The 72,089-nt window shown below is 40.9% G+C and overlaps 1 protein-coding gene across 5 annotated transcripts; it reads right to left on the reverse strand.

Moving 5' to 3' along the window:
- Positions 1-18,354: 18,354 nt before the first annotated feature.
- Positions 18,355-51,153, reverse strand: LOC138755453 (NSFL1 cofactor p47-like). Of its 5 annotated transcripts, none has more exons than XM_069921442.1 (10): positions 51,029-51,152; positions 40,189-40,286; positions 39,900-39,986; positions 39,447-39,521; positions 37,772-37,937; positions 35,472-35,564; positions 30,636-30,745; positions 29,489-29,626; positions 24,383-24,541; positions 18,355-19,178 (listed from the first exon to the last, which is right to left on the reverse strand). In XM_069921442.1, exons 1-10 carry the CDS (start codon positions 51,113-51,115, stop codon positions 19,016-19,018), a joined length of 1,176 nt encoding a protein of 391 aa, XP_069777543.1. In that variant the 5' UTR covers positions 51,116-51,152; the 3' UTR covers positions 18,355-19,015. The 5 variants fall into 5 exon arrangements, with proteins under 5 accessions (XP_069777543.1, XP_069777541.1, XP_069777546.1 ...); XM_069921440.1 differs by having other exon boundaries at positions 39,447-39,524; XM_069921445.1 differs by lacking the exon at positions 29,489-29,626 and having other exon boundaries at positions 39,447-39,524; positions 51,029-51,153.
- Between the last annotated feature and the right edge of the window lie 20,936 nt (positions 51,154-72,089).

Genomic DNA, 72,089 nt, shown 5'->3' on the forward strand with positions numbered 1-72,089 from the left:
GCTAAATATTCCTGGATTTCATCACTTTAGGTGTGATAGAATTGGAGGGCCAATAGGGGGTGGTGTAGCATTGCTTGTCATGGAAAATATTACAGCAGTGCTTAGGTAGGATAGATTAGAGGGCTCATCCAGGGAGGCTGTATGGGTGGAATTGAAGAATGGGAAAAGGGTAGTCACACTTATAGAGATATATTATAGACCACCTAATGGGGAGCGAGAACTAGAGGAGCAAATTTGTAGGGAGATAGCAGATATTTGTAATAAGCACAAGGTTGCGATAGTGGGAGATTTTAATTTTCCAAATATAGAATGGGAAACACATTCTGTGAAAGGGCTGGATGGGCTGGAATTTGTAAAATATGCGCAGGTTAGATTTGTAAGAGCAATATGTAGAGGTACCAACTAGAGAAGGGGCAGTGATGAATCTATTGTTGGGGAATGAGATAGGTCAGGTGACTGAGGTATGTGTTGGGGAGCACTTTGGATCCAATGATCATAGTACCATTATCTTCATTGTAATTATGGAAAGGGATAGGTCAGGACCTAAGATTGCGGTTTTTGAGTTGGGAAAAGCTAGATTTGAGGAGATGAGAAAGGATGTAAGAGGAGTGGATTGGGACAATTTGTTTTATGGAAAGGATGTAGTAGAGAAATGGAGGTCTTTTAAAGGTGAGATTTTGAGGGTATAAAATCTTTACATTCCGTTCAGGATAAAAGGCAGTGTCAAAAGTTTGAGAGAGCCATGGTTTTCAAGGGATATTGGAAACTTGGTTCATAATAAGAGGGAGACCTACAATAAATATAAGACACAAGGAATAAAAAAGATGTGTGGAGAATACATTGAATGTAAAAAGAACCATAAGAAAAAAATAAGAAAAGCTAAAAGAAGGTACGAGGTGGCTTTAACAAACAGGGTGAAAATAACTCCAAAAGGTTTCTATAAATATGTTAATAGCAAAAGGAGAGTGAGGGATAAAATTGGTCCCTTAGAGAATCAGAGCAGACAAATGTTTGTGGAGCCAAATGAGATGGGGGAGATTTTGCGCAAGTTCTTTTCTTCGGTATTCACTAAGGAGAAGGATATGGACTTGTGCGGGGTAAAGGAAGCAAAGAGGGTAATTATGGAAAATGTAGTGATTAAGAAAGAGGAAGTACTAGAGCTTTTGAAGCATATAAATAAAGGTGGATGTCTCCTGGTCCTGACAGGATTTTCCCCAGGATCTTGAAAGAAGTTAGTAAGGAAATAGCAGCGCCTCTGACAGCGATTTTTTTCAAATGTCATTAGAGATGGGTATAGTGACAGAGGATTAGCGTATTGGTAATGTGGTTCCTTTGTTTAAAAAGGGTTGGAGGAGCAAGCCTAGCAATTATAGGTCTGTAAGTTTGACGTCTGTGGTAGGTAAGTTAATGGAAAGCGTTCTTAGAAATAATATATATAAAGTATCTGGAGAGACAGGGTCTGATCAGGAATACTCAACATAGGTTTATGAGTGTTAGGTCATGTTTCATCAATCGCTGATTTTTTTGAAGAGGTGACTAGGAATGTTGATGAAGGGAAAGCAGTGGATGTTGTCTATATGGACTTCAGTAAGGCTTTCGATAAAATTCCGCATGGAAGGTTAGTTAGGAAGGCGCAAGCACTAGGTATTAACTTTGAGATAGTCAAATGGATTTAGCAGTGGCTGGAAGGGAGATGCCAGAGTCGTAGTGCATGACTGTCAAGCTGGAGGCCAGTAACAAGAGGTGTGCCTCAGGGTTCTGTATTGGATCCTTTGCTGTTTGTCATTTACATTAATGATTTGGACGATGGGGTGGTAAATTGGATTAGTAAATATACTAAAATAGGTGGAATTGTGGATAATGAAGGTTTTCAAATATTGGAAAAGGATTTGGACGGCTTAGAAGAGTGGGCTGGAAAATGGCGGATGGAGATTAATACTGAGAAGTGTAAAGTGCTTCATTTTTGAAGGAATAATCAAAACAGGACACACGTAGTAAATGGGAGGGCATTGAAGAATGCAGTGGAGCAGAAAGATCTAGGAATAACGGTGCATCATTCCCTGAAGGTAGAATCTCGTGGATAGGGTGGTGAAGAAGACTTTTAGTATGCTGGCGTTTATAAATAAAAGCATAGAATACGGGAGTTGGGAGGTGATGAGACTCTTCAAGGCATTTGTGAGGCCAAATTTGGAATACTGTGTGCAGTTCTGGTCATCAAACTATAGGAATGATATCAACAAGAAAGAGAGAGTGCAGAGAAGATTTATGAAAATGTTACCTGGGTTTCAGAATCTAGATTACAAAGAAAGATTGAGCAGATTAAGTCTTTATTCCTTGGAGCATAGAGGTTGAGGGGGGATTTGATAGAGGTATTTAAGATTATGAGGGGGATAGATAGAATTGATGTGGATAGCTTTTTACCTTTGAGGGTAGGAGATATTGAAACAAGAGGTCATGAGTTAAGAGTTAAGGGGCAAAAGTTTAGAAGTAACAAGGAGGAATTTCTTCACTCAGAGAGTGGTGGCTGTGTGCAATGAGCTTCCGGGAGAAGTAGTGGCAGCAGGGTCCATTTTGTGATTTTTAAATTTTTTAAAATTATTTTTCACACAATGAACCATACTGACCAAAATACACACAAACATTTCCCTCTTGAATATACAGTGTCAATTTCTCCCCTTTTTCCCCCCTCCCTTCCCTTCCTCCTTCACCCCCCTCCCCATCCCCACTCATTCAACGTTCAACATATATGATAAATTAAACCCATTAAACAATGTCATCACACAATGAAAATAAATAAGAAATTTGTGTCTTCTACTTTTACATACTGGGTCAGTTCATTTCGTCTTCTTCTCCTTCTGTCATTTTAGGTGGTAGAGGTCCACAGTAGGACTTCTCTATTGTGTTCCATGTTCAGTTCCCAAATTTGTTCGAATACTGTGATGTTATTTCTTAAATTATATGTTATTTTTTCCAATGGAATACATTTATTCATTTCTCTGTACCATTGTTGTATTCTCAGGCTATCTTCTAATTTCCAGGTTGACATAATACATTTTTTTGCTACAGCTAAGGCTATCATAATAAACCTATAAAAATTGGTGCACACTGGCAGTCATTTCCATTTCCAAGACATTCTGTTGTCATACATTAATAAATCTTCCCTACCCATAAACACCCACGCAGCTGGAACTGTGTGGGAAACACAGAGCGGTTCCACCTATGTGGGGGATTATGGGTAGGGAAGAAGGCATTTGCTATGCTGCATATTTATGATGGATGGCACTATGGCACCAGTCACCCCACCTCCATCAGATGCATAGGCTCTACAAGGTGCCTCTGGATATCAATAGGCCCTTTCAGGTGGACGGTGCAACGCTATAGCAGCCTTTGAGGCCTGCCACCTGAAAGGTGAGTCTGCAGGTTGGGATCGCCTCCTGCAACTGCCCTCAAGGTGGAGGATGCACCTGAAAGTGGCTACCGTCAATTGATATCACATTTTTTTAAATGGGGAGAAAATGGAAAATACCCAGATGCAAAGATAGCCTGAAGGTAAGATAGCCTGAAGGTAAACCTGCATGTTGAGTCGGTGGTGAAGAAGGCAAATGCAATGCTGGCATTCATTTCAAGAATAGAATAGAGATGTGATGTTGAGATTTTATAAAGCACTGGTGAAACCTCACTTGGAGAATTGAGAGCAGTTTTAGGCTCCTCATTTAGGAAAGGATGTGCTGAAGTTGGAGAGGATTCAGAGGACGTTCACAAGAATGATTTTAGGAATGAAAGGGTCATCATTGAGAGCTCTTGGCCTGTACTTGTTGGAATTTAGGAGAATGAGGGGGAGATTCTCAGTGGTACAACGACAGCTTCTTCCCCTCTGTCATCAGATTCCTGAATGAACAATGAACCACAGACATTTTTCTTTTTCTTGCCCTAATTTGTAAGGTGGTTTATATAAATTTTTGCACTGCAATGCTGTCGTCAAACAACATATTTCGTGACATGTTCATGACAATAAATTCTGATTCTGATGATCTTATTGAAACATTTCTAATATATAATGCGTGGACAGAGTAGATATAGAAGGTCCTTTCACAAGTTGGGAGAGTCGAGGACATATGGGCACAACTTCGGGGTCGAAGGTTGTCTGCTTAGAACAGAGATGTGGAGGAATTTCTTCAGTGAGAGTGTGGTAAGTCTGTGGAATTTGTTGCCACAGGCAGTTATGGAGGCCAGGTCATTGAGAGCATTTAAGAGAGAGATTGTTATTTTCTTGATTAGCCACAGGGGTGCAGTGCTACTGGAGTGCTGCTCCGGCACCTCAGGAGGCAGTTCCAAACCTCATGGGGCCACTCCAGGCATCTCCTTGTTGCCATTTTTGGTGAGCTTCAGCAACTAAAAAATTAACACTGCACTCTTGATTAGCCAGGACATCAAAATTTATCAGGAGAATGGTGGGCCAGGGGGCCAAATGGGAAAATGGATCAGCTCATGATCTATGAGTGGGGCAGACTCGATAGGCTGAATAGTCTACTTCTGCTCCTATGTCTTATGGTTTTAACCCTGAGATTCCTTTTCCTGCATGAGATGTCTTGGCAGCACCACTGGTCCAAGTATTGCTCCTGTTACATCAAAGTCTGAACTCATCAGGAAGATAAAGACAGTCTGTGGCTGCTGGGAACACTTCAAAAACTAACTCAAGTGCAATCTTGTCCTTGCTGTGAATGCCCTCAACTATATCCCAGAGCAGCCTTTCCAGTGAGCTTTGTTTCACTCCTCAAACAGGTTTTTATGAAGGACATATCCTAATTAAAAAAAACAAGGTCTCCAGAGATTATGGTATAAGTGTTGAAACCCCAAAACCTGTCAGTAAACAGCTTGTTACAAAACTATTGCCCCATTACTCATGCCTGGGAAGAACAGGATATCCAGGGGACTTTTGAAATATTGTGACTGTGACAAAATTCAAAAAAGGGAACAAGTAATTTTTAGTAATGTTTTAGTAATTACAAAGGGATCTCCCTCTTGCCTTCTGCAGGGCAACTCATTGCCAGTGTCCTTCTCAACCGCCTCATTCCTGTGACTGAGAAGTTGATCCCAAATAGACCTGTTGGGTAGTTAAACTAATTTGGTAGAGGGATGGGAAACTGAGTGATAGGGCAATGGATAGGAAAGAGAAAATAGGAAAAGTTCGGATAGGCAGTGAAATTATAAGGGCAGAAGGAGCAGAAAGGGATTGGAGAGTATGACCAAGTGCGTCAGGTAACAAGGTGAGGGGTGTGGGGAGTAACAGATTAAAGGTATTATACATGAACGCACAGAGTATAAGAAATAAAATGGATGAGCTTGAGGCTCAACTGCATGTTGGAAGGTATGATATTATAGGAATAATGGACATGTGGCTGCAGGAGGGCCAGGATTGGGAAATTAATATTCCAGGGTATACTTCCTATCGAAAGGACGGACGGGTGGGTAGAGGAGGTGGGGTGGTTCTGTTGGTGAGAAATGATTTTCAGTCCCTTGAAAGGAGTGACATAAAGGCAGGTGGAGTTGAGTCTGGATAGAGTTGAGGAATTGCAAGGGCAAGAGGACCATAATGGGAGTCATATATAGTCCCCAAACAGTAGCTCAGATATAGGAGGCAGAATAAACCAGGAGTTAAGATTGGCATGTCAGAATGGAAATGATACAGTTGTTATGGGGAATTTCAACATGCAGATAGACTGGGAAAATCTAGCTGGTGCGGGTCTGTAAGAAAGTGAGTTTATAGAATGACTCCAGGATACATTCTTAGAGCAGCTGTGATGGACCCCATGAAGAGGAAGACAATTCTAGATTTGGTGTTGGGTAACAATGTGGATTTGATATGGGACCTTGAACTAGGGGAGCCATTAGGCAATAGTGACCATAATATGGTAAGTTTTAATTTGCAATTTGAAAAGGAGAAGGAAAGAAAGTCAGAAGTATCAGTATTACAATTGAATAAAGGGGATTTTGCAGCCATGAGGGAGGAGCTCGCCAAAATACAATGCAAGGATACCCTGGCTGGGAGAACAGTGGAACAAAAATGGCAGGTATTTCTGGGCATTTTTCAGAAGGTACAGGACCAGTTCATTCAAAAGAGGAAGAAAGGTTCTAAGGTAAGCAAAGGTGGCTGACAAAGGAAGTCAAGAACAGTATCAAGAGGAAGTATAATATAGAGAGGAAGTATAACATAGCAAAGAGGAATGGGAAGCTGGAGGTTTGGGAAACCTTCAAAGAACAACAGAAGATAACTAAGAAAGCTATACGGGAGGAATAAAAATGAGGTACGAGAGTAGCCAATAGTATAAAAGGGATAGTAAAAGCTTCTTTAGGTATGTAAAGAGGAAAAAATTAGTTAGGACCAAAATCGACTCCTTAAAAATAGAAATGGGTGAAATTATTACGGGAAGCTAACTAGTTTAACAGATACTTTGGATCTATCTTCACCAGGGAAGATACAAGTAAAGGTCATATAGGGGTTAGAGGTCCTGCAGTATCGAAAGAATGATAGAAATTCCAACAGTAAAGGAGGAATTGATGGAAATACAGATTCGGAAGCATATGGTCTTGAGTAAATTGAAAGGACTGAAGGCTGATAAGTCCTCGTGCCTGAAGGACTACATCCCAGAGTGCTTAGGGAGATTGCTCTTGAAATTGTGGATGCATTGGTCAACATTTTCCAATATTCTATAGATTCAGGAGAGGTACCTGCTAATGTTGTGCCACTTTTTAAGAAGGGAGGGAGGGAGAGAATGGGCAAAGAATGGCCTGAAATCAGTAGTGGGAAAAATATTAGAATTATTATAAAAGAAGAAATAACAGAAATAATAGTATCATTACAAGTCACCATGGATTTTTGAAGGGAAAATCATGCTTGACTAATCTTCTGAAATTTTGAGAGGATGTGACGAGGAGGGTGGATGTTCTTGGACTTTCAGAAGGCTTTTGATAAGGTCCCGCATAGGAGATTAGTAGACAAAATCAGAAAGCATGGTATTGGGGGTAGGGTGCTGACATGGATAGAAAATTGGTTGACAGACACGAAACAAAGAGTAGGGATTAACAGGTCACTTTCAGGATGACAGAATGTGACAAGTGGGGTCCTGCAGAGCTCGGTGCTGGGCCTTCAGTTGTTTATCATATATATTAATGATTTTGATAAGGGGATTATAAATAACATTAGCAAATTTGCAGATGACACGAAACTGCGTCTTAGTGTGAAGTATAGGGAGGATGTTAGAAAAATGCAGGGGAACTTGGACAGGTGAGGTGAGTGGGTGGATGAATGGAAGATGCAGTTTAATGTTGATAAATGTGAGGTTATCCACTTCAGTGGTAGGAACAGTAAATCAGATTATTGTTTAAATGAAGTCATGTTAGAGAGTGGGGAAGTGCAACGGGATCTAGGTGTACTTGTACATCAGTCACTAAAAGCTAGCATGCAGGTTCAGCAAGCTGTGAAGAAGGCAAATGGTATGTTGGCCTTCATAAAAAGGAGAATAGAGTATAGAAGTAAAGATGTCATTCTGCTGTTGTACAGGGCCCTGGTGAGACCACAGCTGGATTATTGTGTCCAGTTCTGGTCTTCTAATTTGAGCAAGGTCATTGTCGCTATTGAGGGAGTGCAGCGTAGATTCACAAGGTTGGTACCTGGAATGGTGGGATTAACATATTCTGAAAGATTGAATGAACTGGGGTTGTATACATTGGAATTTAGAAGGATGAGTGGAGATGATTGAGGTATATATTATTAAGGGATTGGACACGATAGAAACTGATTACATGATCCCGATATTGGGGGAGACTAGGACTAGAGGCCATAGTTTAAGAATACAGGGAAAGCCCTTTAGGACAGAGATGAGAAATATATTTTTTTAACCCAGAGAGTTGTTGGTCTGTGGAATGCTTTGCCACAGAGGGTGGTAGAGACAGGTTTGCTGGATAAATTTAGATAAGGTTCTTGTGGACAGGGGAATTAAGGATTATGGGGAGAAGGCAGGGATAGGGTAATGATAGTGGAAGGTCAGCCATGATCTAAATAAATTGTGGTGCTGGCTCGAATGGCCTAATCCAGCACCTATTGTCTATTGGATTCCATTCATCTAGATTACATGCATGACAATGCAAAGAGAAGTGCAGGAAAGAGCACCAGACATGATATTTGTTTTCACTTCACAAAAACTTTTCACTCCATTAAATGAGACACCATGAAATATCTTCCACAAAATTGGCAGCTCATAGAAATTCATCTCTATCTTACATTTGCAACATGACAACATGTATGATGTTGATCAATGAGTCAGAAACAACACTATTCCTATTAAAGACTGGTTTCAAACAAATCTTAATCATTACGGCCAGTATGGTTAGCCCAACGTTATTATAGCACCAGCAACCCAGGTTCAAATCCTATCTATAAGGAGTTTGTATGTTATATGTGTGGGTTTCCTCTGGGTGCTCTGGTTACCTCTTACATTCCAAAGGTGTACAGGGCTTCTCAGTTAATTAGTCATGTTGTGTATGCACTCACACAATTAAGACTCGGAGACATGATGCTTTCTCATCCTTTACTTCTATTAGACTAACATGGCTACGGACACATAGGGTTTTTTTAAATATATATATACACATGGAAGGGTGACATCATGAAGTGGGCATCATGATGTTCAGCAGAGGGCGGGGTTATACCCAACAATTTTCCTGCGCTCCCCACCCCGTGCAGTAAATGATGACTGGGCCCCTTCGAACTAATAAGATTGCATCGCGCCCAAGACTACAAGTGAGAATTAGAATACATCTCAATTATAAAAGGGAAAGTATTTAATAATAATTAGGGCACATAGTCCTTAAAGTGTTCAGGTGGTCTTCTTTCTCTTTTGAACCGCCTCGGCGTGGTTTGCTTTACTCGGGATGCATAGATAGTCAGGTCAGCAGTTGAGTCGGCGGCAATTGCCCGCCTTCGCTAACCTTCGGCGGTGACTGCCCATCTTTGCTGCCCTTCTGGCTGCATGTCTCAATTACTGGACTCGTCCCTAGACTCTCTGCTCCGTGACCATCTCTGCACCCCCCCCCCCCCCCCCACTCAGTCTGAGGGCCAGGCTATGGCAGGTCTGGTTCCATCTCCTCCAGTTCATGGACCTTAGTGTCAGTCAATGCTTGTAATTGGTCAATGTGCCCCTCACTAGAACAGAGTATGAGCAGAGGCTCAATGTTTGTAACATTACTCCTACCACCCATGGGTCTTTATATTGTCTATAATCTTGTACCAGAACTCTCACCCACTTCCAGTGTTCCAGGTGAGGTTTGTGGAGATGCTGCTTTTTTTTTTTGCAATCGGAGACCCAGATCTTGATAAACTGTGGACAGCCTGGTCTTCAGGTTGTGGCCAAACATTAGTTCTGCTGGGGTGCACTTTGTGATAGAATGTGGTGTGTTTCTGTATCCCAATAGGAAATCTGTGAGGAGTCATTTAGAATTTTCATGGTTTTCATTGCTTTTTTGAATATTTGTACAAATGTTCTGCCTCCCCTTTAGTACTTGGGTGATAGGGTGCAGACAAAATATGTCTGATATTGTTGTCACACATAAATTTTTAAAAATGTTTTGATGTAAATTGAGGCCCATTGACTGTAACTCATTCATGAGGCAATCTGTAAGGGGCAAAGATAGCTCGTAGACAGTTAATTGTGAGATCTGCTTTGGTATCTTACAGCTGTGAAACTACTGCCCATCTGGAGTGTGTGTAGACAGCTATTAGGAAAGTCTCACCCATGAATGGTCCAGTGAAGTCTACGTGAATCCGATGTCATTGTTTGGGTGGCCATTTCCATGGGTTAGCTTTGGATTGCGGCATTTTTGGCTGCATTGACTGACATACTTTGCATTCTCTTACTGTTGTTTCAACGTCTCTGTCTATGGAGGGCCACCAGACATGCATCCGGGCCATTCCCAGATGGTTGTGGTGCAGTTCTGATAACATGGTAGTTTGCCATTTGGCTGGAATAAATAATTGTACGGGAACCCCACAGTACATATCCTTCTTTGAATGATAGACTTTGATTTGGACCACCCATTAAGGGTGAAGTATAGGACCTTGCTTAATGTTGCCTCTTTTCAGGTTTGCTTTCCGATCATCTGAGCTGTAAGGGGCAGTTGTTGAAGTTGTTCTTGGTTAATGGCTGCTGCCTCTCCTGTCCATTTAATAATTTCTTTTTGTTGTTCTGTCTCGAGTAGCGGCATGCGTGATAAGGCATCTGCATGGCTGCTGAGTGTTCCTGGTTTATGTTTTATATCATAGTTATACGCCGCTAGTAGCATGGCTAATCTTTGAATTCTGACCACAGCTAATACTGGTATATCTTTGTGTGGCCCCAGGATTAAACTAAGGCTTGTCTGTGATCAGGGTGAATTTTCTACCATAAAGATATTGGTGGAATTTTTTTTTACATCAAAAATTATTGCCAATCCTTTTCCTAGTTGGGCATAATTGCGTTCACTTGTGGTTAATGTTCGCGAAGCATACGGTACTGGTTGCTCACCTTTTTCTGCGATTTGGGTTAGTCCCACTGGTGAAGCATCCACAGCTAGTGTAACATCTTTACTAGGGTCGTAGTGGATCAGCACCTTATTTGTTGACGTTAGTATTTCCTTTAGTTGATTGACTGTGTTTTTATTTTCTGTGTTTCAAAACCATGTTTGATCTTTCTTGAGTAATTGATTCAGCGGGTTGCATAGGGTAGACGTATTAGGGATATGTTTTTGGTAGTAATTAACAAGTCCTAATTCCGATTTGTTGGTTGGGTATGGGGCCTTGCAAATGGCTTCTGTTCCTGCTGAATTCATTTGCACCCCCTCGTTGGCGATTATAAACCCAAGGTATGTTACTGAGGGGCGCATGAAGACATTTGTCCTATCATAATCGTACATTAGCCTGTTGTAGTCTGGTTAAAACCTTTTCAAGGTTTTGTAAGTGTTCACTGTCGTTTGGGCCCTTGATGATGATATAATCTCGGTAACACCCAACTGAGATTCCAAGGAGTAATTTGTCCATTGTTGCCTGAAAAATCACAGCTGCTGCTAAAATTCCATAAGGCCCGTGTGTAGGTGAATAGTCCCAGATGGGGATTGATTGTCACATATTCCCTTGATTTTTTTTGTCCAATTCTATCTGTTGATATGCTTGTGACAAATCTAGTTTTTTGAAATTTTGCTCTCTGTTTAGTGCTTGCAACAATTCTTCTGCCTTGGGCATTGGATATTTGAGTATTCTGAGTGATGGATTGATAGTGATTTTGTAATCGCCACAAATGCGAATCTCACTGTTTGCTTTTCGTACGGATACGATGGGTGCTGCCCAGTCGCTGTATTGTATTGGTTCTAATATGTCTTCATGTTTTAGTCTGTTTAATTCAGCCTCAATTTTTCCTTTCATCGAAAATGGGACTGTTCTGGCTTTAAAGAAATTTGGTTCTGCGTTATCTTTTAATTGCAGTTTGGCTTGAACACCTTTGATTTTCACCAATTCTTGTTGGAAAACCACTGTGTGGTTATTGAGGATTTGGTCGAGTTCTGGCTGGGAGGTGTCCGTGTGGTTCACATTTAGCATTGAATTGACTTCCAGCCAGTCTAGGGGAATGTGTTGTAGCCAGTTTCTTCCAAAAAGTCTGGTCCCTGGGTATCTATGATGTAGAGAGAGAGTGGTTTTGGTTGCTGTTGTTTGTATTGTACTTGGACCGTACTTTTTCCAAACACTTTGATTTTGTCTCCTGTTACCTCATTTGTTTTTACGGGGAGGTGTGGTAACAAGTGTTCCTTTACATGTAATGGCACTAGGGACACCTTTGCCCCTGTGTTTAACTCCATTTTTAATTGTATAAAGATTGGTGTTTCCTCCATTTATTCCTCGAATGTGTAATATCTGAGGAGCTGAAATATCAGGAGCTTGAAGGTCAGCCATTGGGGTGTTATCATCATCATTGCTAGGTTACCTCTCTCTCTCTGCAATTGTTTTGACTTTAGCTGCCTATTTATTTGCAGGCCACCTGCGCTTTAGAAGTGGACATTTAGCTTTGATACGTCCTCCTGTTATGCAATGGTTGTATTTAGAATTTTTGAAGAAAGTTTTCTGGTCGGTTGTTGTATTTCCCACAACAGAAGCATTGTTGGCAGGAAGACCTCCCCACCAGTAGGTCTGGTTGACCCACATTGAGGTTTTTAATAGCCATTCCAGAGCTGCAGGCAGCCCTGTATGCAATTTGTAATGTCTTGATCCATTCCTAATAATTTTTGCCTTGCTTGGCGATTTTCCAGCCCCATCACTAATTTGCTTTGCAGTGCCTGATTTAGAAACTGCTCGAAATGACAATGTTCTGCCAGTTTGGGCAATGATGCCAGAAATTCACTTACTGTTTCTCCTGATTCTTGTCTCCTTTCATAAAATTGTTGCCTTTTTGCCATAACTGGTGGTTTGGGGCTTAAATGGTTCCTTAGAGCTGTGAATAATTTGTTGAATGCCTTTGTCCCTGGATCCTCCTCGTAAGGAGGTCGAATGTTTTGCTGCCCATTATTCTGAGGAAAGAGGCACATTTGCAGTTTACTGGATCTTCCACAATATTGTGGGCTACACAGTAGTGGTTAAACCGTTCTACGTAGTTATCCCAACTTTCTTCTACTTTGTTGAATTCCCCAAACTTTCACTCTGCCATCTTGGTGATTTTTCGCCTCGATCTTTTGGTGGAAATTTGTTGGGGTTGTTAAGTAGTCGTTTTCTACCATTCTTTAGTTGTTTTCCTTCTCACGGTTGGTGCATGAAGCATGTGTAGGGTTCATTTTGTTCCTCATTGCCAATGTTGTGTATGCACTCACACAATTAAAACTTGGAGACGTGATGCTTTCTCATCCTTTACTTGTATTAGACTAACATGGCTACTGACACACAGGGTAAAATATGGAAGGGTGACAATCATGATATGGACGTCATGATGTCTAGCAGAGGGCATCAGGTCACATGAGTGTGCAAGGTCACATGGGTGTGCAAGAGTGGCATGGATTCATCGGTCAGAAGGGCGTGTTGTCATGCTGCATCTCTAAATTAAAATAATTGTCCTAACACATTTCTCTATCTTGTCATATTGATATATTTTACCTCCAACTAACTATTGGCAGGAATGGAACTAATCTTCAGAAAGAGCAGTCATGATGGTATAGAAAACCTTGAAGTCATGGTAAGTAGTGGATGGAGTGAACCATGTCTTTACCTACCTGCCCCATCAATCATCAACTTCTTCATCCATGAACGTCTGCTGATCCCATAGTGATCATCTAAGAACCAAAAAATAGTACAAATAAATCATCAAAGCGACTGCCAGAGGATTTTCCCTGAGAACTCAAACACTGAATGCCAAATTTCAAATGATTTAATAGTTATCATACATTATAGGCTTTTTTTAATTTAATTTTTTTTTAGACATTCAGCATGGCCCACGAGCCATGCTGCCCAATGAACCTGCAACATCTAGTACATTTTGAACAGTGGGAGGAAACCGGAGACCCCAGCGAAAACCTACATAGACTTGGGGAGAACTTACAAACATCTTCCAGACAGTGCGGGATTTGAACCCTGGTGCTGTAATAGCATGGATCCAACCACTATGCCAACTGTGGCACCCTGTGTAACTCTGCAATATGGCAAGCTTAAACATTGCAAAGTTTTCAGTACTTTTTATCTTAAGAAAAATTCATCCATTTTGTTTATTGTCAAACAAAATTATTAACTACACAAATCTTGTTAGCTTTCATGTACTGTATATGTTGGCATACAAGATGACTGGTGTAAAATACAACTCCCAGAGTTTCCACTTAAAATGTGGATTTTGAGTTCTACTCACTGAATAAGGCTACCCTGTCTGAGAGCTTACTGCCCAAATAGTCCTTAACAACCATCCCAATGACCAGTGAAGTGATGCTGTCACATTTTAAAAGCAAATTACCCTGTAACGTTTTAAATTTTATTTAGCATATTTTAAGATAATCCACCGTTGGCTCCTTTAACAGGCCAGTTAAAGTCTGTGTAGAACCAATGGCAGTCAGACTAGGCAGAGGAGGGCTGAGAATTTGCTGTTTGTCAGCTGTTTGGTGTATGGTATCAAATTAGTTTGCTGTTATTTTGAGAAATGCTAGTCAGGTTTATAATACATTTTTATTGTTTTAATATAACATTACTATTAATCTCGTTTCCCAAATGTAAGTTTCAGTCAAAAAATATTTAGTGTTAGGACTGAAGGAGTTGTATGTGTTTTATGCTGTTCTCCATCGCCACGGGGAACACTCTAAATAAACCACAGGATATTATGCTTGGTGTACAAGACAAACTCTCGTTTTGGGGTGACATTTTTAAGGCTCAAATATCATCTTATTTGCTGACATATATGGTAATTTAAAAATGTCTGATGACTTACAACCAATACTTCCATGAAATGTAGATCCAAATGAGGAAAATCATTCACGTCATTGTCTTAAAGAAATTCCTATACTGAAAACAATATTTCCAGATTTAAAGGCAGAGAATAATTGAAAAATTAAAGTAAGTTATGAATAAATTTAAGCAGTCATGTCCAAATTTCAAATTCTATGAGTCAAAACCAGACTGATGACTTTCTACATCTGAAAGAAACAGAAAGGAAAATGTTCATTTTGTAACTATTCTAATTCATAAAGGGCATCTATTTCATGAAAGTTCATAATCATTCTATACATCTTTGCTGTTTTAATCATACAAAAAATTCTTGATTGCCAGTAACTATTATTATTAATATCCAATAGATTTTTATATGTATTATTTGGATAAATGTATCAGCAGTATGGTTGCTAAATTTTCCAATTTCACAAAGGTGGATGAGGAAAGTAAATTATAAAGACAAAGAAGGTTCAAAGTTTGATATGACAAAATTCTGGCAAATGGAGAAAAAGGTAGGAAAACGCAAACTTCTTGAGAAAAAAAATAAAATGGTAGAAGATTGCAGAGTTCCAATGTGCGTAAGTATCTAGGTATTCAAGTATTGTAATGGTTTGCAAATGGCTGATATGCAGATACACTGAGCAGTTTGGGTAACAATGGGGAAATTAATACCAAAGTATTGCTTTACTTATGTAGGAGCTCTCCTTTTTAAAAGTTTCACAAACAAAACACATCTACAAGTCTTTAAAAATTTGGTACAGGTGCCTAACCTTTTATCCGAGATTCCGAACACCAGCAACCTCCAAACTCTGGCACTTTTTTTTGGTAGATGACATCTGCTTTTCAAAGATAGAGTTTGGTGCCAAATATGACTTGATGCGACCTTCGCTGAACTCCCACGTATCCTGTCATATTTCGTGTTGATAATTTGAGGTATCATCACTAATAAATGGCCCTTCATGGTGCATGCTGCCATTAATTAATGCAATTATCACTTTATGAGCAACTCCCTGTCAGATGCCATCACTGATTAGTGTGATTGTTACTTTATAAGAGCCCCTCCCTGTTGAGCATCATTGACAACCACCCTCCCAGTTAACGATACCAGCCTCTGTGAAGCCTATGAACATAGCAAAGAGAGCTGCAGCATCCCCTATGGGATCCTATGGAAGAAGTCTTTAAAAAGAGTTCATTCTGATGTGATATTTGAGCTGTAATGTACATTTACTGCATTTTACACTATTGAGATATCAGCGATGTCTGAACCAGTTTTATTTTGAAGTTTTATTTTAAAAAAATCACATTCTAGTGATAGTATGGTCTTTTATTGTCTTTTCTTATATAAATTTATTTAACACCCCGTGCCCCTGCTTTGTGCGATTTTGCACAATTTTGAACCTTTACATTGGCTTAAAGGGCCGCCACTTTCAAATGATTCCGAAATCCAGAAGATTCTGAACAGCGATCCCAGATGAAAGGTTAGGAACCTATTGTACACTATCACTCAGTGATGGATTAAGGTATTGGGGGGGCCTTTAGCAAGTATTTCAAAGGGGCCCTAAATTATGCCAGCTGAAGCATGTGCGTTTGTGTTACAATCCTAGAGGACCCCAAAACCAAGCAGCAATAGATAATCACCAAGACAAATGGTTACTTAAACAAAAGTTGCTTTTAATTATCTTTAAACCTGAAAATAGAATCAAACTTTAACTTATCATCATTAACTTAACTAACCACTCACAACCCGTCTTCAAAAATGGGGTTTTCTCAAAGCTTTCCAGCTTGTCTTGTTCCAGTCCCAGCTGCTGCTGCTGATTGTAGCAATGCAGAACTGATCTCTCTCTCTCTCTCTCTCTCTCACACACACACACACACACACACAGAGAAAAAGCCTGTTTGACTCTCTCTGCTTGCAAAACCCTCTTAGAATAGCAAGCTGTGCACTCCAGTCAGCCTGTGGCTCAGAACTACTCCTTTGATCTCTTTCATCTGTTGTTTTTCAAAACAACAATCTATTAGTGAAGTCTCTTGGGCACTTCCCAAAGTTTTTGCAAAGGCCCTCAGGAGCCGCCCTGTCTGGCCTGACCTATACTAAAAAAAACCTGCCCCAATTTATCTCCAAAAAACATATCTATATACAATATAAACATAATTTGTCACATGTGTAAATAGTGCCAGCTGGTGCATGTGCGGTGAGGGGGGGGGGGGAAGCACTTACACTGAAATTACACTTACACTGACATTACACCCATCCCCTCCCCTGTTCAAACTTACTTACACATTGGCTGGTGGCATCAATGGTTGTCTTCGTTACCCATATTCCCCCACACAGCTGGAACCACTCTGCGTTTCCCTGGCATTGACACTGGCATAGTGGTTACAGTTGCATGGGTGATTATGGATAACCAAGACGGCCATTGCTCCCACATTGAGCCATTGCCATGAGCTGCCGGGGATAGTCTGGGTTAATAACCCTGATTAAATTTTAAGATTAGTAATCATAGCCAATTATCACCTTTAATCAGGGTTATTATCACAGACTATCAGTGGAATCTGATAGCCGCTGCACAAGGATGAAAACAAAATGTTTCTCATAATCATTGTATGTAAATGAGTGGGCCCTTGAAATTATGGGGCTTGTAGCATTTGATTCTCTCACTATGTTAATCTGGCTCTGCTACCACTGCAACACCTTGCAATCCCACTGCTGAGTCATCGCTGGCTTTGCAGTAGTTGGCAGCTCCAAGTGTTGCCTCAATTCCTCTGAGTTGTCATAACAGCGAAATTGATTTGGTGCTTCTGCCTGCAGGATACTCCATTCCTCAGTATAGATGCATGCCATTTAGTGGGTGTAGAAGCCAGATTTGAGTGCTCTATCCAAGTGTGGGTCTTCTTATTTAAGAGGCTTATGCACTGAAGCAGTTCAGTAGTTTGCTTGTCCAACACAAAAGGAGGGTTGTCTTATGAAGCAGGCTTGAAGAGGCAATGAATATATACAGTAAAATACTGTTATCTGGAATTCAAGCAACTGGCAAAAAACCCTAAATAAATAAATAAAAATTTAAAATTAATAATAAATGAAAGTTTAAAATTGTAAATGTTCTCTGAAGCAATACACCAACCAACCCTTGGTGAAGAAGGGAGCAAGCATTCAATCAGCGGACAGAGGCATGATTAGCATAACGCTCTAACAATACCAGTGACAGGGTTTGAATTTAAATTTTCTTAGTTGCAGGAATTACATGATTAAAGTAAACTTCATATAATTAATATCTACAATAATGATTTTTTTTCCAATAACTTTACATTTTGCACTATCTTCTCTCTTTTAAACTGTTTATTCTTAATGTAGGTGTATTAGGTATTCAAGAGTGAGTCTCAGGCAACTGGAAAATTCACATATCCAGTATCTACCAATGGTAGGTACCAATCTATCTGTAGGTGACAGATACTGGGTTTTTTACTGTATTACAATGATCTGCTGGAGTTTAGAAGATTGAACCATGCAAGATTCCATGGGGTTTTGACTGGATGGATGTAGAGAGAATATTTCCTCTTGTGAGAAATGGAGTCACTATTTAAAAATAAGAGGTCATCCATTTAAGCCAATTTAATTTAATTATCATGAGTCTTTTCAGTGTTCTTTTTCAAAAGGCGTGGAAGCATTGATTTTGAATATTCCCAAGGCAGAAGTAGGCATTTGATTATTAAAGGGGTGGAAAGCTACCACAGCAAGATGTGAATGTGGGGTTCAAGTGACAATCATTATCGGTCATGATCCTATTAAATGTTGGAGCCCATTGCTGTATATTAGTAATATTTTTGTTTGTCTTCCCTTATATTTTGTTTAAATAATATGACAGGGATAAGAACTCTAGCCTTTTTATATCAGCCAATTTATTGCATAATTTTGATGTAAAAATAAATAAAATGTAAATTCCATGTTTTGACACATTAATATTCATTTCATGCAGTGCTAGAACGGGAACTGAAGCAGCATTCATCATGGCATAACTTTATGGAATACACAAAGAACATTTTATTCCACAATAAGTTTAAGAACAGTATAAATTTTACTTTTATCGTTCTCGTGTCAGGATTATATTCTAAACTTATATACATTTATCATGCATAAATATGTCTACCCTTATTAGCTTGGGGATATCACCATTTCCAAATGATTTGTTTTTGGAAATAAATATTCAAGTAGACCTAGCCAAAAAACAGTAGCAAAGATTAACGATGGCAGTCTGAACATTCCAGTAATTGTCACACTTTTCCATTTGCCATTTGAGAATCAGTAGATTGGCACATATTAAGAGCTCGTTTCATGTATAATTCACTGTTTCCATTAGTTTTTCTCACACTATGAAGATAATTTCTTGTTGCAAGTCCAACATCTGTTTTTCAAACCACACTAAAGTGTTTTGGAAGATAATGGTAATTCTATCAGTTTTTGCCATTCAGCTCAGATTCAGCCCATTGAAAAATGTATATGCTTTGTTCTATCCTGTATAATCTTATGTATCCAAAGTGAAGTTACTTCAAACGCTGAACAATCACTGCATTTAACAACTTAGCTTCTTGCAGTGTTTGCTCTTCATCTGTTAGTTCTTTATTTGGAAATGTGGTCATCAGTATAAAGGAGGAAGTAGCAAAAACAGGATGATTTTGAATAATAAACTGACGTATATCACTAATTCTGTAATTAAAGCAAAACATTATGATTAATTCACATTCAAGATATCTAACAAGGTTCAGAACTGAAAAAAATTGGAGCAAAACAATTTTGAGAAATGCAGTAAAGCAATTGGATCAGAGACTGATTACACCATTGTCTTAAAATAATAGGTTACTCTCCCTGTTACCTGTTAGGAGCCTAAAAAAAATGTATTGGCAATTTTAATCCACTTTGAAGTGAACAAGCCATTTTGAAACAATCCATCCGTTTTAAGCAAAAGGATGCAAGTTATGGTTGATATTCAAAATATCTGCATTGATAATCATTAAGAAACCATTTTAGTCAGTCACTCAGAACAGAGAATGACTTACTTCCACTCCAGTTTTGAGGAGAAAAGATGCTTGTGCACAAATGATTTTGCATGGAATGGCTCAAGCATCACAATGTTTAAAGGAAGAAGCAATGTGTCCCTATTGAGTCCAATCAATCCAGGTAGTCCTATTTTCCCTACCCATTTCCCCACTCTCTGGCTACCAGTTACTCATTTACTTCTAAAGAGGAGTAATTTCTGCAGGACTCTAATTGCAGTCACAACATACCACACCATAACCTCAATCCTCTAAACAACCCAAATCTCAACAAAGACACTATCTAAAGCCTATGTTTTAGCCCCAAACCATAGTAAATTTCAGTCTCTAAAATAGAGGGTTACAAATAAGAGATTGGAAGGACTAGATGGTTGTGGTACAGGTTCACATACATTGGCATAACATTGTGGGCTGAACAGCCTGTATTGTGCTGTTCCATATGTTCCATAGCTCTGCAGGTTAGACCATCCCACTACACAATATTCTAAGCAGAATCTTTTCACTTGGTCACATTACCCCTCAAGATGTAGAACTCCAGGAACTTCCATTTCTATTGCTCATCTTCGTATCAGCATGGAGAGAAATCCAAAGGGGAAGGGAGTATTTTTTTTTTGTCCAGTTTGGATTGAAACTTTGTTGAAGAATGATTGAAAAAAATTTATTCTAAACTGTATTTACCCAATGTTGCCCTCAGCCTGTGATAAAATCAAGATGACACTGAACATAGAGTGAAAAAATAAAGTCAAAGCCATTTTGCACAGAAAAGCAGGCCCTATGGCCCACTATTTCCATGCTGACCATCAAACATCCTCCACCTGAAAAAAAATCCTCAAAATCTGTTGATACCATTTACACCTCACCTAAAACCTATGCTTTCTGGTCATGATATCTCTGCCATGAGGAAAAGTGATTTTTTTCTCTGCCCTCATAATCTGGTGTACTTCTATCAGGACTCCATCAGCCATCTCTGCTGCAAGGAAAACATACCCAGCCCATCCAGTTGGTCCTTATAACAGAAACATTCTATACCAAGCAATATTTTGGGGCAGAGAAGATGCACCTTTTCCAGTGCAATAACTTCTATGTAAACCACACTGATACATTTTGTTAGCTCTTCAAAAAACAAATTATTTGGACAGAATCTCCCACAAATAAATCTGTAATGATTATTACTACCTTTCCAAGTGTAGATTAATTTAGCCCTTCAGATAATTTTTCTAATGTCCCTACTACTAATGTTATATTAACTGCCGTATAATTACCTAGTTTTTCCCAGCTTTCTTTCTTGAATAAAGGTATCACATTCATGGTTTTCTTGTAATCTAGCACCTCAGATGTGACCAACAGAGATTTGTACATCTCTGGTGGGTTCCAGCAATCTACACTCTTGGATCCCACAGAACCCTTGGATGCATCTCATCAGACCCCAAGGATTATTCTATCCTTATACTCTCAAAATGCCCCTTTCGTCCCTAGTAACCCTCACTCTTTTCCTGGTTACCCTCTTGTGCTCAATACATTTATAAAATTCCTTAGGAGTTTTCTTGATCTTATTTTGTGGCCCCTCTTATTTTCAAGTACAGTACCTACTTTAAGCATCCCACTTACATTATCTATACTTCCCATTTTTAGTGTTCTATACTTACCACATTCTTCTTTTCCCTTGAGCTCCTTGAACTTGCCATCCTTTCCTTTCATCTTTTGGTTGACACACAGGTCCTGAGCACTCATTATTTCACTTAAAAAAAAACTCCCAATTCCAGGATGTAGAATTATCTAACTAGCTGGTCTCAGTATACTCCTGCCAGGTCCTGTCTACTGATACTGAAATCAACCCAACCACACCTCCCCCACTTCCTGCCTCCAATTCAGAAGCTCTGGATTATCCTTATCCCTTTCCATAACTACTTTGAAGCTCATCAAGTTATGGCCACTATGGCTGAAGTGATTATTCACTGACACTTCATACATACAGTTGCCCTCCTTCATTCCCTCAGATTAAGTCTGCCACTCCACATTTCTAAAAGGCCTATCTATATATTGGCACAAAAATCTCTCCTGGCCTCACTTTAGAAAATCTATCTTGTGTTGTCCTTGCACTAAGGCAATCCCAATTAATAAGGAGGGATTTGAAATCCCCTCTTGCTTCTTTTGTATCTCTCCATTTTGATTTCCTTACGTCTACTCCTCTACCTCCTCTCCTGCTGACTGTTGAAGAGGTTTGTATAATCCCTACAAAGTGATCCCAAGGTTTTTTTTTAATTGAAGCTGCATCCACATCACCTTATTTCAAGAGTCTTTCCCACAGTGGTATCGTTTGTCAAACTGCTGCACCACAGCACCAACAACCTTCAGTTCCAATGTCCATTGAGTTTCATCCAGGTGGACAGTTGACGTGGACTCAGCAGGCTAAATGGCCTATTGCCATGATGTATAGTTATATGACTTTGCAATTCACATTTTGAAGCATATTATGCACTTGGAATGAATTTCTTGCCATATGATATTCAAGGAGGGAGAGACCTGACAGCTGTATTGTTTTCAAATTATGAGAAATATCCAAAATTATTTGTTAAATAATGATTCAAGTAACATCAGATTCAGATTTTAGATTTAACGTCAGAGTACATACATGAGATCACAAACAACCCTGAGATTCTTTTTCCTGCGGACATGGCAGAATTACCACTAATTGGTAGTGCAAAAACTATACACAACGTAAACATGTAAACAAAAAACTGTAAACAGATAGTGAATATAAACAAATTGACTGTGCCATACAGAGAGAACAAAAAGAAAATCAATAAAGTGCACAAATAAGAGTCCTTAAATGAGTCTCTGATTGAGGAGTCTGATGGTGGAGGGGTAGTAGCTGTTCCTGAACCTGCTTGTGGCACCTATACTTCTTTCCTGATGGCAGCAGTGAGAATAGAGCATGTGTTGGGTGGTGTGGATCTTTGATGATTGCTGCTGCTCTCTGATGGCAGCATTCCCTGGGAAGGTTTTGCCTGTGATGTCCTGGGCCGTGTCCACTACCTTTTGAGGGCTTTATGCTCAGGGGTATTGGTGTCTTCACACCAGACCTTGATGAAGCCACTCAGTACACTTTCCACCATACCAGCATTTCTGGTGTCATACCAAACCACCTGAGGAAATAGAGGCCCTGATGTGCTTTCTTCATAATTCCATAGGTATGTTGGCTCCAGAAAAGATTCTCCAAGATAGTGACTCCCAAGAACTTAAAATTGCTCACCCTCTGCAACTCTGATCCCCCAATGATCACTGGATTGTACACATCTGATTTTCCCTTCCTGAAGTCAACAATCAGTTCCTTAGTTTTGGTGACACTGAGTGCAAGGTTGTTGTTGTTCATATATTATTCATATATTCACCAATAAAAGAGAAAGGAGTAAGTTAACAATCAAAATAGAATTAAAAAACTTCTTTAAGGTTCCTTGGCATCATCTTCAAGCACTGTTTTATCAATGGGTTACAAGTTCAGCTGCAAGTGACACCATACAAAGCAATTGTGAACACATCTATCAAATATTGTGCTTTAATAGAATATTGTCTTTTCAAATGGATCCCAATAAAAGCAACTTTCCCTTTGTCTTCGAAGAATGGAGCAATATTACTGAGTTGGTTCTTTGTAAATAGAAGTGAGAGAAATCAAATAAGCAATGGTCTAGCAAAATTGATTAGTTATCTGTCTAAAATCAGAATCTTGTTGAACCACTGATCTGATGATAAAGAATCACTACTGTCAGCTTGACAAACTTCAGAGAAAAAAAATGCACGCACTGATGCTGACATTAGAAAAGTAACTGTCCAAGCTCATGGCTTACCTGGAGAAGACTGTACAAAGCTTCTCAGAGTGCACGTATACAGACTTAATTGTGGAAATTAAGCAACGGTAGTGAGCTTCCCTACTTTAAAGATTCTACTGTAATAGAACCACACCAAAAACATTTCTGACATTCAAGTAATACCATGGAGTTATGGTAACTTTAGGCTTACATAAGCTGGAAGAAATCATTTTCTGCTAAAATACATTTTTTGGTCCTGCAAACACAAGTTACTATTACGGTCTCTTTCCTTCAGAAGTGCTGAGGATTATTTGTATTTTTAACATATGCTTTTAGCTTGCTATCCTAATTCTAATTAATCATCTTTATTGACTTTTATGTGCAAATATTAAACCATTTTTGTACTTGATATCCTATATATTTGAGGGGCCTTCAAACTGATTGATTGATGAAACTTGTGCTTTCTCTGCTCACAGAAGCCACAGTGTGTCACATTGAATTGTGGAAGACTATTTTTTTGAAAAATTTCACTGTCGATGAAAGCTGACAAGATTTAGTAAATTAATTTTCAGGAAAAGTTATTTTTAGCTTTTAACTACCTGCCTCCAGTTTATACAGGCTATATTGTTGATTAGAAGAATGTATATTAACCACAAAACCAAATTCACAAGGTATTTTACATCTTCTACTACTCACACAAATCATCGAGACTAAAGATACTTGGTTCAATTGCAAGATTAATGTGTTGAGACAGGATCCCATTTAATTTACTGCTTCATGAAAGCAATGCATGGATTTGTTTTTATAGAGGGAAAAAAAATTGACCATCACCTACCACCACCCCTCCCTATTGCTCAGACCTCTAAAATCTATTTTTTTTTAAACAAACATTCCAAGATGTTCTCAGTCCTGTGGCCACAATATCAATTGAGAAAGTGCTCCAATTAAAAACAAGAATTAGCTGACTGAGCTTTGAAATTGCTATCCAATCTACGCAAATCACACAAAAGCCATATTTTGATCATTACAGAGTGAGACCACAGTTCCTTACCTATGAGTTTGATTGAATTTTTGCACTAAGCGACTCCCATCTGCTAGCCGAATTTGAACATTGGTGGTTGGCTCAGATTCATTCACATTCAAAACATTAACAAAATATTTGAACTCCTCTTCTGGAGAAGAAGGTGTACTAACTATAGTTGGAGTGGGGCTGCACAAAGGAAAAAAATGCATGTTATGGCTCAAAATTGCCAAAAATACAACCATTTCCTGGATAAGATAGAATTTTTAAAATAATACGAAAAACAATTATTTATTTAAACCACATAAAATACAAATTATTTTTATTTAAAATATTGTTAACCCTCAGTCCTGTCCAATCTTTAATCAATTTTTTTAAAGAATAGATTGTACACTGTTCTCACTCCCATCAGATATTAGAAGGCTGGTGATAGGAAATAAAATAATTCAATTGATTAACAAAGGGCTGGGTTAAAAATTAAGATTAAGAGGAGGAAATATAGTCAAAGACAGTTAAAATCCAATAATCCACTATCTGATTGTTTGGAAATTCCAAAGGTTCAGCAATTTCACTACTTAATATACCAGGGCCCCAGTTTCCAAACTCTCATTTAATGCACTGAAATCTTGGCTCCCTTTAAACTCATTGGAGCCTTATTTCCCACACTCTCTTTAAACCCACTAGAAAATTTATTATTATAATTTTTGTTTTAAAGAGTGAATTAGTGTGTTGGAGTATTGGAATAATCTGGAAAATGTACCATCTTGGCACCACCAAATCCCTGGCATGTCAGATTAATGGAATTTTATGATATTGTGGGGGTGTGAGCAGTGGAAGAAACACAACCACCACGTTGAGGGTCGTTAACGACTGTTTTTATTCACATTCAGCATGCCCATTTAAGGGCAACATGAGCTCAGTCACCTGGTGCATTGTGACATCATAATCACTGCCCAGGGTGCATGCTGGAAGCGATGTTGGAGTCAGAGAGAAACCTGTCGCTTTGGCTGCCGGTTCCGGTGCTTGGTTGCGGCCGTCTGCACCAGCTGTGACAAGTCCAGATGGGCCAACTTCAAGCGGTCCACCATAAAAAGTTCCTCTCTCCCCCCCAACGTCCAGGGTGAAGGTTCTGCCGGACCGGTGCAAGACTTTGTATGGCTCCTCGTACGGTCGCTGTAGCAGTGCACCTTATGGTCCCCTCTGCACGAAAACGAACTGGGCCGAGTTGAGTTCTTTGGCGAGATGAAACAGCCGGGTGCCTTGGCATACTGGGAGTGGGGGAGCTTGGGAGGCCAGTCACCTGTGTAGGTCCGCCAGCACGTTTTTGTCGGTGGCTGTGGTGTCAGAGTCTGGGCTGAAAAACTCACCTGGCAGGGAAAGCGGTGCGCCATAGATCATCTCCGTTGTTGAAGCCTGCAGGTCCTCCTTGGGTGCCGTCTTAATCCAGAGGAGGACCCAGGGTAGTTCGTCTGCCCAGTCTCGTCCAGAGAGCCTGGCCATAAGCAATGCCTTCAGGTGCCTGTGGAACCTCTCCACCAACCCGTTGGACTGCGGGTGATATGCTGTGGTGTGGTGGAGCTTGACCCTCAGGAGTTTTGCCATCTCTGTTCACAGGGCAGACGTGAACTGCACCCTTCTGCCGCTAGTGATGTGTGCCAGGACTTCGAAATGGGAAATCCATTGGCTGATCAGAATCCTGGTGCACATCTCTACGGAGGCCTCCTTAATTGGGACGACCTCTGGCCACCTTGTGGCCCGATCCACCTCCACGAGGAGCCCGACGACATCAACGTGGATGTGTTGGAATCTGCAAACCGCCGGGTTGAAGTTCTGAATGGGGGCTCACGTGTGTCACTGGATCTTGGAGGTCTGACACCTGGTACAATTCCTGGCCAGTTCCACCACCTCCTTCTTCAGCCTGTGCCACACAAACCCCTCCATGACCATCCGCATGGTTGTCTTTACCGCTGGGTGAGCAAGGTCATGGACCAGACTGAAGACCTTCACCTTCCAGTGCGGCGGAACCACCAGGCGTGGCATGCCTGTTGAGATGTCGCAGAACAAAATGTCTGGGTTGCTGGGCACCCGGACATCCTTGAGTTTGAGGCCCAAGATGGCAGTCCACAAGGCCTGCATCTCCGCATCATTCCTCTGTGCCTGAGCCAGTTGCTCGTAATTCAGGCCGGACGTGAGAGTGTTGATGGCTGGACGGGCGAGAGCATCTGCCACTATTGTCCTTGCTGGCCCTGTGTCGGATGTCAGTCGTGAACTCAGACACATACGAGAGGTGGCACTGCTGTCTGACAGACTGCGGATCCTTGGCCACCCTTGAGTGAGTGGCTTGTGATCCGTGAAGACTGTGAACAGCCTGCCCTCGAGGAAGTAGCGGAAATGGCAGATGGCCAAATACAGTGCCAGGAGCTCCCGGTCAAAAGCGCTGTATTTGAGCTCCGGCGGATACAGCTGCTTGCTGAAAAAAGCAAGCGGGTGCCATTGTCCATCGAGCCACTGTTCCAGAACCACCCCCCCACCACTGCCATAGCTGAGACGTCCATGGAGAGTGCAGTGTGTGCCTCCGGCCGCGGGTGCACCAACAGCGTTGTGCTGGCTAGAGCCTACTTTGTCACGATGAAAGCCCTGTCCGCCTCCTCTGACCACGATAAAGTCTTTTCTTTGGCGGCCATGAGCATGAACAATGGGCACATGGTGCGCGTGACTCCAGGGATGAAACCATGGTAAAAGTTCACAATCCCCGCGAACTCTTGGAGGCCTTTCAGGGTGGATGGGTTGGGAAATCGTTGAACAGTCGCTACTTCTCTGGCGCTGGCACAGCCTCATCTGCTGAAATGGTGATCCCCAGGAACTGAAGGGACTCCTTGCCAAACTGGCATTTGGTTGCATTGACCGCGAGGCCGAAGTCCGCCAGCCGGGCAAAGAGTGTGCGGTGGTGGGCTTTGTGTTCGTCGTGGTTGCAACTGGGAATGAGAATATTGTCCAGGTAAATGAACAGGAAGTCCATGAGGCGCTGGAATGTTTGGGCCGCGTTCTTTAGACCAAAGGGCATACGCAGGAACTCGAAGAGGCTGAAAGGGGTGATAATGGGCATCTTACCCACGTCGTCTGGATGCACCGGGATCTGATGGTATCCCTGCACGAGGTCCACTTTGGAGAAGACCCGTGCGCCGTGGAGGTTGGCGGAGAAGTCCTGTATATGTACCTGTCTGGGATAGTTGCGTTGTTCAACGGACGGTAGTCCACGCATGGTCTCCAGCCCCTGGACGATTTCGGGACCATGTGGAGCGGCGATGCTCAGGCGCTGTCCGAGCGCTGAACGATTCCCAGTTCTTGGAGCCTGGAGAACTCCTCCTTTGCCTGCTGGAGCTTTTCGGGCGGCAGCCGTCTGGGTCTAGCGTGCAATGGGGGGGCCCTATGTGGCAATGTGGTGGAAGACCACATGCTGGGGCAGAGCAGCGTGGAACCGTGGCTCTAAGATGGCAGGGAATTTGTGGAGGATCTCATCGAACTCATCCCTGGCGGTGGCTAGGGATTTCAGGTCTGCGGGCTTCTGCTGTGTCCACTTGGGTGGAGTGGAACGTTCGGGCGTTGACCAGCCTTTTGCCCTTCATGTCAACCAGTAGGCTGTGAGCTCTGAGGAGGTCGGCCCCTAACAGTGCGGTGCCCATGTAGGCTAGGACGAACCTCCAGTGGAACTTCTCTTTCCTGATCTGTGCTGTAGGTCCTGACAGTGGAACCGTTGGCCGTCCGCAGGGTTGGACCTCGAGATCGGGTGAGAGTCTCTAGTGCCGTGGAGGGGGGAAGAACGCTGAGCTCAGCCCGAATCCACCAGGAATTGGCGGCCGAGGGATCTGTCCGTCACACGAAGGAGGCTGTTTGTATGGCCAGCCGTCGCAGTCATCAACGGCGGCTGACCTGGTCGTTTCCCTGAAACCCGCAGGGCTGGCAGCACATAGAGGCTTGCACTCCCCAGCACTGTTGGTAGAAACACCAGGTCGACTGGCCCTCCTCTGGCTTGGTCTTGGGAGCGGCTTGCGGTCGGCTGGCTCCTGGTCATGCCACCTGGTTGAGGGCTGCCTCGTTCTCCCTCTTCGTGCACCAGAGGGCATCCGCACGGGCTGCTACTTTCCTTGGGTTCGAGAAGTCTTCATCTGTGAGGAGAAGCTGATGTCCTCCGGCATCTGTTCCAGGAATATCTGGCGGAAGAGAAAACAAGGCTTGTGGTCTTCTGCCAGGGCCAGACTACGGTCCCCAAGCCCATCAAGGTGAAGGAGCCTGGAAGGCTGGGGAGTTAGCCCGAAAGTTCCAAACAGCAGGTCTTTGAGGGCTGTGTACTTGCCCGTAGCCGGGGGGTGGTGAATGATGTCATCCACCCTCACTGCTGTATCTTGGTCCTGAGAGCTCACGACATGATAGAACATCGTGGCGTCTGAGGAGATGTTGCGGAGTTGAAATTGTGCTTCCGCCTACCCAAACCACATTCTCGGTCGGTGGGTCCAAAAGGGGGGAAGCTTGATGGAGACAGCGTTAACCTCTGCTGAAAAACGACTGGGCTTGTCGGGGTCACCACTGTGGTGGTGTGAGCAGTGGAAGAAACACAACCACCATGTTGAGGGACGTTAATAACTGTTTTTATTCAAATTCAGCGCTCCCCTTTAAGGGCAGCATGAGCTCAGTCATCTGGTGCATTGTGACATCATAATCACTGCCCAGGGTGTGTGATGAAAGGGATGCTGGAGTCAGAGAGAAACCTCTGATGACGCCATTTCCCCATGGCTGCCCCACCACGTGGCGATACAAGTGGGGCCAGTTCGCCACGAGGATGTGCACCGCCACAATATAAAATTTACATAATTATCAAAAGGTTGTCAATTCAAATATAATTTCAATTATTTTAAAGAAAGACTCCCATAACTTCAAATTATTTGGTGCCTTTACAGAAAATTCCATCTTTTAAACTCTGGCTAAGCACATTTTTTTTAATATAAGGACAAAGTTTGCAGTCATTTTAAGCTTTAACTAAGGGTTAAGTAACATTTCTCCAGCAACTATCTACTAAAGAACTGTAGATCTGTTAAATCTACAAAACAGATCAAGAAATCATCAAAAGCTCTTCCCCACCTTCCCAATTTTTGTCCATCTCCAGAAAATGCCTTGAACTTCATTTTGTGCTTTAAATATTCTTCACTTCTGTGATCCTCCATATCCAAACTTACTTGACTTCCACGAACCAATTTTTGAAGTTCTATGGGAATCTCTCTGGATTAAACCATGCACATAAGAAACAAAACTTAAATATCACGTGAACAACAAGCTTGAAATTGTTGAGTACATGCAGATAATGAGTAAAATTAGAATTAGAATGAAACATGAAAAGGATAGGTGAGCAAGTAAAATAAGTGGAATAGCAAAAGAAGAAAGAAAAACATCAGCAAAACAGGAAGCACACAATAAAAAGGGAAGGTTGATTTGTCATGACTCAAAGCACATATCTTTCTCTTTCTTCTTTGGCTTGGCTTCGCGGACGAAGATTTATGGAGGGGGTAAAAAAAGCACATATACACAAGCAACAAATAACAACAGACAAACAATTTGATTAGTTAAAGCTACCGAAAGTCCTGCCTTTGATGCATTTTTATGTAGCATAACTAAAAGTACATAAGACAAATATAAAGCATCACCCCATGACTAGAAAATCTCACTTTCTAATGATATAAAAGGGACGCGAATGGAAGAAGTAAATATTCAATCCTTGTTTGCTGATTGGCCAAATTATTGCAAATAAAGTATAATGTTGAGAAATCTTAAGTGAAAAGAATGGGAAAGCAGAATATTGGAGTCAGATTTGTTCTGCTGACCTCAAGATTGCTGGATATCATGCCATCTCTTCCACTTGGGGGCCCAAATGTAGGGCTTCTTTCAGTGCAGTTGGCCACTTCTACTCTCTTCCACATACAGGAAGCCCCAGGACCCAGAATCACTAATTTTCAAAGCTTTTATGATCAAAAAGAGCAGAAAGTAGACTCGAGGAACATTTTGTCTTTCAGCTGAGCATTTTATAGTTATGGTTATAGTTATAACTATAGTTATAGTTATAGGTAAACAGGAGTAGGTGGAACAATAGTTTAGCATGGACTAGATGGGCCAAAGGGCCTGTTTATTTGCTGTAGTGTACTATGGTTCTATGTCAAATCATATTTGTATCAAATATTCACATTTTAGTCATTTTTATAAAAACCCACCAGAATCACAGTATGAACCAACTTACCCCCTGCCAATGGATTCTAAAAACTCTGCATTTTTAGGGTCTGTATAGGTTCGGAGCTCTCCATCATCCAAACTAAATCCATTTTTCCAGAGCTTAAGCAAAATCTGAACCTGAAAAGAATCACATACTCCAGTCATACAAAGTTTTGGGAAGAGAAATTCAAGAATACAGAATCATTAATAGGAAATGTTATAAATATCACTTTGAAAAGCAAAAAACTAAATGGTTTAACTTTGACATTTAACAGAAACTACTCAAATAAACAAGGTGACTGAGTAAGCAAATCAAGACCTAGAAACTGCAGCACCTGAAAAACCAATGGCAAAAGGGATAGTCCAGGCTTTGGTGAGCATCACGATAGCCAAATTTGTGGCACCATGGTTGACGCTGATGCTCAGTAGGGGAGGTAAAAGTCTGTTGGGATAGCTTAGATTGGGTACAGAAAATAGTATACATAGGTACAAAAGTCATGGGCAGAAAGAAGGATAAGGTTCTACAAAGCGAGTTGAGAGAATTAAGTAAAATGTTAAATGGAGGGTAAAAAAAAGGACATACGAGCACCTGGCTTAAGGACTAGTGCAGGAGGAAGGGATTAGTTACACGTACAATTGCTATCACTTCTGACAGTTTGATCAGGGAAAAAAGAAACATTTGGCAACTGGGATCAAGGGAGTCTCTTAAAGAGCATAGAGGGTGCAGTAGAGAACTTAAAGAAAATAGGAGGGTAAAAGGGGGTCATAAGATTAAGGAGAATCCTAAGGCATTTCATATTTCGACAAAGAGGTTAGCCAGCAAAAGAATGGGTTCCTATGGGAACAAAAGGGTAACCAATATGAGGGGCGAGCTATTAGATGAGGTCCCAAATTAATATTTCTTATCTGCACTCACCATGTATAAGATTGTGAATTCAGAAAACATATTTCAAGAATTTAGAGCAGTTGATATTAAGGAGGAAGAAGTGTTAGATATCATGGGATGCACAAGGATTGATAAATTATCAGGCTGGATGAGATTTAATCCATCCTTTTTTGTCCCCCTAAGCAAAAAAATAAATGGCAGTGTACCTGGTTGCAGTAGCTATTCCAGCTCCGAATAATGGTGCAATCTCTCATTCCGTTAGAAACCCATAAATTATTTTGATACATATTTATTTTGGACTGTTATGTATACATGTTGTTTCTGTGAAGGGTGTCCTGTGAATCTGTGTGTGTGTACTATGGTCCAGATACATGCTGTTTTGTTTGGTTGGATATATATATAATATAATATATATATATTATATATATATATATATATATATATATACACACACACACACAATCAGATTACAGTAAACTTGAACTTGCTTTGGGAAATAAGGGGAGAAAGCTACCAACCAAATGAAGATATTAGCATCTTCTATAGCTACAGATAAGATGCCAGAAACTTGAAAATCTGTAATGCAGTTCCTTTACTTATGATGGGCAGCAGGGATAAGCCAGGTAACTGCTGGTTGGTGAACCTTAGGCAGTAATAGAGAAAAGGATAAGGTTTATGCACATTTGTGAGAGAGGAGCTATTCTGATTAAGACAGTTAAAGAAGAAAGTCTGCAGATGCTGGGCTTGTACAAAAGTGCTCGAGAAATTCAGAAGTATCTATAGGAACTAGAGGATAACCAATGCTTTGGGCCTGAACCCTTCATCAAGAATTAGCAAAAGGCAGCCAGGTGCCTGAATAATAAAGTGGAAGGAGGAGCAGGGAGGAGGAGGAGCACAGGCTAACAGGTAAGAAGTCTCGTGGATATAGGTGGGAGGGGAGAAGAGGAAATAAAACAGAATAGGAGGAGGGCGGCTTAGGTCCTAAATATTGATATAGTCAGTATTGATTGCTTTGTGTGAGGGAAATCCTGCCTCATTAATTGTTTTTTTTAATATATATTTAAAAGGTATCGAAGACTGATGAAAGCAAGTTGGTGGACATTGTCTAGATGGGCTTTAGAACCTCTTCTTAATCTGCACTTCACAACTGTTAAGTTATTTTGTCCATATTCTCTCTCTCTAATTGGTCCTATTCACTCAATAACCAGATAACTTTGTTTATAGCTTGTCCCTAGGGTAATCCTGCTTTTATCTGGCAGAGACACCCACCCCTTCCCCATCTTCCTTCCCACTCAAGGTGAAACATTAACTCTGATTCTCCTCCCACGTGGGCCTGACCCACTGTGCATTTCCAGTATATTCTGTTTTTATATTGATTTATTAAGGCATTTGACAAGATCCCCCATAGTAGACTGTTCCAGATGTTAAGGCACATGGGATGCAAGGTGAGCTAGCAAATTGGATCCAAACATAGCTTGGTGATAGGGGCCAAAGAATGGAAGGACTCTTTTCTAACTGGAAGTTTGAGACCCATGCGGTCAGGAATAGGTGTTATTTGTGAAATTCATTAATAACTTGGATTTGAATGTGCAGTTCACAAAGATGCTGGAGAAATTCCTGACGAAAGACTCAGGCTTAGGCTCAAAATGTCGACTGCCTTTTGCTTCCTGTAGATGCTGCACAAGCTGTGGGGTTTCTCCAGCACTTTTGTGTACTGCAGTAGCTCTCAGCATTTGCACATTTTATTGTTTACCTTAAATATGAATGTAGGAAGTATGATGAGTAAGTTTGCCAATGACACCAAAGTTGGTGGTTGGTGACTAACAAAGAAGATTATACATGGCAATAGCAAGAAGCATATTGGATTGAGTTTGGCAGAAGGCATTTGGCAGATGGAATTTAATTCTGACAACTGTAAGATAATGTCAAATATGTGGGTAGGAGATATATAGTCATCCTGTGGCACCAAAAAAATGCTGATAAACAGAGGGACAATCACAATCAAGTTCATCATTCCCTGAAAGTGACAAAGGCGGCACATGGCAAGTGTGAAGCATGGAATAAAAAGGTTGGGACATTATGTTGCAACTTTACAAAATATTAGTTAAATTGCCCTTGAAGTATTGTGTCCAGTCTAATCATAACAAAGAATGTGCTCACACTATAGATTCACCAGGCTATTTCCTGGATTAGAGGATACTAGATGTGGGGATGGCTCGGTTTGTTGTGCTTGGAGTAAAGAAAGCTGAAGGGTTATGTAACAGAGCTAGATCAAATTTTAGGAGGTGTCAACAGTCAGTCTATTTCTCACGATAAGGATATCAAAAATAATATGGTACGCCCAAGGAAAGAGTTTTAAAGGATATTTGAAGGAAATTTTTCCTTTAAGCAGTATTTGATATCGAGAACTTTGTGGCAGAAATGGTGGATCACCATGTTTAAGAAACATTCAGTAAACAAAGGCATAAAAAAATATGAACCTAATGCAGGTAAATGAAAGATGGGCAAAAAGATTGCCATGAATGTTTTATGCCAAGGGCCCTTTACTGTGGTGTACAAAATTCTATGACAAAAGTGATATCATAATGTTTCAAGAAATTTAATGTTCTTTATTTTGTCAATAAAGTTGCCTAATTTTTAAAAAAATACATGAGGCATTTAAACAATAAAATGATTCTTAGCTCTTCTCGTGCACGCCAAATATATTAAGTGTCTTAGTTCATGATTTGAAAGCATTCTGGAATGCCAAGCATACGTGCATCCCTCCAGGAGAAGGAAAAATGTGTATGGTGGTGGGATTCTGAAGTAAATGCAGGAAATTCCAGCGGATAATGTGCTGGATGCGGAGGCTGGTGGGGTGAGGATGAGGGGGATTCTATGTTCGTTGCATCTGGGGGAAGAGGGGGTCAGGGCAAATGTGCGGGAAATGGAGCAGATACAGGTGAGGACTGAGTTTATCATGGTGGAGGGGATGCAAAGTTTGTGGAAGAAGGCAGACATCACCTGGTCCATCTCCGATAACACTCTCTCCTTCCTGGATCTCTCTGTCTCCATCTTGGAGACAAGCTTTCCACTGATGTATATTACGAACCCTCTAACTCCCACAACTACCTTGACTACACTTCCTCTCACCCTGTCCCCTGCAACGATTTCATCCCCTTCTCTCAATTTCTCCATCTCCACCACATCTGTTCCCCAGATGAAGTCTTCCAGTCCAGATCTTCCAAAATGTCTGCCTTCTTCCACAAACATGGCTTCCCCTCCACCACTATCAACTCAGCCCTCACTTGCATCTCCTCCATTTCCCGCTCATCTTGCCACACATTTGCCCTGGCCCCCTCTGCCCCCAGATGCAACAAACATAGAATCCCCCTCATGTTTACATGTTCACGCTGTGTGCAGTTAATTTTTCCCCTAGCAATTAGTGGCAATTCTGTCGTGTCTACAGGAAAAAGGAATTTCAGAGTTGTATGTCATGTCATCTTTATTCCCTGACAATAAATCTGAAATCTTCATCTACCACTCTACTAGCCTCCGCATCCAAAACATTATTCGCCGGAATTTCTGGCACTTTACTACAGGATCCCACCAACAGACACATTATTCCTTCTCCTTCCCTATCGGTCTTCCACAGGGAATGCTCCTTTCATGATTCCCTCATGCACTCATCCCTCCCCACCTATCACACAACATCCACTGCATCTCTCTTATCCAGTCTGCTTGTTACTTCTTCAAAGAATTCCAATAAGTTTGTCAATTTTTTCTTAAGGAAACTATGCTGGCTTTGCCCTATCTTGTCTTGTGTCTCCAAGAACTCCATAACTTCATCCTTGACATCAACTCCAATATCTTCCTAACCACTGACATCAGGCTAACTGGTCTGCAATTTCCTTTATGCTGTATCCCTGCCTTCTTGAATAGTGGGATGACATTTCGATTTTGCAGTGCCCAGAAACTGGACTTCCAGTAACAACTTACATCAAGATTAGATTCATTTTTTTGATCTTGTGAAACATATTCAGATAATTCTTGTGACGACACTCCCAGACGGTATCCACCACCCGCAAATGGCTATAAAATAAATTAAAAACCTTGCAATTAATCTCATCATAATACATCTTGGTTTGTGTTGAAATAAATTAATGGAACATGAAAACCTCTTTATCCAAAAGACGGTATAATTTACATCAGCAAAGTTGCCAGAGCTCTTGATCCTAAAGCTCACATGTGAAACAAAAATTTTAAAATATGAGGCAGCTGGCATAGGTAGAAGAATTATTTTCTGTACTCTCTGAATTCATTCCCAAATATAAAAATTCAAAATACAGTAAAACTGAAATAATCTAACATGCTTAGGATTTATGGTTTTGAAATGGCAGATTTTCCAGATTATTGGATATGGTTTCTATTTATACCTCAACACTCTTTTAAGGAACAATTTTTACACATTACACAATATTATAATACATTTTCCACCAAATCAGGCAAGTTTGAGAGGGAGAGGAAGGAGGGGAAAACCATTAAGAGATGCAGATTCATTAAGATTTCTGAACATTCAGACTATAAATTCTGATAGTTTTACTATAATCAAATTAATAAACCAATCTTAAGACCCTTTCACACTTGCCAAAGATCCCAGGAATCAAATGCCAATCAGCCTTTAAAATGTCTAGTGTGAAAGCAAAATCAGCTCAACGCCAGCGTCAGATGACGTCATCTCACGCTGAAGATTGCCGGCCTTGACCCCTAATACAATCCCAAGCATCTGCAGATGCCAGCGTTGAAATCAGGCAAGTGTGAAATGGGCAATTGCATTACAGGCACTTCCTATTAAAGGTAGAACAGACAAACGCTGGGGATAAACCCTTGCAAGTGTGAAAGCGTTCAGTGTCCTGGTTAAGAATGGTCTAATGTGAAAGGCCAAATCCCTATTCCTATCCCGGGACACTGAATGGCCGATTTACTAGGATGCAAGTGTGAAAGGTGCTTTAATTTAACAATTGAGGTTTCTTTTATTGGAGCTATGAGAAATAAGTATCCTGCAATTTCCAGAAGAAAAGTGCCTCATGGAGCAGCTAACCTCTGTTGTTGACACAATAGTAGCAAAATATTACATCAAGAAAGTAGCTTTATTACTTTTAAGTCTAATAATCTTTCAAAATATATGCTGATAAACAATTTCTGATTCAAAATGCTGACAAAAAAATTGTCCTAGTATCACTAAAATGCAGAATAATGTATCAAAAATTCACTGCTGGTAGGGGCATTAGAAGTAGTTAATCAAGGCTTTGAAAATGTAATGGCATTGGTACCCAAGGGAACATACTTTGCAATGTTATAGAGAAAAAGATTAGAAAGAATAAATAAGACAGAACAGACATCTCTGATGGCATAAACTTCAGGGGTGAATAGTTTCCCATTGTACCTAACAAATATACAATTTTACATACTAACTCAAGTATTTACTAACAGCATTTTGCAGGCACTGTGAACGTCTCAGAATTTTTAAGTACTGTTCAAGCTTCATAGGATTTAAAAATTCATGAAATTTTGAAAAAAATAATTTGGGTGCAGTAGTAAGCTTTACAAGCAACTGCTGCAATGAACTACTTGTCATCGTTATCTTTCCTCCATCACAATTTTTTTTCCCCCAGATGATGTTCAACTTGCATTTGTTTGCGTCGATCTTACACTTAAAAAAAAATCAAAATGAGTGCTTCACCAATTGTGGAATGGTCCAGTCCTTTCTGAATTTTAACAAGAGCATGATGCAACTGAATTCTGTTGTGCAGCATTATGTTTCACTTATATTTGCATAATAGTACTATAACATCCTATAATATCTGAATGCAACATTAATCTTTGGTGTTTTTCTATATTGTACCATTAATTTAATAATTTAGAGAAATAATGCTGACTTTTGACAAAAGATATGTAATCTCAAACATTAACAGTTTCTCTTTCCATAGATACTGTCTAACGTGCTATTTTCAGCATTTACTATTCTTATTTCAGATTTCCAGCAGCAATAGGTATCTTTTTTATTTTCTTTTAAAGAAATTGTCACTTGCTGGTTTTTCTTCCCCAAAGAAAGGTTCTCATACTTATGCCAAAAAAAATGATGGTTATATTCCTTTATATTGAATTTTTAAAAATTCTGTTCAAAAATCCAGCATGGTAACTTTTAATTACTTGTAATTAATTAACTTTTAAATTGAACAATAGTTTGAGACATACAAATTCATAATGCCTCATAAGGTATTCCAGTATTCTCTTACCACAGCTCTGTTTGCCTCGCCTACACTTTCTGTCCAGTGATCCACTGGAACTGCCCCATGTTCCTTAGCTCCTTTAAAAAGGTCATCCACAATTTCATTTAGATTCTTTTTCTTTGACGGTTCAACTATTTGTTGGCCACTGTGTTCAGAACCACCTGCATAAAAGCTTAAAATGTACACTGAGTGAAATCCATTGTTTTCATAAATTGACAACAGCAGAACAAGGAACATTAACAAATTACAATTTCCATTATCACACGCTCCAAAAGCAGATAAGAGTACACATGTCTGTTACAGAGAACTCCTCCCTTGAAACAATTTGATTATTTCATCATTATGAAATACAAGGTACATCTCTCAAACAATTACATATATTTGAATATGTGCAACTCTGTTGCAGTGGATTAAATCTGTTTTGTGTACTTCCAAATAAAATGAAAGAGGAAGAAAAAATATAGATTTAAATAATGTGTTATATACTAAAGGATTTATGGTTAATAACTTATGTAATATGTTGCCTATCCCAAAAGTCATTCTGGAGCAACAGGATCACAAACTGCAAGCAAATAAACAAGCTTTTACTGTATATGCCAGTAAATGTCACCCCGAAACTAGGGTTGCCTTACACACCAAGTATAAAACTGAACCTTAACAGTGAAGTCTTAGCACTCCCTGCGCCAAGTTTAAAATCTGAACTTTAAGAGAGAAGTCTCAGCACTCCTCCGTGCCAAGTTTAAAATTCAAACCACTACCAGTACTAAAAACTCAGAACAGTTTTATAAAGTGGCATTCAAAAACAAAAATCAACACTTAACTGTATCATTTACTTAAGGGCCAGTGAATATGCTAGATCTTAGTAACTATTCATAAATATTTAAAATATATGAAATAAAACAATTGAAACATTTTTGATGCTTTAAATTCCACCTTAACCGTGGGTATTGGCTCATTGCTTTATTTTGAGATCTCACTGATTTTTAAAAAATATTAACTTAAAATTGATTAAAAATATTTTCCTGTGTACAAAAGACTTCTTCAAATTGATGTTGCCTCAGCAAGTTTAACAACTTTATTTTTGCTGGATGCCATGAATGTCTTGATCTGATAAAAAGGCTAAATTTGTATTGGATCGCTGTGGTCTATAATAAATAAATTTGCTTCACTGATGACAAGTTCATTGTTATCATGGGTTTTGAAATGTTGCTTACGAGCTGTATGTGAAAATGATAGGATATTGCTTTCAGTCAAGAGCTCAGAACTCATTCATCTTTGAGGGATGCAGATGGGGTTGAAAGAAGGATAAAGTGGACAAGAGTTATTTTGGCATTGATTTATAATATGTTCGATTTTTTTTGCCATCTGCTGAAATGATACAATCATGATACAAAATACATCAATTATAACTGCCCCATCATGTGAAACAGAATCTCCAGCTGAATGCAGACAAAAATTTATAAACAAATTATACTTTATTCAATTAATCAGATGATTAGCAATTAACCTCAAAGAAACCACCTTAGCATAATTATGGAAAATCAACATTTTGAAGATCTTACAGAAAATGTTCTGATATCTATTTCACAATGAAGTCACTGGAATATTAATTTTGACATTAAAACAAGCTTTTGTCTGTAAACGCTCATATAAATTTCAATAAAATGTCACAAACTCTTACCGTTCACCTTTGTCAGTTGAACTGTTACTTTGCTCATTCTTCAAGTCTTTCAAGGAAGATATTCGGGAGGTACCACTGCTGGAAATACAAATTAGAAATCTTCTATTTTTCGATCATTGGGTTAAAAGATAAACAATAATATGCAGTTCATAGTTTCATTTAATGTCATTCAATATTTAATATTTTAGATTTGTTGAAAGAAAAGGAATTGGTAAAAGAGTTCTGACCTTTCCTCACAGCCCCCTCTGGACAATAAGCCAAGACACTCCCTCCATTTCAGATGCAATCCATCCCTCTTGATAAGAGGGCCACAGAGGAATCCTGAACTGTCTATCCTCTACCTAGTTGTCACTCAACCACCTGCAGTCTGAATCTCGGGTACTTATTATTTCTTCCCTAATTGATCCTGAACTGAAGAGGAAATTAAAACCACATAGGTAAGTCTGGACTCACATGGGCCTGACAAGGTAACAACAGAAGATCTCCTTTCCTGAAGGACTTTGGCGTGAACCAGATAGAGTAGTTTCCTGGTAACTGGTACTAAAAAGAGATTAAAAAACATTCGGTTTCATTCAAATGCTTGGTTAAATGTCCTATAACAGGACTTGAACTCATGCCTTCATCAATGGTCCAGTGGCTAGTCCAGTGATTTAAGTGCTAATGTATCCTGTGAAATAAAACCTAAAGCAACTGAAAAGACAAATCCATAAATAGAAGCTGGATATATTTTGTTACTTCTTACCTACGATTTGCAGGTCTAAAATTAGTAGCTTTATTAAATGTTGGCACATCTTGAACTGGTTCATCAGTGCCTTCCTCACAGAAGCTAGTTAGAGCCAGCTGTACAAGAAAGCAGGACAAAAAAAATTAAAATCCAGAAAATCATTTCAAAATTATCTAGATTCCAGATTATATAACATCAATAGATTTTGTTGAAATTATTAGAATATTCCTGAAAAGAATATACACAGAATCAATTTAAAATTACTCAAAGTAGTTTCCAAAGTTACAATTAACAATAAACAGCAGATTTTAAATTTAAGTGCCCTGATTCTTAGACTATTTCGAAACACAGTAAAATCTAGAATTAGTAATTTGTAACTGCTCATGTTCCCTGCTGTTTTAAAAATAACATTTAGATTGCAAGGACCACCATTCAGAATAACCAATTGCTGAATAGTTTTATTTGAAAATCAATACTTGAAGTAGATGAAATTCTCTTTGAAAATTACTACAGATGAAAACTACATTAAATTCTTCAGTTCAACATGTCTAAATCATATAAATAGGATCATTAAAATGTTCTCCTTTCTGGATCTTTTCCAGCATTAATATTGAAAACCTAGTAACCAACTAATTTTTATCATTCCTTTTCAACAAATTTCCATTTACTCAAGATTTTGTCCAAGTGCCAGAGGAAGAACAAGGAAATAAAGAAAATAAATCAAAATCCCCTTATGCATTGAGTTTCCACAGCTGATCTCTTTCCTGTTCACTTAGCCAAGGAGTTGTCAATGGTATGCATTCTAAACAAGATCAGTTTCAGTGAAATCATACGTTGATGAAGGGTCAAGCTTGAAATGTTATGAATCTTTATCTTTGCTATATAAATCATGGGTCCTCTAATGGCATCACCTACGGCTCCTAGAACGCTTCCATCAGCGCTGTCTCCGCTCCATCCTCAACATTCATTGGAGTGACTTCATCACCAACATCGAAGTACTCGAGCTGGCAGAGTCCGCAAGCATCAAATCCACTCTGCTGAAGACCCAACTGCGCTGGGTGGATCACGTCTCCAGAATGAAGGACCATCGCCTTCCCAAGATCGTGTTATATGGCGAGCTCTCCAGTGGCCACCAAGACAGAGGTGCACCAAAGAAGAGGTACGAGGACGGCCTAAAGAAATCTCTTGGTGCTTGCCACATTGACCACCGCCAGTGGGCTGATCTCACCTCCAACCGTGCATCTTGGCACCTCACAGTTCAGCAGGCAGCAACCTCCTTTGAAGAAGACCGCAGAGCCCACCTCACTGACAAAAGGCAAAGGAGGAAAAACCCAACACCCAACCCCAACCAACCAATTTTCCCCTGCAACCGTGTCTGCCTGTCCCGCGTCGGACTTGTCAGCCACAAACGAGCCTGCAGCTGACGTGGACTTTTACCCCCTCCATAAATCTTCGTCCGCGAAGCCAAGCCAAAATAAAAAAGAGAGTAAGGAAATATACATTTTTGTTGTTGGAAGGTAACGGTCCTTTAAAATCAAAGCTAATCCTCTCAAAAGGTCAGGTTACCTTGATGAGAGTGGCCTCCGGAGCTTTGAAGCATTGCGGTTTGCATTCTGCGCAAACAGGACAGCTTTTAGTCAGTTTCCTGACTTCTTCCAGAGAGTAAGGAAGGTTGTTAGCCCTTATGTAGTGGAAGAACCTCTTGACTCCTGGGTGGCACAGTCTGCTATGGATCACTTTTAGCCCCTCCAACTGAGCACCAGCAGCAGATCATGACAATGCATCAGAGGGATCATTTAACCTGCCTGGTCTGTACTGGATCTCATAATTATGTTGAGAGTTCTATTCGCCAGCGTGCCATCTTATCATTCTTGATTTTACTTTTGTGTTTAGTACTGAACATGTTGGCTACAGATTTCTGATCAGTGACAAGATTAAATTTTCTGCCGGCGAGAAAGCGTCTCCAGTAGTGAACAGCTTTAATAATAGCCTGGGTTTCTTTTTCAATGACAGGATGTTTAAGTTCAGGTCCGCGTAACATGCAGGAGAAGAATGCCACAGGTCTGCCCTTTTGATTAAGGGTTCCTGCCAAGGCACAATCTGAGGCATCAGTTTCCTCTTGGAATAGGACATCCTCGTCAATGGACGAGAGTGCAGCTTTGGCAATATCAGCTTTAATTCTCTCGAAAGCCTTCAAGGCTATTGGAGAGAGAGGAAAAGATTTAGTGTCAAACAGAGGGCGTGCCTTCGTGGCGTAGTCCTGAACCCATTTGCAGTAGTAGGAAAAGAATCCCATACACCTTTTAAGGGCTTTTGCTGAGTCTGGGGATGGTAACTTCTTAAGGGGGGCCATTCTTTCCAGGTCGGGGCGGATTTCGCCCTTGCGGACAATGTAGCCCAGAATGGGTAGCTCTGTCGCATTGAACACACATTTGCCCTCGTTAAATGCAAGGTTGAGTTCTTTAGCTGTTGCTAAAAATTTCTTTAAGTTGTTTTCATGTTCAGCCTGTGTTTTCCTACAGATAGTGACATTATCCAGATAGGGAAACGTACCCTGTAACTCATAAGTCTTAACAATCTCATTCATTTCTCTCTGAAACACGGACACAACATTAGTGACCACAAAAGGTACCCTTTTAAATTGGTATAACCCCCCATTAGCCTCAAAAGTCGTATAGGGCCATTCCCTTTTCTTTCCTTCGGGGTTCCAGCTCTCCTGTACCAGTTCCCAAGGTTGCAAAGGAGCCACCTGTTTTGAGAAGGAGCACCAGAATTCGTAAACAACCTGATAGGCTGACATATTCATAAAACATCTCATTATATTTCGACTGCTTGCTAGGTACTGGTGTATTTTGGCTGTTAGAGTATTCTCAATTCCAAACATGGTATCCATGTATTGCTTGCAGCTGACCTTTAGATTTTAACCCTTCTTCTGCTGGGAGAAGACTGTGGTGAATGTCTGCCAAGCTGCCTGTCTCCCCTCTGGCAAGCCTTGCTGCACTAACATTGGCTGTGCATTATCTCTGCTGTTAAGGACACTCCCCTTGGATATACACTTATTGTCTTTCATTATTGTACCATGAGTTTCTGCTAATAAAATTGAAGTGCCAGTTGATGAAGTAGACAAAGACAATGTGGTCAAACAATAATCATGGCTTTTATTAGCAGAAACTCATGGTACAATAATGAAAGACAATAGGTGCATATACAGTTATACCCAAGGGGAGTGTCCTTAACAGTAGAGATAATGCACAGCCAATGTTAGTACAGCAAGGCTCACCAAAGGGGAGACAGGCAGCTTGGCAGACATTCACCACAGGCATAATGATAATATAATAATTCTTTTGCCCTTTTGAAACCTTGGTCTGGATCCATATATTGGCAACTTTTGACTATTTCCTTCACTTGTCCTCCAGTATACTGCTCCAGGTAATACAGACGATCTTTGGTGTTTTCAGTATTACTTTCAATGTGATATTCAAAGTTATTCATGAACATGATATTGCAATGGATCTCCATTAAAAACTGGAATTTCCTTCTTAGGTAAACCATAAGAACCTTATTGCTGTGCTAGCATAGCAGAAATTTCATTTTGTTTTGCTATGAGTGATAATATATGGTCTGGTCCACCATGGCTTGCAACTGGTTGTCTTGTTGTCAATGGAGCTGGCTGAACTAGAACTGGTGCCATTGGTTTTGGATCTTGATATTTAAGTGATAGCATTGATGGGGTTCCTTGGTATGGCTGTGATGGCATTGGAGAGCCTTGACATCACTGGTATGAACTGAGGGTTCGTTATCTATGGGATACTGAGAGTTCAGAGCTGGGACTCCAGCTGCTTCCAAGTGTAATATATTCTAATGTGCTGATAAACACAAAGCTCATGTTGCAGTGAGAGTTGAGAGACAAATGTAGGTGGGGCTACAGTATGAATACAAACAGTCTAGATGATGACACTGTAGATGAAATAATGTACAGAAGATCACAATACAGAAAACAAACAGCATATTGTCCTTAATTGCAAAAGGATTTGAGTTAAGACTAAGTGTTTGCAGGTTTAGTCTCTATCTAAGGAAAGCTATACCTGTTGCAGAGGGGAATCCAATAAAGTTTCATCAAATTCCTTGAATAGAGCAAGTATCGAAAGGAAAATTAGGCATTGTACTGATGCTCTTTGCAGTAGAAGATTGGGAGCTTAAATCATTGAAATTACCCTTGCACTGTCGAGTCCAGAATCAGAAAGACACAGCTTAAAGTTCATGAATTGTCTCATGTTTGAATGGATGAATTTTCTTTACCTGGAGGGATACAACTTAACTTTGAATGAATCATTCTGACTTATATTTCCCGATTCAGACTCTGTAGAAAGGATATTAACAGGACCAAATGATTAGGTCTTAAGTGTTTTTTTTTTAGTTGTAACATATTCATTATGCTGAAAGTCAATCCAAATTATAGACTTGGCAATGGTTGGAGGCAGCACACTAGGCAGACTGGCAAACCAGAGAGGAATGAACACAGCCACAACAAGCATATAAATGTCAGGTCCACTACTCAAGCCCCAATTTATATGGATGGATAGGAGGGCAGACTGAGGGAATGGATAGAGGAAGAATCATCTTGCTCTTCCAGGCTCTTCAATTCCCTGCAGTTGTTCTGATTCCCAGTCTGACACAACTCTGATAAACCTGTAGAACAGGTTGAATCAAAGACTACGAGCAGCATTGTTAAAATATTTAAACTGCTAATTGACCTCGGGTTGGGTCAGGAACCTATTCTATCCCACCGCTACCAAATTCAGAGGAGTGAAGGGAGAGCCTAACATTTTTTGATAGTAGTTTCTGAAGCAATCCCAACCACACCTTTTTTTGGGAATCAGAATCAGGTTTATTGTCCTGAAGATGTGACATGAAGTTTGTTTTGCGGCAGTTGTATGGTGCAGAACAAGGTGCAAAATTACTCTAAAATTACAATTATGCAAGTACAAGATTTTTAAAATGTGCCAATAAAAGGAAAAAAATGAGGTAGTGTCCGTTCAGAAATCTGATGGCAAAGGGGAAGAAGCTGTTTCAGTAAGGATTCTTTAATCAGATTGATAAAGAAGATACAGATTCAATCAGTGCGTTACAATCTAAAAAGTCCACAGAAAGTTTGTGAACATAGGTTTAAATGAACACCATTAATTTGCAGTCGACTTTGTTCCAGCTCCCAAACCTTAAAATGTTCACACATCAGGGAAATGATTTTACTCTCTAAAGATAATTACATTTGTGTAACTATAATATAATCAAACATTATGGAAGAAAAATCCTAAATTTCCAATATCCAGATACAGAGAGTCAAACACAAGACTGAATCGTAATCAGAATTTGTCATGAACAGGTGTCACAGAATCTGTGGTTTTACAGCAGCATTACATGTGCAAATATTGATATCAATTATGTTTTTAAAAATAAATAAATTAGTGTAAAAAGAACAGAAAGTGAGGTCATGTCTGATGGCAAAATGAAGAATCTGTAGCTTTTTCTTGTCCTGTGCATTGGCACCTCCATACTAGACAGGAAACCAGTCAGATTGCACTCCATGGTACACCTATAGTCATTTGTAAGAGTCTTTGGTGATATACCAAATCTCCTCACGAAGTTTAGCCACTGGTGAGCCTTCTTTGTAATTGGATCAGCATGGATGCCCCAAAACAGATCTTCAGAGACACAAGGCCCTTTCAAACTGCCATGTAAAATGGGGTTAACTGGGAGATTTGCACGGTTAGCGATGTAGGTACATGATGATTTAAAAGGGTCCAAATGGGTCAATCCGGTCAAAGCCCAGAGGTGATCAGGGAACCCAGTAAAACTTTCCTGGGCGTCCTGCTCCAGCAGTTTAAAAAGGGAAATGGCTGACCCGGTTACCCTGGTGACTTTAGCACATACGTCACAGGGGAAACCCCTGGCTGAGGTGCCATTGCTGTGATCCAGGGAAGAGAGGCCGCTGCCTCGATGTGCCACTGCTGCGAATGCCACTCAGGTTTGCGGTGACAGCTCAATGCTGGAGTGTGGAAATAATGGCTGCCTTCCTTACCCATAATTCCTCATGCTGCTGGCAGCCAGGAATGTGAAGTTCAAGACCCTTTCTACTGCTAATCCCTCAATGAGGACTGGTTCATATTCCCCTGATTTCTCACTCCTAAAGTCCACAATCAGCTCCTTAGTTTTGCTAACGTTTTGACAGCATTCAACTATCTGATCCATCTCCCTCTTGTATGCATAGCCACGCAGTCATGTGTGTAAAGTGAGTAGTGAGCCAAGCACGTATCCTTGAGATGCGTCAGCGTTGACTGTCAGTGAGGAGGAGATGTTTCTGATTCATACTGACTGTGCTCGTCTGATGAAGAAGTCAAGGATCCAGTTGCAGATGGGGGTGCAGAGGCCCAGGTTTTGGAGTTTGTTGATCAGCAATGAGGGATGAGGAGTTTGAAAGCTGAGCTGTAGTCAATGAAAAGCAATCTGATTTATATGTTGCTGTTGTTGGGCTGATCCAGGGCTGAGTGGAGAGCCAGTGAAATTGTATCTGCTGTGGAACAATTGTGACGGTAGGTGAATTGCAGTGGGTCCATATCTTTACTCAGGTATGTTAATTCTGCCCAGACCAAACATTATAACAAGGATCATGATACAATATTATTATAGCAATCTATTATATTCAAAAGAGGTCAAGATCAATAGGCTGATATTCAAGTCAAATAAATACTTAAGTGTGTAATCACATGCAAACTGATTTGGTATGCAAACACTGGATTGCAAAAATTACCCTCAGCATATTGTTTTGACTTGTTAACCAAAATCATCTTGTGATTAGTTATCAAAATAACGATAATCAGATACAATATGCCAGTCCACAGTGATTACTGAAAGTTAAGCCTTTTAGTTTGTTCAAGTACTAACTTCAATAAAGAATCCAGAACACAGTCACACTTCAGAAAAGAGGATATAGTAGTTGATTTGTTTTCAAGTCAAGTTTATTATCGTCTGATTGCACAAGTACAACTCAATAAAACAGCACACAACCAGACATGATGCACATACATATGCAGGACAACAATTCATGTATATAAATAAAAATAACTATTCTTTTATACATAAGAGAGTCTCCGATGTATAGTGTGAGTAGTTCCTTTGGTTGTTCAGCATTTTCACTACCTGTGGGAAGAAGTTTCTCAGCCAAGTGGTGCTAATACTCCTTTCTCTTTCCCAGTGGGAGCAGGTGAAAGATGCTGTGTGCAGGGTGGAAAGGGTCCTCAATAATTTTTCACACCTTCTTCAGACAACAATCTCAGTAGATCACGTCAGGGGGTGGTGGGGGGGGTTGCTATGTGGAGGGTGACTCCATTGATCTAGTGATCCCTTCTTATGGTCCTGTGAATTGACTTCCAATCCATTTCTCGGCAACAATCATACCACTCTGTGATGCAGCCAGCCAGGATGCTCTTGATGGAGCTCCTGTAGAAAGTTGACATGATGGCGGCCGGTAGCCTTGCCCGCTTCAGTCTTCTCAGGATGTGCAGTCTCTGTTGCACCTTCTGGTCATGGGGAGATGTGTGTTCACGTTAAGTGGACTTCAAAGATATATAGATATCCACACAATCAAAATTAAAGCTTTTATATTACACTAGTGTTTATTCAACTGATTAGGACCATTAGGCCTGGAAAAACAAATCCTTCCTAATTATTCCTTAAATTAATTTATACTCTGAAAATTTGTATTTTTCCTGGTGACTAAATTACTAATATTTGAGATTGCAATACAAGATATCCATAATCTGCTGGAAGAACTCAGCATATCAAGTAAAAACAGTGGGAAACTAAAATGCCTTGATGAAGGGTTCAGACCCACAACATTAACAATTCTTTTGTGTTCCATTGATGCTGCTCAACTGTTGAGTATATCCAGCTTATCATGTTGCTCCAGGTTCGAACATCTACAATCTTGGGTGTCTCAACATTACATATATAAGTTTAGACGAAACTACAAGACCATAAAAAATGGAGCAGTAATGGGCTATTCAGCCCATCAAGTCATTCAATCATGAGCTGATCCTTTATCATTCCCCCCACCCCCCCCCCCCGCCACTCAGCCCCACTGCCTGCCTTTTTCCTCATATGATCAAGACCCATTAATTTCTGCCTTAAATACATTTAATGATTGGCCTCCACAACCACCTGGGGCAACAAATTTCAGATTAGTCTTGCAAGAGAAACACAACCCTGCGGCCGAGCAACATTTTTTGTGCTGACGAGAGTAGTGAAATTTCAAATTTCACCCTCTATGAAAGAAATTCCTCCACATCTCTGTTCTAAGCGAATGCCCTTCAACCCTGAAGTTGTGTCCTCTTGTCCTTGATGGGGGTGGCTAAACTACTGATCCCTGGTCCACCTGGGATAGCCTGTTGCCTATTTTTAAGTGGCCTGGGGTGAATTTTAAAAATAAAATCTAATATGGTCGTTAGAACATAGTCTCTAATAATAAATTGCACTGTATATACATTGCATTTCATAGTCTCAAAGCTAAACTGACTGTTGCAAATGTTACTCATGGATGAAAACATTTATCTCAGTTGATTAAACATGCCAGAACAAAAAAGATGGAAATAGCAAGGGAGTGCCCAAAATTTCAGGCATGGTGAGAAAATGAATACCTTTTCACAAAAGTCAATGGGAAGTGTTTGTTTGATTTGCGAGGAATCTATTAACTTTAATAGCCTATCTGCAGATTTACACATTGCATCATGTAATGCCAGCAGTTAAACTATTCAGTAGTTTAGTTATTCTGATAGAAAATGAATTTTCAATGGCTCAGGGGTTTTCTGGTCTAAAAACACCAATTTTCTTGCAGTGTAACTGGTTAAAAACTGCCAGGTTTAATATTGTTTGGCCTGTGATTCCTTACATTTTACTGAATGCAGCCACACCAAAAAGGGCCATCTCTGTTCTAGACTTTCCCAACATGAGGAACAACCTTTCTATATCTACTCTGTCCATGCCTTTCAATTTTCAAAATGTTTCAATGATATCTCTCCACCACCCCACCCTCTCCCAAATTCCAATGAGTACAGGCCAAGAGTTGTCAAATGGTCCTCACAAGATAACCATTTCATTCCTGAGATCCACAAAGTTCACTATTAAGTATTATGTAAAGGTTGTTAAAATGTTAGAGTGCAACATTTAGGGGAAAATATAAATTAGTCCAACAGAATCAAATCCATGGAGTTTAGCAACAGTAGTTCATTCAGAAGATGCCACCTCCTGCTATCAACCACCCATCGACCCACAAAACCATAACTAATCCAGCACCCAATAAATTTTTATCAAATTTAAAAGGTTAGAAAATAGGTAGTTCTCGAGATAGAAGTTCCACTGTACCCTAAACCACAATTTCAATCCTTAGTAAAAAAAATTACAGAACGTGAAAGAAAGGGGAAGTAAAAAGGAAATGAAATAACTTTAAAAATTGCTAATATGAGGGTATGAACAAAATATCCATGACCATTTTAAATCAATTATAAATATCCTAGGTAGCTGTGCTTCTTCGTGTTTTTGGCTACAAACCATTGTACATCTGAACAAAGGATTCCCAGTAGCATTACTGGTACAGCTGCTGCTGCCCAGCTCCAGCGACCTTTTTGATCCTGATCACCAGTGCCCTCTGTGCGGAGTTAACCTTCCTTTATTGATGTATGCCCTTCATGAGACTATGGATTTCCTCCACTTTCTCCTGTTTCCTCCCACATCCCAAAGACGAATGGAAGACTCTGGAGGGAGTTTATGGAAATGTGGGGAGGATAAAATAAATGATGGCAAGATGAGTATCAAAATGAGTGTCTGATATGTAGTGTACAATGTGTGGGATATAAAGTTCATTTTTACATTATGACAGCTAGACATGGAGGGTCAAAGGGCCTGTTACTGTGCTGTGCTGCTTCATGATGAATTTAATTTTATCAACAGCACAATTCTGCAACAAATTGAGAGGATGCATGTACCTTTATTTTGTTAATGGCAATTTCAAAAGAATAACACCAACAGAAATCTGAGCAAAGCAACACCGAGAACAATTTTCATACTTGAAATTCAGACAGCAGAAATATACATTTTATTTGCAATCTAATAATAGTGACAAATTAATATTAATGCAAAATCTGGGCCAAGATAAATCTCCACAAGCTCTGAAGTCAGCAAATTATAATATTGAGAAAAATCTCTGGAGAAAAAAATATCTGTCCCACTGAGAATGAGATCAATCAAGAAGAAAGAAGTGTTTAGTGTTTTCCGATACTTTATCTTGCAGATAAAAGTGGGCCAAGAGAAATAAGAACATAAACAACGACAGGAATAGACCATTCAGCCTCCCGATCCTTTGTCACCATACAACTACATCTTGGCTAATCTTCTTCAGTTGCATTATCATCCCTAGATGGTTTGAATATCCTAAAATAATGAAACATGGGTGTCGGCTTTGAATAAAAGCAATGACTGCACCTCCCCAACCCTCCCTCCAAGGTGGAATACCAAAGACTGGCCACCCTTTAAGTGGGAAAAATGCTTTCAGTCCATAGCATAACCCTTGCTCTGAAACTGTGGCTCTCAGTTGTAGTCTTGCAAGAGAAACACAACCCTGCGGCCGAGCAACATGTTTGGTGCTGACGAGAGGAGTGAATTACAGTGGGGAGAGCAGGGAGGGATAGGCTTCTCTCACGTCCAACACTGTCCAACCCCGGGACAGCTGAGCCCCCTCTCCCCCCACCCCCCCCAACCCCACCAACCTACACCCCGCCACGCCGACCCCGGAAAGCGAGCCCGTCACCTGCACATCCCAGCCGGCCGCCTCCAAGCGGCCTCCAGCCCCTGCTACCCCGGGCAACCGCTCCTCACGCTCAGCGCCTTCCGCCATCTTGGCGCAACCGCGCCCCCGCTCGCCCGGCGCGCCACCTGCAGGCCAGAGCTCAGGCGACCGACGAGGAGCAAGGTCAAGCGGAGCGACTCCAGCGTGCTCGGAATCTCAATAAGGGCACCCCCCAACCCAATTTATTGACTCACAGAGAGAGAGAGAAATACAGCTGTTGAAATCTTGGGTAAACAATGAGACGAAAGTAGGAAGGTTGACTGCTCGTTGGGCTCCGTGGCCCGCGGAGTTCCTGCAGCTCCTCTTTGTTCACTCAGGATTCCGGCCCCTGCAGTTTCTGTGAGGAAAAGTCTCCCGGTCCCTCGTGTTCTCTGCCACCTTGCAAACTCTAGCGTCCCTCTGCCAACCCCCCCCCCCCCTTCCCAAATCTGTCCGCAGACCTGAGGTTTCAAGCGCGCTGCTCATCCAAGTGGAGGGTGCAGTCGTTCGCATTGAACCTCGTGTCGACACAGTGTGATGAGGGAGAGGTTGGCCACAGACTGAGAACACAGGCTCGATTGTGCCACGTTGGAGGAACAGTTTTCAAAGCACAGAGTCCAACAAAAGCAAGGATTAAAAAAAAAAGTGGGGAGAGACAGCCTGGGAATACTAAGAAAATGAAAGAAGGCATCCACCGAAAAGCTCATGCATACAAAATTGCCAAGAGTCGTGGGAACTTGGAAAACTTTAAAAGCAACAAAGAGCCACGAAGCAAACAAAAAAAAGAAAGGGAAGATATATTGTGAAAGTAAACTAGCATAAAATATAAAAACACATAGTAAATGCTGTGATATAAAATGGAAAAGGGTGACTGAAGTGAACATCAGTCCCTCGGAAGAAGGGAGAATTAATATTGTGTAATGTGGGAATATATTTTGTTACAATCTTCACAGTGGAAGGTACATCTAACATGCCAAAGTGTGATGTTAAGGGATGCGAAGGGAAGTGAGGACCTCAATACAATTTTGTCACAAAAGAGGTCATGCTGAGGAAACTGTGGTGTGCTGGGGTAGCAGCAAGCAAGCACAAAACTCAAAAGACTGTACAACAGGCTTTATTCAGATAAAAGACTGAACACCAGTTCATGCTTCGATGGTTCCCGTGTGACTGGCTCAGGTCTATTTTCAGGTCGGCTGATTGACAGCCGTCCAGGTGGAGTCAGCCCTCAGGTGGTCCTCCTGCAGGTACAGAGATCACCCTTGCAGTAGGCTGGTGATCGTATCACCACATTCACCCACTTTGTAAAATTGTCCTGGGAGGGGGGGGGGTGGGGTGTAAAACGGTGCCAAGTGATATTTACAAATGATCTACAAGTTTAAACGGTCTGGCGGCCGTCGGAGTCTCTAACCGTCGCAGGGTTGCCTCCTGGTCATAGGTCGGTGAGGGTGTGGTTGCTGCCTGAGGGTTGGCTGGGTCCGGCAAGGTTGGGGCGGGCGCTGGTGTGGGGGTGTGGCCGGGTAGGTGTTGATCAGCAGGAGTGGGGTTCGCTGGAGGGGTGGAGAGAGTGGTTCAGCCCCCAGATCCTGGGTGGGCCAAGGGTACTCATGGTGGGGGAGCTGGGTTGGGTAGTCATGATGCTGGGGGGGTGGTTCCCCTGCTGCTGCCAGATCCCTATTTGAGACGGTGTCCTCATGGCCACTGGGGTACCTGATGTAGGCGTAGTTGTGGTTGGCTTGGAGGAGGTACACCTGCTCAACCAGTAGATCAGCCTTGTGGCCCCGCATGTTTTTGCAGAGGAGCACCGGTCCTGGAGATGTGAGCCAAGCTGGGAGTGAGATTCCAGTTGCCAATTTCCTGGGGAATGAGAAAAGGTGTTAGGGGTTTGATTTGTAGCCATGCACAAGAGCGATCTAATGGCATGGAGTGCCTCGGGGAGGGACCCTCCCCCACCGTCAGATCCACCGAGCAGTGCCTGAGGGCTGTGATGGACCGGTCCTGGGCTGCAAATGCTATAGCAAAGTTGGTGGGGTAGATTTTGAGCCTTAATGCCTTAAGACCCGGGCTATGTTCGGGTGCACGAAGCTCTCAGTACTATCGCTATCGCTATCGAAAAGGCATTTTGTTACCTTCCCGTTGACAGCGATGTCCGTGGGGAATGTCCCTTTTTAAGGTGGTAGATGCTAGGACCACCTCAGGGTCCACAAGTGTCTTGGCCAGCTGCATCACTGTGTGGTATAGTTGTTGTAGAGCACTGGATCATAGATCATTCCATAGGACCATTAACATGGCAGAGAGGATCACTGAGGTCTCCCTCCCACCCTCCTCCCCCTTCCCCCAACAATGTGATTTAATGGGATCATTGTTTAAATCTGTAAGGAGCCATCCCACCACACACAGTATCTTTCCAATGGGAAAGAGATGCAGAAGTACTAGAGCCAGATCCACGATGCTGAGGAATAGCTTCTTCCCATGGACAGTGAGGCTGCTGAATGACCGTTGAACTGCTAAAACTCCACATGACCCTACGATTTATTAATCATATTTATTTTTGATAAATGTATATAAGATGTGTGCATAGGTTCTGTCTATATGTATAATTTGTCTGTATGTGTGTTTGCACTGATTTTGGACCAGAGAACACAATTTTGTCAGGTTGTATTGGTACAATAGAATGATAAATAAACGAACTTGAACCAGAAGCCAATTTTGGCCATTTAAACTCAAGCCTACCCAATTCTTTGGCTTGGCTTCGCGGACGAAGATTTATGGAGGGGGTAAAAAGTCCACGTCAGCTGCAGGCTCGTTTGTGGCTGACCAGTCCGATGCGGGACAGGCAGACACGATTGCAGCGGTTGCAAGGGAAAATTGGTTGGTTGGGGTTGGGTGTTGGGTTTTTCCTCCTTTGCCTTTTGTCAGTGAGGTGGGCTCTGCAGTCTTCTTCAAAGGAGGCTGCTGCCCGCCAAACTGTGAGGCGCCAAGATGCACGGTTTGAGGCGTTATCAGCCCACTGTCGGTGGTCAATGTGGCAGGCACCAAGAGATTTCTTTAGGCAGTCCTTGTACCTTTTCTTTGGTGCACCTCTGTCACGGTGGCCAGTGGAGAGCTCGCCATATAATACGATCTTGGGAAGGCGATGGTCCTCCATTCTGGAGACGTGACCCATCCAGCGCAGCTGGATCTTCAGCAGCGTGGACTCGATGCTGTCGACCTCTGCCATCTCGAGTACCTCGACGTTAGGGGTGTGAGCGCTCCAATGGATGTTGAGGATGGAGCGGAGACAACGCTGGTGGAAGCGTTCTAGGAGCCGTAGGTGGTGCCGGTAGAGGACCCATGATTCGGAGCCGAACAGGAGTGTGGGTATGACAACGGCTCTGTATACGCTTATCTTTGTGAGGTTTTTCAGTTGGTTGTTTTTCCAGACTCTTTTGTGTAGTCTTCCAAAGGCGCTATTTGCCTTGGCGAGTCTGTTGTCTATCTCATTGTCGATCCTTGCATCTGATGAAATGGTGCAGCCGAGATAGGTAAACTGGTTGACCGTTTTGAGTTTTGTGTGCCCGATGGAGATGTGGGGGGGCTGGTAGTCATGGTGGGGAGCTGGCTGATGGAGGACCTCAGTTTTCTTCAGGCTGACTTCCAGGCCTACCCAATTACACCCAAATTAACCTACAACCCTGAACATTTTGGAGGGTAGGAGGAAACCAGAGAAAACCCATGCTGACGTTGGGAGAACAAATTCCTTACAGACTGCGATGGATTAGAAACTTGGGTAGCTGACGCTCTTGTGTCACACTAACTGCTACACTAACTTTGCCACCCAGTTATTGAAAGACAGCAAATGTCGCACCACTATTGGAAAAAAAGAAAGAAGGCAAAAGGCAGGTAATTGGAGGCCAGTTAGCCTAATGTTTATAGTCAGAAAATTCTTGAATAACAAATAACGAAACATCTCAATGAAAATTGTTCCATCGGCAAGACACTGCTTGGATTCAGGAGGCACAGGTGGTGTTAGACAAGTTTATTTGAGTTCTTTGAGGTTATAATAATTGAAATGGATAGAGGGGGAGAGATGGATATTATATCCTTGGGTTTCTAGAAGATGTTCATTCAAGTGCTATATAATCTGAACGCAGTTTAACCACAAATAAGGATCTTTATTTACACACGGTGGGGGGGGGGGGGGGGGGGGGGCAGAATCGGAACGGGAATCAGACTCACACACACAAAGAACCTTACATAATTCATGCACGTCGGATACAGCGACACAACTGATGCTCACTACCGCTGACAAATCATTACTAATCGTGGTTCTCACAAGCTAAATGCGAGGACGAAGCAAACAGTACCCACCGTCCCTCGCTCACCAGCAGGCATGGCACATTACAGAATATAATTACACTGATGATAATGAATAAGGTACAACAGTATGCACCACAATAGCCCCCCCCCCCTCCCTCTTTACAAGCTCACACTTTACAGTTGCCTCTTCAGCTCACAAACTGGAGTGGAGTAAGTCTCGTTCCCAGGGAAAAAGTGAAAGAGCTGCTCCATGTGGTGGGCTTTAAACTGCAACCGGCTGGAGGGCCTGGTTTAGATATGTCCATTTGAGATAATGTATTAAGAGAGCCAACCTTAAGGTAGCCTCACCAGTGGGTGGATCTAACCTTGATTGACATGGAGAAATGACTTTCAACCTGCCTGGTTAGATGATCCTCCAGGAGTAAGCACATGGAAATTCCTTTGTTTGGAGCTGTTTCCTGTCCGATCTTTTTGATAATCCTCTGGTTAACACATGATGTTGTTATAATATATCAACACGGATAGAGAATTGGTTGCCCCATGAAAGGAAGAGCATTATGATAAATGGGTGTTTCTCTAGTTGGCAATCAGTGGTGAGCAGAGTGCTGTAGGGAGTCACAACTTTTCATTTTTGATATTTAAAAAAAAATGTATAAATATATATATAATATATGTGTGTATTAATGATTTGGAAGAGAGGACCAAATGTAGCATATGTGTGTATGTGTAAATATATACACATATATATTGGCCCACCTCTTTTCTTTTCCATTACTAGTCTAATAGTATTGTGATCACTAGTCCCAAAGTGTTACCCAACACAAACCTCTGTCATCTGACCTATCTCGTTCCCTAATAGGAAATCTAATACTGCCCCCTCTCTAGTCGGTTCTTCAACGTACTGGTTAAGAAAACTTTCCCGAACACACTTTAACCCATCCAGCCCTCTTACTGTGTGGGCATCCCACTTAATGTGTGGAAAGTTGAAATCTCCCATAACTACCACCTTGTGTTTATTACACATATATGCAATTTCCTTACAAATTTGTACCTCTAATTCCCTCAGCCCATTTGGTGGTCAATAATACAATCCCATTAATGTTTTCATGCCTCTGCCATTCCTCAATTCTACCCAAATAGCCTCGCTGGACGATCCTTCCACACCTTCCTGTCACAGCACTGCTGTAATGTTCTCTCTAATAAGCAATGCAACTCCACCTTTTATCCGCCCAGTTCTATCATGTCTTAAATTATGGAATCCTGGAATATTTAACTGCCAAACCTGCCCTACCTGCAACCAGGTTTCACCGATGGCCACAATATCGTATTTCCAATTGTCTCTCCATGCCTTAAGCTCATCCTCCTTATTTACAATGCTCTTGCATTAAAATATATGCACTTAAGAGAATATTCACTACAAATACTTCTTTGGTTACCTCTACTTTTACCTCTTTCCCTCCTCATTTTAACTGTCTACAACTGATATATACCTCCCTAATTATCTCTGGTTGTCTAGGGTTTCCTAATCTTGCCAGCCTTGCTGTTCACACTAACAGGCTCATGCTTTCACTGAACTTTCCCTATGTCTCTTTTAAAAGTTGCCCTTTCACCTACAAACAACTTCTCCCAAACAATCTTTGTAAGTTGCTGTCTAACAGAAATAGGCTTGTCCTCATGTAGGACTTCACTGGATTTAAGTTTAAATTAAGGATTTGCATCCAAAGCTTAACAAAGTTCAACAATAAGAAACATAGAGTTTTGATGTTTGCATCTACTTAATTAACTGCTGTTCATATATGTGTCAAGGATTACATGTAATTTTTGAGATTACTTAAACACTAGATGGCAGTCAACAACCACACAACCAACAGGTTAACATTGTGATTTCTCATGCTTTGTGATTGTGTATCTTTGTTCACTTGTGCATTCCTAACACCCAGTGAAATTCATTTGCAAACCATGCTAGTTGTTTCATGAGGCACCCAAAGCTCTGAACAAGGTGTCATTTTTATTCATAGGCTCCTCACAAACTTCTTCTCTGCAACTTTCTACATTGTTGCTTCCAAAGAGCACACAGCACAAATAATTTAGTTTTAACACAATTTATTATTGTCCCTAAACATACAATATTTCTTCCCTTTTATCTTCAAAGACATGTTAAAATTGAATAAACATGTTTGACACATTTTATAAGTTTACTGATTCAGTTGTTGCTGTTATTTCAACATAATTGTAGATCTCACAGACTATTGTCTCACATCAGCAATATCACAGCCTCTGTCTCACACAATTTCATCCATACTGCATTTGCTAAACGCCAATTGAAACTGAATGCTTTTTATTTCTTACTATATTTTATATACTTTGAACTAATTCTTAACTAACCTTAATTCAAAACCATATTGTTTATTTATGGTGATCTTTTTGACACTATTAATCTACCACAGGAAATCACACAAGCTGGTCTCAAGCAAAGAAAAATATGAATGTTTAGAATACTGATATTGATCCTTGTTGGTCTGAGTTGAAAAGAAATTTATCATGGTTGATATGCTGCAGAATTCTTAGCCTGAGGGACAAATGTTAACTACTTTGTGAAAATGTAAAGAGCATGAAGGCTTATTTATAAGCTGACTATGAAATTAGTCTGCAGCTTTCACAGGCTCACATTTACAAAATTCAAAACAGATGCTCATGGTATGTTGGCCTTTATCTCAAAACACAAAAGTAAGGAAGTGATGTTTTGATTCTCCCAAATGAAACAGTCATGCAGCACTAAATAGGACCTCTGGTTGACCGAATCGGCAGCAACCATGAAACACTTATTCACATGTATCCCATTTTATTCACTCACATTCCCATCATCTTGCACAATTGCATAGCCAAGATTGGCTCCAACACAATCTATAAATTTGCTGATGACATGACTGTTGTTGGATGAATATACCTGGTTGCATGGTGCCAGATCAACAACCTTTCTCTCAGCATCAGCAAGACCAAGGAGCTTATTATGGACTTTATGAAGGGGAAGTTGAGAAACCATGCACCTGTCTTTATTAGAGGGACAGCAGTGGAGATGGTTAGTAGTTTCAATTTCCTGGGACCAATATCAGAGGACCAATCCTGGCACAGCAAGTCTCTACTTTCTCAGATGATTCATCATGTCATCGAATACTCTATCAAACAGCTGTACTGACTGGTTGCATCATCATCTGGTTTGGAAGCTTAGGTACCCAGGAACACAGAAGGATGCAGAAAGTGACAAACATAGCGAAGTCCATTACAAGCACTAACCTTTGGTCCATTGAAGATATTTGCATCATGCTCAGCCTCATGAAAGCAGTCAACATCATAAACAACCCCCTTTAGGCCAGTCACAATCTCTTCTCACTGCTACCTTCAGGCAGAAGTTACAGAGGCACCTCTAGGTTCAAGAATTTAATTTTTGCAACAACTGTCAGCCACTTGAATCTCCCCATTCTACCCTGACAGTAATACTACCAAAGGTCTGTCCACATTATTGTAACAGAGCATTTTTTTAAAAATTAGACATACAGCCTTTTCAGCCCACGAGTCCATGCCGCCCAATTTGCATCTAATTGACCTACACCTTGGGTATGTTTCAAACAGTGGGAGGAAACCGGAACCTCCAGGGACATGGGGAGAATGTACAAGCTCCTTACAGACAGCGTGGATTCAAACCCCAGTCCCGATCACTGGCACTGTAAAGGCACTGTGCTAACCGCTACGCCAACCGTGCTGCATTGGCATGCTGCATAAATTAACACAATTAAATTGTGTTAATTTAATTTATACTTATTGTTTATTAGTTCATGTTTGGCTGCAGCAAGTAAGAATTTCTAGTTCAAATTCAAGATTATTATCATACAGTGTGTAGCAAGATGAAGTGAGAAAGTTTGTTTTATGAGCAGTCCAGCTTGACAACCCATACGTAGTACAGCAAGTGCAGAGTCATAGATAGAGATCAGTTGGGACAGAGCAAAGGCGATACAATTTTATGATTGTGAGGTTTATTCAGGACTATGATAATGGTGGAAAATAAAATATCCCTGAATCTGGTGGTGTGTATTTGCATTCCCATGTATCTTCTTCTCAGTGGGAGGGAGAAGAGGGTGTGGCAGGGTGTCAAAAGTATTTTAATACATTGACTGTTTTTCCAAGGCGGCAGGCAGTTCAGAGAGATGATGGAGGTAGGGCTCGGGAGGTTTGTGAACATGTGAAGGAGCAGCTCTACTAGCTTAGCGCAAATTGCATCTGGACTACAATGTTCATTTTCAGACCTCTTGTAGTTAGAGCAGTTGAGAATGAAGTTAAGAGTTACATGATTAGGTTTAAGAGGGTACAATCCATAGACATGTAAAAAGGAAAATATTACTAAAAGTTAATGTGGGTTCTTTACAGACTTAGGGATGAAAGGTAGTATAGGGAACAATAAGGGGAAGAGAAATTCAACAAGCAGTACATATCTGTCTTGTGGAAGAACACCTAAAAGTTGTGGGAAAATTACAGCCCAAAGAAATGGGTATTATTTTAAAAATAGTTTGAGAAATCATTGGGACTGAAAGAGAATAAACCCCAAGTATCGGCCAATATCCTAGGGGTTTGAAAGAAGTGGTCACCAAGAAAGGCAGGTGCACTGATTGTTGCCTTCCTAAATTCCATTGATTCTAGAGTGATTCCCATATGTTGGAAGATAGAAATGCAGTTCCATTCTTAGGATGGTGAAAACAGAAAAATATAGGCCAATTGGCCTATCATCAGCGGCAGGGAAATTATTCAAATTATTTATTAAGGAATCAGTAAAAGGACACTCAGAGAACAATAAGAGGAGTTGATAGAGAACATAAAGTTATGAAAAGGAACTCATGTTTGATAAATTTATGAAAGTTTTTTTTAGTTTTTATCTTGTAGAATAGGTAAAGACAAATAGTTAATGTGGATGATTGGACTTTCAGAAAATCTTGAAGATGCCACATCAAAGAAGTTAGGACATTAAATTTAACTATTTCACCCCAAGTATTCTCACATAGACATTCACACATTCACCTTTGTCCACCTCTCCCACCCTTCCTCCTCCACCTAATTCTGTCTACTCATCATCCCCATCTCACACGGTTCATTAACACCTCCCAACTTTAGTCTCCCTTTCATCCACACCTGGTTCTATCTTTCATTGCTCCCCATTTGGTTCCATCTATCACCTGCCATTTTCTATCTTTTGTACAGCTACATACTGCCAATCTTTTCACTACATTTTCAGTTCTGATGCAGGATTTCAACCGAAACATTGATTTACAGCCTTCACCTCCAAAGATACTGCTTAATTTGATGACTTCTTCCACCTTTCTCCAATTTCTTTTTGTTCCAGAAGCCAACATAGTCGTCTCTTTTGTTCTTATTAAGCAAAATTAGTGTGTACATAATTGGGAGTGACATAATGTATAGCTATGGATTTAGAATTTATTAACAGGCAGAAAATGAAAGTGGGAATATATAATATGGGAGATGGTAGTGTTATGAGCCCAGAGGACCCCAAAACCCAGCAGCACAATAGATATTCACCAAGACAAATGGTTATATAAGCAAAAGTTACTTTTAATTATCTTTAAACATGAAAATAGAATCAAACTTTAACTTATCTCCAGTGACTTACTTAACCAAACTTAACCCCCTTCTAAATCTAAGCGTACGTGTATGTAATGTGTGTGTGTAAGTTCAGAAAAGTTCTTTGGTTCACAGACCAATCTCACTTCTCATTCCTTCAAGTTCACTGGTTGCAGGCAATTCATAGACTGTGCAAGAATTTAACATTTATAAAGTTCACCAGGCTTTAGTGCTTGAAAGGTAAATGGTTACCGCTCAGGAATATTCTTGTCGGTTTTCAGAGAGAGATTAGTTGTTCCTTTTTAATCAGCCACTTCAATGTCTTGCTGATGAATCTTGCCCCTTCAGGGTTCTCCAGATGATAACTTATTTCTTTCAGGTCACCACAAAGTTCCTTTCTGTTTGTCATTTCAAGTGAAACATTAGACAGCCAGTCCTCTCCTCTTGCATGAACCACAAGGGCCTTGACCAGGCTGTCTTCCAAGTAGTGGACTTTTCATATGCTTGCTAGCTTGTCCTGTTCTAGTCCCAGCTGCTTTCTGCTGGCTGTAACACTGTACAAGTGATCTCTGTCTCTCTCTCTCAGAGAGAAAAACCTCTTTCACTCTCTCTGCTTGCAAAGCCACATGACCGTCTTAAAACAGCAAGCTCTCTTCCAGACAGCAGTGGCTCTGACATGGTTTTTCATCTGTTGCCTTTTGTAAACAACAATCTATTAGTAAAGTCTCTTGAGTACTCTTCAAAGCTCTTGCAAAAGCTCTGATGCCCAGATATGTCTAGCATGGGACAGAGCTCCAGTATTTTAAATAAGATCTGTTTTAAGTGTTTGCATGTAACCTACTCTAACAAACCTTTCCCAATTTATCTCACAAAAACATATCAATATACTCTGTCACAATAGCAAATTGGATGCTTCAAGGATCAGTGCAAGGGCCCCAACTGTTCACAATCTATATCAACAACTTGGTTCAGGAGATTAATTGCAAAATATCTGAATTTGCTGTTGATACTAAGAGGGTTGACCATGTGGATTATCAGGAGGTTGCAAAGAGGCTTCAGGGAGAGATAAACAGGTTAAATTAATGAGCAAAGTTATGGCACATAGAATATGAAGTGGAAAATGTGAGGTCATCAACTTTGGTAGAGAAAGAGTAAAAGCAATGTATTTTTTAAATGGTGAGAAAGTGATGTTGAATTGCCTGCTTGAATCACAGCAATACCTATTGTGTGCTTCTAGAAAAAGTATGTTTCCAATATTAAGAATATATGCCCATGCACTGAATACCTCCACAACAATATTTGTTTATATTTGTCGACTCAAGTATGTTATCTAATTAGATGACCTTTCCAGTTTTTATACTCAACAAAATACAAATGATGTTTTGAAATTTGTAAGGTAATTTTATTTGGATTAGTTAGAACATAGAACAGTAAAGCACAGTACAGGCCCTTCAGCCCACAATGTTGTGCCGACCTTTAGACCTTGCCTCCCACATAACTCTTAATTTTAAATTCCTCCGTATGCTTGTCTAGGGGTCTCTTGAAATTCATCAATGTCCCTGCTTCCACAACTGACCCAGGTAGTGCACTTCGCGCACCAACCACTCTCTGGATAAAAAAAAAACTTTCTCTAATATCTCCCTTGAACTTTCCACCCATTACGTTAAAGCCATGCCCTCTTGTATTGAGCAGTGTTGCCCTTGGAAGGAGGCGCTGGCTGTCCACTCTATCTATTTCTCTTAATATCTTGTATACTTCTATCATGTCTTCTCTCATCCTTCTCTCCAAAGAGTAAAGCCTGAGCTCCCTTAAGGTAAGACACAGGATTCTGTTGACACCAGTGGTTAAGTGAAGAAACACACAAATGCTGGAGAAACTCAGCAGGTTAAACAGTGCCTTTATGTAGCAAAGGTAAAGATATATCACCAAAGTTTCTGACTTGAGCCCTTCATCAAGGTATGGCTCTCATAATGCTCATAATTATGCTCATAATGCATAATTTCTAAACCAGGTATCATCCTGGTAAATCTCCTCTACACTCTTTCCAACTCTTCCGCATCTTTACTATAACAAAACATCCAGAACTGGATACAGTACTCCAAGTGTTACAGTTGGTCGATGGTAGGGGCCCCTTGAAGTCCAAGCTTAGATGTTCAAATGGCCAGGTGGCTTTGATGACCTGAGTGTTCTCCGGGCGGAAGAAGTGGGGCTTGCACTCAGCGCACACCGGACAGGCTCTGGTCATGGAGTGAATCTCCTCGACCGTGTAGGGCCTTAACAAAGTGCGCGAACCTAGTGACCCCTGGATGACAGAGCTCCTCGTGGAGTCTCTGCAGCCTGTCCAGTTGTATGTTGGCACAAGTCCCCCTGGAGAGCACGTCTGGTGGGTCGTTGAGCTTACCAGGCCGGTACAATATGTCATAATTGAAAGTGGAGAGTTCGATTCTCCACCTAGCGATCTTGTCGTTCTTGATCTTACCTCGCTGGGTGCTGCTAAACATGAACGAGACTGTGCGTTGGTTGGTCAGTAATGTAAAGCGCCTGCCAGTGAGGTAGTGCCTCCAACAACATACCGCTTCGACTATGGCCTGGGCCTTCTTCTCGACAGAGGAGTGTCGGCTCTCTGGGCCCTGGAGTGTCCTGGAGAAGAAGGCTACCGGCCGGCCAGCCTGGTTCAAGGTGGCAGACATCGCTCTCTACTTGGAATAGAATGGACTCGTCTATGGTATGCAGTGTTTCAGTGGCGATGTCTGATTTGATGTGGTCGAAGACCGCTCTGGCTTCGGTTGACAGGGGGAAGGAGGTGGTCTTGATAAGTGGCCTTGCCTTGTTGGCGTAGCGTGGAACCCATTGGGCGTAGTACGAAAAGAAGGCCAGGCAGTGTCTGAGTGCCTTTTGGGTGTGGGGGGGTGGCAGGTCTGTGAGACGATGCATGCGGTCAAGGTCCAGCATTACTACCCTGTTCTCCACCACGCAACCTAGAATTGCGAGCCGAGTGGTCCGGAAGACACACTTGTCGAAATTTTAGGTTAAGTTCAGCTGAATCGCTGTCTGAAAACATTTCTCGAGGTTGGCATCATAATCCTGCGTGTCATGGCCGCAGATGGTGACGTTGTAGAGATATGGGAAAGTAGCTGTTAGCCCGTTCTGATCTACCATCCAGTCCATTTCCCATTGGAAAACCGCGATACCGTTCATGACCCCAAAGGGTACCCTGAAGAATTGGTGCAGCCGCGCATTAGCTTCGAAGGCCATGAAAGGTCGGTCTTCTTGGCGGATCGGGATCTGGTGATAGGCCAAACGTAGGTCAATGGTGGAGAACACATGGTATTGGGTGATCTGATTCACCACATCCATGATCCATGAGAGGGGGTACGCGTCCAGAAGCGTGAAGCGGTTGATTGTCTGGCTGAAGTCAACCACCATCCGCAGCTTCTCCCCATTTTTAACAGCCACCACCTGAGCCCTTCAGGGACTTGAGCTGGGTTCGATAATGCCCTCGTCCAGCAGTCTGCGTACCTCGCTTGTCTTTGTAACTATACTGCTGCCTTTTGGTGGCCACTGGTTTCCAGCCAGGGATGAGGTTTGCGAAGAGTGCTGGAGGAGTGACCGGGAAGGTGGAGAGGCTGCAAGTGGAGCGCTGGGACGCGGGGGCTGGTGGTGTGGGCTCTTGCTGACAGGTGGAGTGGTTATAGTCAGAGAGTGGGGCCCCCCATAGTGCAGGGAAACAGTTCGGAACTGGCACTGAAAATCCAATCCCAGCAATACGGGTGCTCATAGTCGAGGGAGGACTAACAGTTTAAAATCACTAAATGTGATGCCCTGTACTTTCAGGGTCACTACGCAATACCCCTTTATCCCAGTCGAGTGTGATCTGGTCACCAATTAAATCTTTTGGTCACTGGGGAGAATGACCAGTCTGCAACGTTGGGCCAGGTCTGGACGGATAAAACTCTCAGTTGACCCTGAATCAAATAAGCAATTAGTACAGTGTCCATGCATTTTAATCAATTGCATCACTTTTTTAAGGGGATGGGGGCAGTCCTGGTCCAGGGTCACTGATGCAGCGACCTGTACTCAGGACTGTGGAGTCTTGTGAGATGATGTCATGCAGCGTCAGGCTTGAAGTGGACTCTATGCGTGTGGTGACATCACTGGAGCAGTCGGGCTGGAGCTGTCAGTGGCGAATGGCTGGGGCTGCTGCTTGCAGCCGGCTGGGGACGTCTGGCTGCCAACGGTAAGTGCTGGGAGCCGCTGCTTGCAGTCGGCGTGGGTCAGTTGGTCGGGCAGTCGGCGGTAGCGGTGGTGGGTACCGGATCGATAGCATCAGTAGCAGTGGCGGGTACCTGGTCGACGGCATCGGTATCGGCGGCGGATACCTGGTCGGTGGTGGCGGTGAGTACCCGGTTGGCGGCACCGGTAGCGGCAGCAGCAGATACCTGGTCAGTAGCAGCAGTCGCTGAAGTCAGGGCCAGGGTCAGAGCTGGGGCGGTCGTCACAGGAGTCAAAGCTGAGGCGACTGTCACTGAGGTCAGAGCTGGAGCTGGTGTGGCCGTCGCTTGAGTCGGAGGTGGGGCAGCCATCATCAGGGTCAGGGCCAGGGCCTGGGCGGCCGTTGCTTCATCTGGGCGGTCCAAGCAGGCCAACGTCATCGCGGCAAGGGTGGAGTGTCCCTTCCGTGTGTGGTGCCTGCACCGTAACATCAGACACTGCTGCGCGATCGAGCCCTCGCTCTCATTGGACGAGAGCTCTGATGAAGAGAAGTTTGAATGGGGGGATGGAGGTTGGGCCTCACACAAGGCACTGTGTTTGGCAGCGGCCATTTTGGAACTACAGACTACAGCAAAGTGGCACTCTGGCACCTGGCTTTTCTTGCAGGACACTAGGACCTGTGCTTGTCCCTCCCGCAGAAGTAGCACTTCGGGGTCACATCAGGCAGGGTAGCAGCAGCAGCCAAGCCATCGGAGGGCCGTGGGGTAGTAGGGTTAAAAGCAGGCATCCTACTCACTTCATAGCGTGGGGTCCAGCCCTGAGAGTAAGCGTCCATACTTAAGACCGCAGCCTCCATCGTCTCTACAATCTGGGTTGCCTCCTCTAGGTTTTCTCCCCCGTGCTCTAGCAGGCGCTGCCTCACCTCATTCGATTGGAATGAGGTGAGGCAGCCACATAAGCATCCAGAATGAGATTGTCGGTAATCTCAGCTGCAGTTCTGTCTGTGCAAGCACAGGCTCTGCCCAGTAACCTTAGTGCTTGGAGGTAAGCTCTACAGGACTTACTGGGCAGTTGACTCCTGGTTGCTAGCTTTTACCAGGTGTAGACCCTGTTCACAGGTCGCTCATAGTGTCCTTTCAGCACCTTCATGGCTGCTGTGTAGGTGGCTGCATCCTGGATGTTCTCATAGACCCTTGGGGACACCATAGACATCAATACTAGCAGCCAATGGCCGTCCTCCACGGCAGGGTCAGAGAGCTGTAGGTAAAACTCGAAACACCTCACCCAGCGCTTGAAGTCATTTGGGGCAGTAGCTGACTGCGGGTCGATGTTGAGGCGTTCCGGTCGCAGCATACACTCCATCCCTAGAAAAGTTTTTTGTTAATAAAATTGTAGTGCACGTCAAATGAATCAAAGCCTTGTTGATCCAAACCAAGGCTTTTATTAAAAGACTGGAGCATATCACATGTAGGTCGACCAATCCAGAATGATCTGGGTCTCGCTGGGAGCAACCCTTTAAGACCTGCCAGTAGGCATGGCTACACTCTCAGTCAATCTTCCTTTCTTTTTTCTTTGGCTTGGCTTCGCGGACGAAGATTTATGGAGGGGGTAAAAAGTCCACGTCAGCTGCAGGCTCGTTTGTGGCTGACAAGTCCGATGCGGGACAGGCAGACACGGTTGCAGCGGGTTGCAGGGGAAAATTGGTTGGTTGGGGTTGGGTGTTGGGTTTTTCCTCCTTTGCCTTTTGGCAGTGAGGTGGGCTCTGCAGTCTTCTTCAAAGGAGGTTGCTGCCCGCCAAACTGTGAGGCGCCAAGATGCACGGTTTGAGGCATTATCAGCCCACTGGCGGTGGTCAATGTGGCAGGCACCAAGAGATTTCTTTAGGCAGTCCTTGTACCTTTTCTTTGGTCCACCTCTGTCACGGTGGCCAGTGGAGAGCTCGCCATATAACACGATCTTGGGAAGGCGATGGTCCTCCATTCTGGAGACGTGACCCATCCAGCGCAGCTGGATCTTCAGCAGCGTGGACTCGATGCTCAGTCAATCACAGCCATCCTATACTACAATATACATATATATATATATATATATATATACACATCGGTGATAGAATCTGTACTATCACAAGGCAAATGGCAACTACACTGTCTGGTGTCTTTATGGCCTGTTTTTTTGGGATCTTTTTCAAAAATATGATGCAAGTATTTTATTTGTGTTGTCATGACACTGCAGTACCACAGTCTACCTGCTTAAATGTAAATGTTCATATGTGTTCTGATCATTGAAAAGCATCTTCAACCAAAATCTCTCATTCTCAGAGTTAATACTTTCTCAGCCATCTAACATCTGGACATGAATGTTTTGTTTATAAAAGCTGCTAGAAGTCAGATGCTAGAAGTCAGGAGATGTTTGGAAATATTCAATAAGTCAGGCAAATGTGTAAAGTGAGAAACCGAGTTTACATTTCATGACTCATTTCAGGCCATTTAATTGACCTGAATTGTTAAATCAGTTTCTTTCTACACTGTTGTTGAGCATTTCCAAAATTTTGTTTTCCACTCCCGTTTCTTTGTTGCAACACTTGAGTCCAGGTGACTTAAAGAATTGTGATTTACAACAATGAAAGAAAACTGAAACATATTGTGTAAATCCTTGGGATGGGTATCTCTTCCACATTTCACATTGAGTAAAAGCAGCAAAATTACAAAATAAGGAATCACTATTTGCTGATTAAAACATTTTTTTTTCCCTCTTCTTCATTAAGTAAGGTCGCTGCCTGTGTTAGGGTCTTTGACAAAGGAATCATCCTCTCATAGTTTAGTTTTTCTAATTAAGTAAATGAACAGTATTCTCCCTTAATTGACAGAGGCTGCATCCCTAAAGTTTATTCATGACCACTGAATAAATAGTTTGCCTTCTTTCTTTTTTTTAAAAATTTTTTTAAATTTTTCACACTATGAACCATACTAACCAAAATATACACAAAACCAAAATACACACAAACATTTCTCCCCTTTTTCCCCCCTCCCTTCCCTCCCTCCTTCACCCACCCCCCTCCCCACCCACTCAAAGTTCAACCTATATGATACATTAAACCCATTAAACAATGTCATCACACAATGAACATAAACAAGAAATTTGTGTCTTCTACTTTTACATACTGGGTCAGTTCATTTCGTCTTCTACTCCTTCTGTCATTTTAGGCGGTGGAGATCCGCAGTAGGACTTCTCTGTTGTGTTCCATGTATGGTTCCCAAATTTGTTCGAATACTGTGATGTTATTTCTTAAATTATATGTTATTTTTTCCAATGGAATACATTTATTCATTTCTATGTACCATTGCTGTATTCTCAAGCTATCTTCTAATTTCCAGGTTGACATAATACATTTTTTTGCTATAGCTAAGGCTATCATAATAAATCTTTTTTGTGCTTCATCCAAAATCAACTAATCCCTTTCACAATAGATAACCTTTCCTTTAGAGAATGGGAGAGAAGAGGGATCAAAAGAATAAAAAACTGTTTTTCGAGAAATAAATTATTATCTTTTGAACAAATGAAGGACAAATATGGTATAAATCATGGTACAATGTTTGCATACCACCAACTGAAAACCTACTTGAAGGACAAATTGGGAAGCAGACTGAGGTTACCAGAAGAAAGCAATTTTGAATATGTGATTACAGACACAATGATAATTAAAAGATTTATAACAAACATGTACATCAAACTGCAAGAAAAAGAGAACGAGGAAACAAGCTGTAAACCCAAACAAAAATGGGAACAAGATCTAAACATAAAGATAAAGAATGAAACATGGGAAAAGCTATGCTCTGGAACTATGAGAAATACAATAAACATGAGGTTACGCATGATAAAATATAATTGGTTACACAGGCTATACACCATGCCCTAAAAGTTAAATAAATGGGGCCCAACAGTATCAGACAGATGTTTTCATTGTAAGAAGGAAACGGGAACAACAGTACATTCAATTTGGGCATGTGAGAAAGTAGAAAAGTTTTGGGAAGATCTAAACCAGGTATTAAATAAAGCAACATACCAAAAAATCCAGAGATCTTTCTTCTAAGTAGTATAAGAAGCCTTCTCCTTTCTTCATGGAAAGATACCAGTCAGAGCACAATGGTCTCTCCTTCTCAGTCGATAATACTGGCAGATTACATTTATTCCAAGAAAACTAGAGAATAATACAATGTAATGTGCATATTGTAACAAAACTATAAACGTTGCTGAACCACTCTCTCTTGGATCATTTGGTGGCATCATCAAATTAATTAAATTGCAATGAAAATTAAATGTATATTTTTTTTATTTGCATCTAATCCAAAAATCGATTCAAAACTAAAATGTGCTTAGTTGGTTTTATTGGAGAGGACTACACATTTAGACAATTCAATTACAAAAGAGCACACAAGAGGGACATTTATAAACAAATGATTCTGATGTTGAGCATGTTAGAAATTCAGTCAGAGACCAATGGGTCCCATCATTTTGTTGTCTCTTAATATACATGGATTAAAATGCTTAGCATACACAACTTCCTGCTATGAACTCCTGATTGCTGTAACTTCAGACCAAAACAAAAAAAAAAGGAATCTCTTCTTGAGCTCATTTGTTGCAATAAAGAAAAGGACACACTTATTCATTAGAAATGTTTGTGCTTGTACTGCATGGATAATAACAACCTGAAAACAATTGAATAGATTTTGAGACTTTTCCCACAGTGGCCTGAAAATGGTGTGGTGTAATTAATGCTCTATTCTCATCCTGTTTCAGTTGATGTTCTATTTCTCTAAGAATTTCCTCCTGATTGAAATGGTAGTTTCTATAAATGAAATAAAACCAATGTCTAGTGTCATATTTATTGCAGCAGTTAGATTCCTTCACAATGTCAGAAAGCTAAGAAATTGACCTGAAGAATTATTTAAACACATTCTTTATTTTTGAAAATTTTATTTAAATGTTTTCCATACATGCCATAATATCCAAGAACAAAATACAACAATTCAAATATTAATATAAAATCCATAACATGATTATATAAACCCCACCCCCACCCCCTCCCCCACTAAATATTTATTTTTCTCTTTTGGGGTTAGTTTAGTTAAACTTATTTATAAGTTTAAAAAATGAAATAAGTAAGAAAACATAAGAAAAAAAAAGTAAAACCTAGAATTGAAACCTGGTTGATGCAAGTTCATGGAATTAATCATTTACAACTTTTAATACTTTCAAGGAATTTAACGAAGTTTGAGGCTTAAAGAAAAGGACTACAAATTAATTCCCACAATTCTAAAGCATGGGTGCCATATTTATTTCTCAAATTATGTTTTCTTCTCTAAAGGAATACAGTGATGCATTTCTGCATTCCAATGTTCATACCCAAGTGGGTATCTGATTTCCATGTCACTGCTATACATTTTTTTGCTACTGCAAAGGCAGTCTTTAAAGATTGCTTTTGATATGTAGATAGCTTCAGTTTCAGTGTTATTCCCTTAATATTACCTAATAAAAATAACATTGGAGTTTGTGGAATTTTAATTCCCATAAACCGTTCTAAATAAAATGCCAAATTTATCCAAAAGGGTCTCTCTTTGGAGCAAGACCAAGTAGAATATAAAAAAGTGTCTACCTTCTGAGCACATCTAAAACACTGATCAGATAAATCCAATTTCAATTTATTTAGTTTTTGCAGAGTAAGATCTAGCTGATGTAAAAAAATTGTATTGAACTAACCTATATCTAACATTTATAGAATTTGTCAAACAGTCCCAACACAACTCTGAACTAATTTATTTCATCAATATTAACATTTCAGTCTGTCTCCCAACATTGTCTGGACTTATGTATCCCCTGTTTAATATTTCACTTCTGCAGTGAAGTAGACATAGCCAAAAATTAATTTCATAATATATTTACTATGTATCAATATTTCTACATCACCACATTTTGGTAATTAGATTGTTGGACCCAGTTTATTTCTCAAATAAACCAGCATTGATAGTAACAATAAAGGTATTATTTTGTATCCCATGTCTTTTTTAATTGATCAAATGTCATTAAACTTCTATATATCTCATTCCTTTCTGAAACCAAATATTTAAAAATTGATTATCCATTGAAAATGGAATGTCACTTTTGCATCAAAGGCACTTACTTTATTCCAAATATTAATCAAATGCAAGAGTGCTTCCCTTTCTCCAGATAATAACTTCACTTCCCATTTATATTTAAAATCTTTTGATTTCCTCTCTCCTATTTTATCAATTTCTATTGTAATCCATGCTGTTTTTTCTCCTCATCAAAGAAAGAAGTTAAAAATCTCAATTGAACTTCCTTATAATTATTTTTAAAATTTGGTCATTTCAAACCCCCAACTCAAATTTATGTCAATGTATCTAAAGAAATTTTTGACATCTTATCCTTCCAAAGAACATTTCTAATATATTTATTTACTTCTTGAAAAAACTTTTGTGGTATCATTACTGGAAATGTTTGAAATAAAAATTGAACCCTAGAAAATATATTCATTTTAATACAATTAATCCTACCCAATAATGTAATTGACAACATCTTCCACTTATTCAAATCTCATTGATTTTCCTAAGTAGGGTGTATAGTTCAGTTTATATACATTCTCTAATCTATTGTCTATCCATATACATAAATATTTTATCCCATTCACTGGCTGTCAGAAATAAAACTTCTCACACATGAGTCTCTTTAAAACTGATGACACGACAAGCTTTATTTACAAGTCTGCAGAGTTGGACTCAACTGGTTTCTCACCAGTTAAGCCCCGATACATACAGTGCATTGATTTTTATACCCTTATTATTTGCCCTTCCCTTCTTATTAATACTGTTTTAATTGGTTAGTATTACAAAAA

This window comes from Narcine bancroftii, chromosome 2 (genome assembly GCF_036971445.1).
Source record: "Narcine bancroftii isolate sNarBan1 chromosome 2, sNarBan1.hap1, whole genome shotgun sequence".
Classification (NCBI taxonomy): Eukaryota; Metazoa; Chordata; class Chondrichthyes; order Torpediniformes; family Narcinidae; genus Narcine; species Narcine bancroftii.

What these genes read in the sequence shown, in the direction of transcription:
- LOC138755453 (XM_069921440.1), bottom strand. Translation starts at nt 51,115, where the DNA reads ATGGCGGAAGGCGCTGAGCGTGAGGAGCGGTTGCCCGGGGTAGCAGGG. An exon ending in TTAGAATCCATTGGCAGGGG is followed by an intron (nt 29,627 to 30,635) that starts GTAAGTTGGTTC and finishes GGTTTAATCCAG; the next exon opens with AGAGATTCCCATAGAACTTC. An exon ending in AAATTCAATCAAACTCATAG is followed by an intron (nt 19,179 to 24,382) that starts GTAAGGAACTGT and finishes CTTTAATTACAG; the next exon opens with AATTAGTGATATACGTCAGT.